Source organism: Salvelinus namaycush, chromosome 20, assembly GCF_016432855.1.
Source record: "Salvelinus namaycush isolate Seneca chromosome 20, SaNama_1.0, whole genome shotgun sequence".
Taxonomy (NCBI): domain Eukaryota; kingdom Metazoa; phylum Chordata; class Actinopteri; order Salmoniformes; family Salmonidae; genus Salvelinus; species Salvelinus namaycush.
In genome coordinates, this window is record NC_052326.1 from 2,190,818 (window position 1) to 2,262,906 (window position 72,089).

Consider the following 72,089-nt stretch of genomic DNA (forward strand, 5'->3'; position numbering starts at 1 on the left):
TTTATTCAAAGTATCTTTCATTTTCAAACAAGCATTGCAGAGGTGGCTACAATTTCAAATTCATCCCCCTGAAAAGATAGAACAAATATTATGGATGAACTCAAATGTGCTGGTTGATAAAATACCTTTATTTATGGGAAATATGTTTGAAAAGGGTTTTTTGTTCTTAAATTATATTGTAAATTGGAATGGTAGAGTTATGTCCTTCATGGAGTTATCAGAATTGTACAGGAAGGTCTGCTCAATCCAAGAGTACAACCAATTGATTACAGCATTACCCCAAAAATGGAGGAGGCAGGTGGTGGCAGCGGGAGGAGGTAGGGAACTGGTTGTCTGCCCAATATAAAGGATCAAAACTGGCGGAGGAATTAAGGTAGCATAAATAGGAAAGTATACCAGTTTCATTTGAGAACCAAGATGTTGACAACTGTGCCATACAGATTGCAAAATAGTTGGGAAGAGATTTTTGATGTACCGATTCCATGGTATGAGGTTGTATGAGTTGATGCTGTATATAAAACAACCCAAGATTCAAGACTTCGTGCATTTCAGCTAAAAAAATGTAGAATATAGAGTTCTTGCCACCAACAAAATGTTGAATATTTGTGGCATAAAAACATCGAAGCTCTGCAGATTTTGTTGTGAGGGTACAGAATCAATAGACCATTTAATTTGGTATTGCCCTCAGGTAGCCTATTTTATGGTCTCAGGTTCAGGAATGGCTGAAAATGCATAGCTTTGATCTAAAATTGACCCTAGAAATAGTACTGTTAGGAGATCTGGAGAGACCGGGTCAGTCAATTACTAATATACTAATACTCTTAGTAAAAGTATTTATCTTCTACTCGCAATCTGTGGATTCTATTCGATTAGATAGATTGAAATTGTACGTTAACATCACAGCATAGTTGAAAGATATATGTTGCATAAAAATCTGAAGAGGGTGGCCAGCAGAGATAGGTGGGATGGGCTGAGGGAAGCTGAGGGTTGGGATGTGGAATTGAAGACAAGTGGGAGTGGAGTTTCTGTGCGGGAGATAGAGTGATGGTCAAAGATAGAAGTAAAAAATAAAGTCAAAATTAAACAGTAGAAAGTACGTTTGAATGACATTGAGGGGAAGTGTTTTTAAAGCTAATGCCGGTTTGCTTGAGGCTGATTTCGTGCAGGTGTTTGTACACATGCATATATACACACACTCTCATTCAAATACATGCATACATGGACACACACACATGGAATAGTGCCAGACATGCACTCAAACATATACAGTTAGCATTGCTGTTATGATTTTAGTTGTCCTTGATGTCCTTTGTGTTTTTGTTGTTTTTGTTAGTTTTTTTTGCGTTGTTTGCTATTTTTCGTTTGTCTTTAAATGTTTTCTCTTTAGTTCAATTTCTTGGTTGTTTTATAGAGTCACCTAGGAATCACTTATAAACACTTTGGTTCTTACCCTGTCACAATAACTCCTCCCTGGCATTTGCATTCTTTGTCATGTCAAACAACACTGTATTCAATGTGACCACTATTATATTCTAACTGAATAATTAGAATTATCATTATATTTGCATGATTTCAACAGTTCAGCCAAGTGTTTTTCTCTAAATCGCAAGTCAAATCAGAATTATAACATTTGATAAAAATAAGGCCTAAATTGTTTGCTCATGTCATGTAGCCCTACGTGGCAGTGTGGAAATTATCTCGAATGAGTGCAGGACATGCAGAAATTGATGAAAACACATATTATAATATTTTGTTAAATTTGAATTGAATGGTATTAAACAATCAGAATGGAGAAAGACCCATTGAAATCACTTAGAATGTATGTGTTGCCCCCCTAGGGTCACACACTACTCATGAAGCAAATGTATTACTTGTATTATTAAAAAACATAAAATACCGTAATATACTGTCACAGCGTCCATTTAAAATAAAAATACAGTGATATGATACTTGGTCCATATCGCCCAGCGCTATATGTACCCCACAAATACAATCTGTAAGGTCCCTTAGTTGAGGCAGGAATCTCAAACACAGATTCAAGCACAAAGACCAGGGAAGTTTTCCAATGCCTCACAAAAAATGGCAGCTATTGGTACAATACATTTTTTTTAAAGCAGACATTGAATATCCCTTTGAGCAGGGTGAAGTTATTAATTACACTTTGGATGGTGTTTCAATACACCCAGTCATTACAATGATACAGGCGTCCTTCCTAACTTAGTTGCCGGAGATGAAGGAAACCGCTCATTGAGTTCACCATGAGGCCAATGGTGACTTTAAAAAAGTTAGAGCTTGATTGGAGAAACCTGAGGATGGATCAACAACATTGGAGTTACTCCGCAATACTAACCTAATTGGCAGAGGGAAAAGAAGGAAGCCTGTACAGAATATAAATTCTCCAAATCATGCATCCTAAATCTACATGAAAATCTACAGCAAGACCTGAAAATGGTTGTCTAGCAATGATCAACAACCAATTTGACAGAGGTTGAAGAATTTTGAAAAGAATAATGGGCAAATATTGCACCATCCAGGTCTGGGAAGCTCTTAGAGACTTACCCAGAAAGACTCACAGCTGTAATCACTTCCAAAGGTGATTCTACAAAGTATTGACTCAGGGGTGTGAATATATATTTCTGTATTTCATTTTCAATACATTTGCAAACATTTCTAAAATATTTTTTTCAGTTTGTCATTCTGGGATATTGTGTGAATTGAATTCAGGCTGTAACACAACAAAATGTACAATAAGTCAAGGGGTATGAATACTTTCTGAAGGCACTGTAAGCTTTTCTCATTGTATGGGCGTTGTGCTGCACAGTAGGCTATATATTAGTATACTGCTAAATGTATTTAGGTTGTCTGCCAGTTCCTATTAATAGGCTGAGGAAAGTAGCTTTTGAGGTCAATTATTTCCAAACCCCTCTTTCCTCCGATTTAGCAGATGTGTGCTTGTTGCTCAGGTTGACAGGAAATGCACTATGATGGTTTGGTAATGAAAAAACAAGCTCACTTAGCAATTCTTTGTGTCACTATTCCATAACATTGTCCAAGATGTAGTTCCATAGAATAGGTACTGTTGGGAACCTGTGATTCATTGCAGCTGAATCATATTCAATCTTCTTCCATGTTTGATATGTAGTATCTTCCTAAGAGTTTGTCTGGACCAGGTTTTATGGTGAACATTTGACATTGTCACAGATGATGGAATAGGGATCACTGGCTTTCCATCTATACCTGGTATTGAAATGTGCACAACTGAGCAAGAGGACAAGTACATTAGAGTGTCTAGTTTGAGAAACAGACGCTCACAAGTCCTCAACTGGCAGCTTCATTAAATAGTACCCGCAAAACACCAGTCTCAACGTCAACAGTGATGAGTCTACTCCGGGATGTTGGCCTTCTAGGCAGAGTTGCAAAGAAAAATACATATTTCAGACTGGCCAATAAAAAGAAAAGATTAAGATGAGCAAAAGAACACAGACACTGGACAGAGGAACTCTGCCTAGAAGGCCAGCATCCCGGAGTCGCCTCTTCACTGTTGACATTGAGACTGGTGTTTTGCGGGTACTATTTAATGAACCTGCCAGTTGAGGACTTGTGAGGCACCTGTTTCTCAAACTAGACAAACTAATGTACTTGTCCTCTTGCTCAGTTGTGCACCGGGGCCTCCCACTCCTCTTTCTATTCTGGTTAGAGCCAGTTTGAGCTGTTCTGTGAAGAGAGTAGTACACAGCGTTGTATGAGATCTTCAGTTTCTTGGCAATTTCTCTCACGGAATAGCCTTCATTTCTCAGAACAAGAATAGACTGATGTGTTTCAGAAGAAAGTTCTTTGTTTCTGGCCTTTTGAGCCTGTAATCGAACCCACAAATGCTGATGCTACAGATAATGAATCTAAAGAAGGCCAGTTTTATTGCTTCTTTAATCAGGACAACAGTTTTCAGCTGTGCTAACATAATTGCAAAAGGGTTTTCTAATGATCAATTAGCCTTTTAAAATGATCAACTTGGATTAGCTAACTTAACGTGCCATTGGAGTGATGGTTGCTGTTAATGGGCCTCTGTACGTTTATGTAGATATTCCATTAAAAATCAGCCGGTTCCAGCTACAATAGTCATTTACAATATTGACAATGTCTACAATGTCTTTCTGATCAATTTGATGTTATTTTAATGGACCAAAAATTTGCTTTTCTTTCAAAAACAAGGACATTTGTGTGTTTTTTATATTTTTTTATATGCACTCTATATGTCCTTACTTACCCCCAATGTGTCAACAGCTGTATTTTCCATTACATTTAGGCATCATACAGTCATCAAAAGGCACACAGTATAATTAATAAAATAATGAATCAACCGTTGCCTAATGGCTGAAATCATATGCATATGTTGTCTCGTGAGTGGATTTCATTTACATTGCTTTCACAGTTTTTTATTTTATTTTTTACTTCAAGTCTTCTAAAAACTGTGAAAGAACATGAATAGTGCAACTTTTGTAATACTGTAATCATGTATTGATGTTGAATGCTTGTAATATTTGGCTAAAAATGTCTTATTTTACTTATTTGTTTAATTACTTTCCCCTCAGATCAAAGATTCTCATATTCAGGGGAGAACATTCCATTCACAAGCAATTGGATGAGAGTCTTATTTGCCCTTGGCAACGGAAGATGATGTTACTATGGAAACAACTTGTGCTGCTATCAATCATTGGTTGCCTTGCAGGTAAGATGTTTTACTACACATTTTATTCAAGAAGAGGTATTTACTATTATAAATCTACAAGCTCCAATATGATTTTTCATTTGAAGGATGATTTATGTTTACATTAACATTGTGCAAGTAACAATGTTACTAGGCCTAATTGCTCTCTTTGTTACAAACGAGAAACTGCTCAGCAAACCAAAATTGGTTCTGTGAAAGTTCCCAGAACATTTGTTAGGTCGGAGCAAAAGTTCTCACAACACAACAACTGTCCAGTTGTGGTGATGATTGTAGAATGTTTGTATAAAAATCAAATCAAATTGCATTTGTCACACGCCGAATACAACAGGTATTCATTCGGTAGACAGGTAAACCTTACCGTGAAATGCTTGCTCACAAGACCTTAACCAACAATGCAGTTCAAGAAATAGAGTTAAGAAAGTATTTGGTAAATAAACTAAAGTAAAAAATAGTAACACAATAAAATAACAAGAACAAGGCTATATACAGGGGGTACTAGTACCGAGTGCTGTCTGTCTCTCCGACATTTGCAACATTGTTTCAATATTCAAATTCAATCTCCTGCTGTCCCATAGTTAGATGTAGAACAAAAAGACTGGCAACCGAACCGAAAGAACGAATGACCAGCCAGCTTGGGTTGCAACCCTAGATTTGTGTCGGGACTATATCTTGTGGAAGTATGAAATAGTATGAATAAATATGTTAGTAACCCATTGTATAAAAGTGATAATATTTTAGGGTGCAAAACATTCACCTGATAATACAAAAACGTTCCCAGAACACATTTCGTATGTTCTTTAACTGCTCCCAGAATGTTTCATTAGGTTGTGGTAACATTGTGGGGAGATAACAACAGATTTGTTCCCAAAACACAAAAACTGTCTGGTTGTGCTGACATTCAGATAATGTTTGTATCAGGGTGCAGAAAACATTCCTTTGATGTTGCAAGAATGTTGACAGTACAGCCTTCCTGAGTTCTTTAAAGGTTCCCAGAACATGTAATTAGGTTGTGGGGAAAGTGTGGGTACATTACAAGAGAGAGGTTTCCAAAACACAAAATATGCTCAGTTGTGATGACACTCATACAATGTTTACGTTAGGTTGTACAGGAAAATGTTGTAAGAATTCAATAAGACCGTTTTTATGATGTTCATAACATGATTGTTTTAGGTTTAGCTTAATATTCCAGGGCCTCCCGAGTGGCACAGCGGTCTAAGGCCGCTAGCTACGTCACTGCTTATCCTGGTTTGATCCCAGGCTCTGTCGCAGCCAGCTACGACTGGGAGACCCTTGAGGCTGCGCACAATTGGCCCAGCATCTTCCGGGTTAAGGGAGGGTTTGGCCAGCCGGGTTGTCCATGTCCCTTCGCGCTCTAGCGTCTCCTGTGGCAGGCCGTGCGCAATGCACGCTGACATGGTCGCCAGGTGTACGTTGTTTTTTCCTACACATTGGTGCGGTTGGCTTCCGGGTTAAGAGAGCATTGTGTCAAGAAGTACTGCAGCTTGGCGGGGTTGTGTTTCAGAGGACGCATGGCTTTCGACCTTCACCTCTTCCAAGTCCGTACGGGAGATGCAGCTATCGGACGAGACTGTAACTACCAATTGGATATCACGAAATTGGGGAGGGGACGTAATATTCCATTGATATTCACGCAATATACACAGAATATTACAAGAACACTTAGAAAATGTTATGTTTAAGTTTGACCTAATATTACCACAACATTCTCAGTATGCAAATTAAAGCATAAGAAAGCAGATTGGAATACATCCCCATTATGTTTCTCTACAGTTTTAATGGTAATTTGCATTTGAAGACTATATTGTAGAGACACATGGCATTTTAATTTCATTCATAGGACATTTGAACAGCATTTAATCATCCAAACACAACCATATTTTTTTACACTTTATATGTTGACAATATACAGCCATGGCAGTATGGTCACACAGGAGTTCCATGCTTCCTTTTCAGCCTCTTATGCATAACTAACCCAGTGGAATACTGGTAACTGGGTTATTCACCATCATACTCTTTATATGCTGCGTACCCCTAGGCCCAGATATAGACTATGAGTACTGATCTAGGATCACTTTTGCTTTTCAGATCATGAAAAATAAGACAGGAGGACCATATCAAGAACTTCAAAGTAGGAATTATATCGGGTGCGTTTTTAAAAAGTTGAACAGTCCATTTTTACACAATGTTTTTTACAGTTAGTCTAAATTCTGCATGTCTTTCTAGATTTATAAATCTGGATGAAATAAAGACATCCTCTCTTTTATTAGAGTATACCTGAGCCTTAATTTCACATTTTCTTTTAAAATGAACATGGTTAAAGAATATTTGGGATTGAACCTGCAATGTTCAGATCTGCAGCCAAATCATTAACCCACTGCACCACCAGGTAATAACTGCAGCCTTTAGTTTTTTTTCTGTCAAATATGGTCAATCAGGACACAGAACACAATTTGAGTTAGTAAAATGTTTTTGTAACATATGTATATATATTTTTACCTTTATTTAACATCAGGTGAATATTTTTTGCACCCTAAAAGAAACATTGTGGAATCATGGACAGTTTTTTGTTTTATGGGAGCATATATTTTGTGATTTCCCCACAACGATCTCACCAAACTGCTCCCACAAACTAATGAAGCATTCTGGGAACCTTTAAAGAACAGATTAAATGTGTTATAGGAACGTTCTTGCAACATCAGACAAATGTTTTATATATGTTATGAGAACATTTGCTGTGAGCTAACGAATGTTCCGGGAACTTTCACAGAACCATTTTTGGTTTGCTGGGAAAACATTACTGGTACATTGTGTTTTTACATTACCTGGAAACCTAATGAGAACTTTGGTGTAATGCTCTGTGGTTGTTGTTACAGATGTTCTGCACAACAGTTTAATGAATGCTACGAGAACATTCCAAGGATATTTAATTAAAAAATATATATATTAATTCAAATATTTGGTTATGAAAAACATTCTCTGAATGTTTTTGGGATGTTGTCATCCTAGTGTTAGATACAACCCTAACTATAACTTAATGAGAGTCTTAGCTAATGTTCTGGGAATGTCCCCAGTTTGCTGGGTGGTATACCTTTTAGGCAACAGTACTGCAATACCTCTCAATAGAGCACTAGTTTGAAGTGGACAGTATTACACAGTTGTCTCTTTTGTCTCATATGGAAATGTAGGAAATCTAATGCTTACAGTGTTCCCTACATCATTTTGAAGTGCTTTGGATATTCTCTAGATTCTGCTTGACGTTATGAACTGAAAGGAACCATACTGTGCACTGACTACACAATTCTACAGAATCTGTATTGCATTACATTGCATTAGCCTAGATCTAATCTTCTCTTTTGCTGTTGATAAGAAACTGATAGACACCCACACAGTATTTGCAAGCAACCATATTATATTTCATAGTGACAAGGTTAAATTGATTAAAATGCAGTTTTTCATATACGGTAGGCTACTGTTGCCCTTCAGCCATCCCTTGAGCAGCCTACTGCATTTGCACCTCCAGGGACATCTGCGATTCCATTCCTATTCCTGTGTATGACATGTCAGAGATCATTATCAGGATCCTTGGGATGGAACTGCGCCTGCATTTTAGAACAAACCTCTAGCTACACTGGCTCGTTATGCCCTTGTGGTCACCTGGGATTGGGACAGAAATCCATTCTCTCTCTCTCTCTCTCTCTCTCTCTCTCTCTCTCTCTCTCTCTCTCTCTCTCTCTCTCTCTCTCTCTCTCTCTCTCTCTCTCTCTCTCTCTCTCTCTCTCTCTCTCTCTCTCTCTCTCTCTCTCTCTCTCTCTCTCTCTCTCTCTCTCTCTCTCTCTCTCTCTCTCTCTCTCTCTCTCTCTCTCTCTCTCTCTCTCTCTCTCTCTCTCTCTCTCTCTCCTGAAAGACAGTTTTGAACAGTCCATGGAGGTTTATTTTATGTGTTAGTGCTATCTTACTGTTGAAGAATTGGTTTCCTCTATTTCTGACATATACTGTAAAATTGGAATGTTTTTACCTTTTATTTTCACTACGAACTTGATTTCAGAAATCATGTCAAATTATTACCTGACAGATTGTGGTGAGATGTATGCACATCGATGTGCATACAGTATGTACAAAGACATAAAGCCATAGTTTGAATCTAAGTTTAAGGACTTTGAATCATAGTTTGTGGAATCCACAGCCTACAGGGATGGAAGATGGCAGATCGCAGGTTAACATTTACTTGATGACCTTTCTTTATTAAAAAAATCTAAAACCATGTTTGAACAATACCCTAATAAAATATCATGATTTAAGAGGATTGAAATTTGTTTCAAAGTTTGGCAACTTCGTATAATACTATACATAATATTAGCGGAATGTTGCAGCAAAGTTTTAAGAACTACTTCCATTATTGTTAAAGTATGTTTTTAGAACATTATTGGAACATCATGTCATAACATTCCAATATAACTTTATAAGAGTCTCACAGAAATGTTTGTTGTTTGTTGCTATACACTATATATACAAAAGTATGTGGACACCCCTTCAAATTAGTGGATTTAGCTTTTCCAGCCACACCTGTTGCTGACAGGTGCATAAAATCGAGCACACAGCCATGCAATCTCCAAAGACAAACATTGGCAGTAGAATGGCCTTACTGAAGAGCTCAGTCACTTTCAACGTGGCACCGTCATAGGATGCCACCTTTCCAATAAGTAAGTTGGTCAAATTTCTGCCTTGCTAGACCTGCCCTAGTCAACTGTAAGTACTGTTACTGTGAGGTGGAAACATCTAGGAGCAACAACGGCTCAGTCGCGAAGTGGTAGACCACACAAGCTCACAGAACAGGCCCGCCGAGTGCTGTAGCGCGTAAAAATCATCTGTCGGTTGCAACACTCACTACCGAGTTCCAAACTCCCTCTGGAAGCAGCGTCAGCACAGTAACTGTTTGTCGGGAGCTTCATGAAATGGGTTTCCATGGCCGAGCAGCCGCACAAAAGCTTAAGATCACCATGCGCAATGCCAAGCGTCGGCTGGAGGGGTGTAAAGCTCGCCACAGTTGGAAAAGCGTTCTCTGGAGTGATGAAACACCCTTCACCATCTGGCAGTCCAACTGACAAATTTGGGTTTGGCGGATGCCAAGAGAACGCTACCTGCTCGAATGCATAGTGCCACTGTAAAGTTTGGTGGAGGAGGAATAATGGTCTGGGGCTGTTTTGCATGGTTTGTGCTAGGCCCCTTAGTTTCAGTGAAGGGGAATCTTAATGCTACAGCAATGACATTCTAGATGATTCTGTGCTTCCAACTTTGTGGCAACAGTTTGGGGAAGGCTCTTTCTTGTTTCAGCATGACAATGCCCACGTGTACAAAGCGAGGTCCATACAGAAATGGTTTGTTGAGATTGTTGGGGAAGAACTTGACTGGCCTGCACAGAGCCCTGACCTCAACCCCGTTGAACACATTTGGTATGAATTGGAACACCGACAGAGCCAAGCCTAATCGCTCAGCATCAGCACCCGACACCATTAATTCTCTTGTGGCTGAATGGAAGCATGTCACCGCAGCAATGTTCCAAAATCTTGTGGAAAGCCTTTCCAGAAGAGTGGCCAGAAGAGTGGAGGCTGTTATAGTAGCAAAGGGGGGACCAACTCATGCCCATGATTTTGGAACAAGATGTTCGACAAGCAGGTGTTCACATACGTTGGTCATGTAGTGTAGGTATTAGTGCATTGATATCAACATAAGCTGAATTTTATTTATTTGTACTATTTTCTACATTGTAGAATAATAGTGAAGACATAAACTATGAAACAACACATATGGAATCATGTAGTAACCAAATAACTGTTAAACAAATCAAAATATATTTTATATTTGAGATTCTTCAAATAGCCCCCCTTTGCCTTGATGACAGCTTTGCACACTCTTGGCATTCACTCAACCAGCTTCACCTGGAATGCTTTTCTAACAGTCTTGAAGGAGTTCCCACATATGCTGAGCACTTGTTGGCTGATTTTCCTTCACTCTGCGGTCCGACTCATCCTAAACCATCTCAATTTGGTTGAGGTCAGGGGATTGTGGAGGCCAGGTCATGTAATGCAGCACTCCATCACTCTCCTTCTTGGTATATTATTCATTGTCCTGTTGAAAAACAAATGATAGTCCCACTAAGCCCAAATCAGATGGGATGGCGTATCACTGCAGAATGCTGTGGTAGCCATGCTGGTTTAGTGTGCCTTGAATTCCAAATAAATCACAGACAGTGTCACCAGCAAAGCACCCCCATACCATAACACCTCCTCCTCCATGCTTTACGGTGGGAATTACACATGCGGAGATCATCCGTTCACCCACACCACATCTCACAAAGACACGGAGGTTGGAACCAAAAATCTCCAATTTGGACTCCAGACCCAAAGACACATTTCCATCAGTCTAATGTCCATTGCTCGTGTTTCTTGGCCCAAGCAAGTCTCTTCTTATTATTGGTGTACTTTACTAGTGGTTTCTTTGCAACAATTCGACCATGAAGGTCTGCTTCACACAGTCTCCTCTGAACAGTTGATGTTGAGATGTGTCTGTTACTTGAACTATGTGAAGCACTTATTTTGGGCTGCAATTTCTGAGGCTGGTAACTCTAATGAACTTATCCTCTGCAGCATTCCTGTGGGGGTCCTCATGAGAGCCAGTTTCATCATAGCACTTGATGGTTTTTGCGACTGCACTTGAAGAAACGTGAAAAGTTATTACATTTTTCCAGATTGACTGACCTTCATGTCTTAAAGTAATGATGGACTGTCGTTTCTCTTTGCATATTTGAGCTGTTCTTGCCATAATATGGACTTGGTATTTTACCAAAAAGGGCTATCTTCTGTATACCTCCCCTACCTTGTCACAACACAACTGATTGGCTCAAATGCATTGAGAAGGAAAGAAATTCCACAAATTAACTTTTAACAAGGCACACCTGCTAATTGAAATGCATTCCAGGTGACTACCTCATAAAGCTAGTTGAGATAATGCTAAGAGTGTGCAAAGCTGTCATCAAGGCAAAGGGTGGCAATTTAAAGAATCTGAAATATAAAATATATTTTGATTTGTTTAACACTTTTTTTGGTTACTACATGATTCCATATCTGTTATTTAATAGTTGTGTTATCTTCACTATTATTCTACAATGTAGAAAATAGTAAAAATATAGAAGAACTTGAATGAATAGGTGTTCTAAAACGTTTGACCGGTAGTGCATATGAGAGTTATGCGGAAATGTTCCCTGCATGTTGTTTTGAATGTTTTGGATGATGTCTCCATGAACATTAAAAGAACGCTCCTGTAATGTTTTTTCAGAATCAATTTAATTGAATCCAGTTGTAATTGCTGAAGTATGTTGAGGGAATATTTTTGGAACATCGTTATGTCATAATGTCATACTGGAACTTTGTTAGACCATTGTAGGAATATTCCCTGCTTGTTTTTATGAGTGTTTTGAATAACATTTCCATCAACATTAGCAGAACGTTCCTGTAATGTTTCCTCGTAGCCACTTCAATTGACCCGTCGCAGTCCCACCCATAATTTTGGGCAACCAATCGCAGTGCTCCAATGGATAGCAACTGTCGTCGATTCCGACACCTCTGACAAGCTCATGTTTAAATCTCATGAAGGCAAATGAGGGCTATGGCAAAAACTTAAGAGTTTTCTTTAAAGAAATACATGGTTAAATGGCTGAATAATTGAACAATGCACCAGGAGTAATTATTACTGTGAATCCTGAGATGCACAGCCTGTTGATTGAGTATTTTTTTTGATTCCGAAATTATGCTTTTGTTACATTGTTTCCAGCTCAGCTGGTTAGCTATCTCTCAGTCTCTGACCACCAAATGTTGCTCACGCTAGCTAGCTAGCCACTTATTATAGCTTGTTTTCTCAAAATGTATGTTAGCTAGCTAATTTAGGAATGTTATTAATACAACTCCCATCTGCTGTCGACATCAGGATACGGTTGTTGTGCAATAGTTCCAAAAGTGGTTATAGTTTTGACTGCATGCTAACAATGAATTCAGAGACATTCAATGGCTAGCTACACTACAAACATAATTTGACCAGGTTCCCATGAAGCAATTGTAAATGACAGTCCACCACAACATACCCAAGAGTTTCCTGATTTAGCAAAGGTTGATTGATCTGTGTTCAATTTCATTTTTTATTAGAAACAGCTTCATTGGTCTCAAAAAAACAAAACACAGTTTGAGGTTATTGTGAGGGGATTTCGCCAATGGTTGAATGGGGAATTGGTCTTCCTGGAAAAATGTTGTCCACGTTTGCAACAGTAACCAAGGGGGGCTGGGCATAGCAAAGGGTCAATTGCTCCCAGATTTTGTTGCGGCAGTATGTTCTAAGAACAATACCGGAACATTGTGTTATTACATTAACCTTAAGAGAATGTTCAGTGGTAGTTTTTACAGATGTTGTGAACAATATTTTTGTGAATGTTAGCAGAACATTCCAATGATATTTTCATTTCCAAAATGTTTGGAAAATGTTTTTTTTGGTGATCAAAATTGTTAGCTCAAACCCTAACAAGAACTTAATAGGCATATTGTAACGTTCGTCTTTCGGGGAGAGAGTGGACCAAGACGCAGCGGGTGATAAATACATGATGATTTAATTAGACAAGACGAACACTGACACGAAAGACACTCGATAATTTACAAAACAACAAACGACGTTAAACAGACCTGAACTTGTGAACTACATATAACGAAGAACGCACGAACAGGAAAAAATGAAACAGTACCGTGTGGTGTAACAAACACAGACACAGCAACAATCACCCACAAACAAATAGTGAGAACAGCCTACCTTAATATGGTTCTCAATCAGAGGAAACGTCAAACACCTGCCTCTAATTGAGAACCATATCAGGCAACACATTTGACCCAACATAGAAACACATAACATAGAATGCCCACCCCAACTCACGCCCTGACCAACTAAACACATACAAAAACAACAGAAAACAGGTCAGGAACGTGACACATATGTTAGCTAATGTCCTGTGAGTGTTTCTGGTTTGCTGGATTCACACAGGTGCAATCATGTGACTAACGTTTCAACGTCACCATGATTTTTGCAGTGCTCAGATTTGTACCAACATTGAATAGTTAGGCCAACATTGAAGTTTTTCATGGATAAGCTATTATAATTATTTGGGTTAGTAGCACACTATTTAATCAAATAATGTTTTCCTTATGTCTATTCCAAATCAAATATTTGAATGGCCCTGTCTCAATCGTACCGTGTATTACCATGTTGCAATTATAGACATGATTTAAAAAATTCTAAACTGTCACCAGTTTTTGTCACCTCTGTTGGCGATTGCTGACGTGTCAGGATTCACAAGTTTTCACTGTCTACCTGTTTGTTCAGACTAATTTGTTAATTCCGTGTTAGATGACTGAAATGTCACACATTCACGGATGTCAATTGTTAAATGCCTGAATATTACAGCCTGTGTTGCTTTTGTTCTCCAGCTCATGCACAAGATGTCCTGTTCCAAGGGCCAAGATGGAGGACAGAGCCCAGTGACCTCATTCTCCCCATCAACTTCCCTGACCAGGAAGCTACCATTAGATGTGAGGCAGAGGGGAACCCCTCCCCACAGTACAGGTAAAGGATTCCACCGATCTACACTATAATTCCACAATTCAGTGTGGAACTGCCATTAGCTACCATTTAACATGGATGTTTAACCAAATATTCAGTCTCTCTCTCAAGGCAATCAAATAGGATACTGAGAGCGTTGATTGGTATTGATTTGGTGGAGAGCGATACACATTGGGCTTACCATAGTAGCAGTAGAGATACTGTAACATCCAAGAAACAAGATTCACCTTTTACTGCAGTTGGCTAAATCAAGGTTACATATAGTGTTTGTTGGTAGTCTTAAACAAATCTACTTTGAAACAAAAGTACACACCTCACAGGGTATGGGCCTAAAAAAAGAAGACACCTGTACCATGTCAGATATGGAGTTGAAATGTATTCCATTTTGAGTTTGCATCCCAATATTACACTTTATATACATTACAGAATACTGAAATATAACAAACCATTTGACATAGAAACACCAGATTTTCTGCGTAAAAAAATAATATGTTTATTAATTATTCAATTATGACATACTAATAACATTCCACCCATGAGGATACTGGGTCATTTGACTGCAGGAAAGGGGTATGCAGACATTTAACCAGACAGAGAAACTGATTCATTTGGTATGCTCATTCCAAAAAACCTAAAAGCTGTAAACTAATGCAGGCTTTGAGCTATGATTTAGATTTAGATGGGAAGTCAGACAACCATTAGCTTATAAATACTTCAGAGATGTGAGTCTAGTTATCTTTATTACAGATTTGATTTAGGTTGCTCTAGGATTGAAGCTAATGTTTTATAATGTGCTGCACTGCTTAGGAAATCATTAGGAATGTAGGGAGATTTCAGTTACTAATTCTACTCTAGATTCTCTGATATCCCCCCGGTTATTCCCCAGTGGTAAGTCTGCCTGAAAATGGCAGCCCGCGTTAGTTTTGTGGTAGATTGTGTTTCGTAGCTTGGTCAGCATCATGTAAATGCACAGCAGGCAGTCGAGAGAGGTAATAACCTTGTGAGTGACATTCCGTTAAATGCTTACATTTTCTCTAATGCATATTTGCTGAAAACATGGGTCTTAGAGCAGCAGCAGGGGGTATCATTATACTTGTTGTGCAAGCTGAGCAATCCAAGGATGAGCTGAACCATTACAACTTGCACTAACTCGAAAAAAGAAGTCGCGTGGACGTGTTCTCACCATCAAACTGAACAATTAGGATTGTTCTTTTTTTTAAACTTAAGTGCACAGGGAAAGCATAGATCGTGGGTTATGATTATGTGTGATAAAATGTGGTCTAGTCATCTGTGCCACAAATTGGAATAACCCTCGAATGCGTAAGTAGACGCCTCTTTAGATTTTTAAGTGCTGCACAAAAGTTTCCTACATTAGTAAAGTAACAGGGATATGTTTTCTCTGGGTTAATATTGGAATGTATTGGAACGGATAACACATTAGTCATCATAAGCAATTCCAAATATTATGATTGTTTTCATGCAGGCTACTAACACTCCAGTTAAGTGTGTCTAATGAGCTATTTCACACAATTAATGTTATTTGTAAAGTCCAATCCAAGACAAATTAAAGACAATCCAAGCTTTCGTTGTGAAATGGATAGAACCAAGTCGATCAAATTGAAAAGTAGGACTTCAAGCATCCATTTTACGTAAGATAAGTGTATTAAAACCAAATGAATACAGAGCACAGATCTGAGTTGAATTGAAGTGAATCACTTTATTGAAACAAACTCCCATGGCAGGGGATTGACGTTTATGGGAATACTTTTAAAGACACTGCATCGTTTAGTCCTTGGACTCACTGCAAGTAAAGGGATCATTTGTGGCTTTATTTGGGTTGCACCAGAGTGTATGTTTGACACTGACTGTTCTTGACTTGTGTCCCCTCTGGCAAGGAGAGGACTTTTGTCTTGATGATTAAAAGTGAAACAGAAATGTTTAGCAATACATTTCCCAAACGCAAAAAAACTCAGGACCTCAAATGCCCCCAATGAGTTGCCCGAGCTGTCCCTCAGAGCTGCAAAGGGACAAGCTTTGATCTCCCACAGGAAGGCATCAACTAACATCAGTCCGTTTCTAGTGAAATTATACTGGAATCACAAGATTTTAGCATTTTTTCAAGAGCTTCACATTTTCCAATTCATGCCAAAGTAACCATCTCATATCACTGAAACAATGTTTTTTAGTACTGACTCTTTTCTTTATCTTTCATAACCAGTCCCACACAACTCCACGCTTGACATCACTCCACACCACAGCGCATGTTAAAGATATTAGTACTTGATCTGTTACAGTAGGGGTAGTTTTTCTCAATATGGTTGTCACATTTGATTTTCTTCCTTGTCAGTGACCCATAATGAACACTACATTGGGCAGTGTGTTCTGAACTTACTGTAAGGTACTGTAGAACCAAGGGCATAGTGGCCAATGGACATCAATCATTTATTTGTGATGTTCCCTGCCCTCTAATGTGAAATCTGGGAGATGTTGTCATGTCTCTTAATTTATGTAATAGCACTCCGAGGACACGTTAGGCAATTTGAGTTTCTCATTTAGTCTGGAAGCTATCACAGCATGGAGCCTGAGGAGAGAACTTTGCATCTCCTGCCCTGACAAAGTCTCAGACTACTGAAATATTAATTATTCCATTTCAAATACAACCATGTTCATTGATGATATTCAGTAATATCTGATGAGCTGTTAGTCTTATTCTCTGCCAACCTTCCGGGTTGAGACCAAGGGCCCTCTTTCTCCTGGTCAGCAATGTGTTTTTTAAGGGCCAATATTAGCTGTGTGTGTGTTTGTCCTCAGGGGAAAACAGGTGAGGTGCGTGGCTGGAGACAGCGCTGAGCGCGGCACCATTCCCTGCCTGTATTTGATGAAGAGGCCTCATGCAACATTGATGTGAACCTCAAGGTCGGCCAGAGTTCATCCAGACCATGCCATGAGCAGCCCATGGCCTGGAGGCTGTAACAGGCTAGGGCAGCCAGAGCAAATAAGGGAGCCATTAGTCTTTGTTGTTGTTTAGGAACCCTACTGTCTGGTGTGTTAAATTCGCTCCATTCACTCTATAAGGCTCCACTAATGCCATGGCCCCAGAGAAATTGTGCTTTTTCGAAGTGCTGTTTTTCCATTTTTGTGAAGCACTTCAGTTGGAGTCCTCATCTGTGGATGAGTTAAGACCTGAGGGGGCAATGAAAAGGAGATGAGACCACTACTGTTTAGAATGCAGAAAGATTTCTATGGTGTTGGAGTGCTCATTCAGTTCCTCATTAGTCCTGTGCTGGCAACAGGTTTGAGGGCACAGACTCCTATACAGGTCAGAGCATGCAGTTTGCAACAATCATATACTCTCACAATACAATATAATTGGCGCCAGCTGTCTTATTTCATGTTTCTGACACCATATTTGAGGTTTTGCTCACAACCTCACAGCTGGTAAGAACCATTTTACTGACTGTTAGAGAGATGGATACACATCACTGCATATGACGATGATGGTGATGATGATGGTGATGACTCAAATACAATATGACTAGGCTCCCATGGATAATTATAGTTTGCATAGTTGATAGTAAAGGATCGTTATGTCCGCATGGGTTTTAATTGGTGGCATGATCATTTATTATGAGGACAATGTGGAATATCAGTTATATTGGTTCAGGTTTAATAACTCCACATCTGCTTATGGGTGAATTTACACCAGCAGCAGCACTGTGGTTTGTCCTCGTTGTTTACTCCTACTCTCATGGAATGGGTGCTATGTATGACTGGTAGTTTGATGCTCTATCACCTTCATCCCCAGGGGGGGTTTCATACCAGGCCTTTTCTGGTGGCTACTTAGTGTTGGCAGGTGAGGGGTGTCTCTGACAGCTTGTCCCACTGTTCAAATGGAGCCGAGGCTTGCTGTTCGAGGTGTTGCTGCTGCTAGATGGGATGGCTGGCTGTGTCGTGCGTAGACACACTCACACCCAGCAGAGGCAGAGCCCAGCCATCTGCTCCAGGGGTGTCTGATCTGCTCAGCCTGCCTACCGTCCTCTCCCATTAAGTTCAGATATGCTGGGGTGGCTGCAAATACAACCAGCCACCCAACCCCCTCTCTCCCGCTCTCCTTTATTATTTTACACGGCAGATCCTTCGGCTAGGCTGTATACGCAGTGTCACCTCTGCTAGAAAAGAAATCCTGGGGGAAACACTGGTATACATACGATAACATGATGGATCATATCAGCCATTTGGAACATGCATAAACAAGATGCTCTTTTAAAGGCAATTGAGATTGAATATGGCATCAAACTGCCTTGTTTGAAATGTTTGTATTTGTGCGCCCAGGAAACATAGGTTTCATCACATAACTTCAAACATTTAAACAATTATTTTGGTATCTGGAATGGTGACAAAATAAGTTTGATTAAGTGAAAGCCGCACCGAGATAGATGAATAATGCAGGCAACAACATGAAAGACAGCTATATCTTTTGTAGTCTGTCAGACGGGAGTCTGGGGAAAGTCATGGCTGGTTTTAAGGCTGTGTGAAGCACCACTTTCTCTGCTCGTTAGTTTGCTGAAAATAAAAAAATATTGATCCCCCCCCCATCATTGAATTGTCATTTCACGGTCCCAAATTGCATTGCTCAAGCTAGCTGGCTCAAAGTCTTATCCTAATCATGCCTAATTTCTTGCATTCTTAAGTGGAAAATAATCTATACTTATCATGCCTCTCAGCTTTGTTAACTTTGGAAAAACAAAAATAATTTCCCCATTTTGTAAATTGTTTATTGCAACAAATCATTAGAGTAGTAAATAGTCCAAAACATTTGTATGTTGTGCATTCTTTGACCTCATGCTATCTGGGGATTTAACTTAGCTGCTGATGGATGTTTCTAAAGAAGTTAGAAACAGGAATTATTATACTCAACCCATAACTTCACATGCAACGTATTTTAGATCAGTAATATGAGATAGATGTGATTTTTTTTTACACAATACAAGTATGTACAACATAAACAAATAGACTACACAGTGTATCAAAGGCAACTAACTAACCCAATACGCAATGAAAAGTTTCACGCTCAAATTTCCAACAATTACAGCGTGATTATATCCAATATCTTCATTTGATTCAATTGTCTTTATCAAATGGATCCATGTGATAAATGTTTGTGAGTGTGCATCTCCAGAGGCCCGGGTGCTGATTGTGTTTACGTCTTTCCAGATGGTCGCTAAACGGAACACTCATTGATCTGGGGAGTGACTATCGGCGTCACATGTCTGGGGGCAACCTGATCGTTAACAGTCTGGACAGGGACCAAGATACGGGGATATACCAGTGCTCTGCCTACAACACATGGGGGACCATCCTCAGCCGCAGAGCCACTCTGAAATTTGCATGTAAGTGATCGGGCTATCCCTAGCACGTTATAGGGGAGGGGTGTGTGTGTGTGTGTTTGTGTGCATGCATGCATGTGTAACCCTCTCACCAGACTCAAATTTGACTCTCATGATATTACCTTACATAGAATATCTCAACAGCATGGGATGTTAGGTGAGAAGGGCATCTCCAATAAGAATCCCTATTGTGAACTATCTAGGGTGATGACAATTAGGGTATTAACTGCAGATTAAATTATTGTAGGTTTCTGTTATTGTATCAGGATAGGCTATCCCATGCATTAAATTAAAACAGTAAATGACTCCACCAAGGCAACATACATAAGGTTCAAAATGTGTATTATTACATTTTCAAAGCACCACATCAAAATAAATAAAAATAATAAACTGCAATGAGTCGTGCACAACCCATGTCCAAATGATTTCAAGCTTGTTTAACCTGTTGGTGCGCGTTGGAGCTATAAAAAAAATGACGACACAGATAAAGGCCCGAAGCAACCCACAGTGGTTACTCACTACTCGTAGATATTCCCTCAGTGAAGTATGGCAGTTCCTTGCAGGTTTCCTCACAAGATCCACAGCAAGCACAGCTATCAATGCAGACAGTACTCTTTAGCAGCAACCGATATCCCATGGGGACATGAACTTGTTAAGCTTTCCCAAGCAATTCTCTTGGTGTTACACGATGCTAGGCTAACCTCAAGGCTGTCATACCTCCACGATGAGACGGTAGCTTCAGGCTTTACTAAGTCTTTCTTAACAAAATTATAACAACTCTCTTATAAAATAAAATTGGTATTTCCCTTCAAACTTGGTAGTTATGGGTTTTGTTATGTTTTTATCGTATTCTTTTATAATTCTTCTTCACCAACGGTCATAATGTAATGTCCATCCCTTTCTCAACGTCTCTCCCTCTCTTTTTTCTCAGGCCTTCCGTTAACCAGGTCCGTTTTCCCATTGGCCACAGCTTATCAAGCGACCTTATTGGTCAAAACTTAAACTTAAAAGTAAACCAACCTATTCACTTATACATTAAATAAATATTTCTTCAAAAGAAATGCATTAACAACATTACAATTCAGGAGCAATTCAATCACCTTTTAAATATAATACCAATTAATTATAACAAATAAACTCAATACTTGGTTTTAACAAGAGTATTACACTTGCAATTGTGCATGCATGTTTGTGTATCTGTGTGTGTGTGTGTGTGTGTGTGTGTGTGTGTGTGTGTGTGTGTGTGTGTGTGTGTGTGTGTGTGTGTGTGTGTGTGTGTGTGTGTGTGTGTGTGTGTGTGCACTTGTGTTGTGTGTCTGTGGCCTCTGTGTCTTTAGCATTCCGATTTCTTGCTCGGTATGCTTCAAATAGATTTTTTTAAAGGGAAATGGTAATCGAATGAAATGTCAGATGCAACAACCACAGTGGGTGAGGCAGCTTCTGACTGCCTCTGAACTCCATTGATTCTCATTAGTCTCTGTGTTTCCAGCTTTGACAGCGTCTGTGCAACCTCGGTACTGACTGATACTTTGCCAATCTATGCAAGCCTCTGTGATCTGGACTTGAAAGGAAACCTACACAAATAAAGCTTAAACTTTGCAAACCAGACACAATCATTTTTTACTGTTCAATTGTTTGCCGTTGCAGATAGATCAGACTTGGTTGTCTGGTATTCTAGAGAGGGAGATCTGAATATCACAGGAGGTTGGTGGCACCTTAATTGGGGAGGACGGGCTCGTAGTAATGGCTGGAGCGGAATAGGTAGAATGGTATCAAATGCATCAAACACACGGTTTGATGCCATTCCATAGGCTCCGTTCCAGCCATTATTATGAGCCGTCCTCCCCCCAACAGCCTCCACTGGTGAATATGAAGCTTTTGTGTGGGTCTCTACCATATAGAGAGCAGACCAATAGACAGTGTAGAGAGACACCTCTCACCTCTCACTGATCATTGATCACGTCCCAGGAATAGAGAGCATTTCCTTCCTCTTAAGAGATGGACTGCCATTACCCTTATGGGCTGGATAATGAATCTCACTTGTGGGGCCTGGGTGAGGAGGGAACTGCTTGACATTTATTGTCTATTTGAATGTTCAGAGGAGGTCTTGGAGATAGATGGGGATTGCTGCATACACGGCTAGATTTTCCTCGTAATAAAGACTCTTCCATAGACAGGGATGGCTTACCTCACCCATTTCCTGTCTACACAATTCAACTGTCATTTCAATTATATATTTTTTGCAATGTGTTATGGCCATCAACTTCATCCTACTTTACATTGAATTTCTGAACAACTGTAACGCAACTGTTATACAAATGTACAAACACTGGTATAATACACACCAGGGAGAGAGAATGAAATACATTTAAAATGACATTCCCTCTGTACTTGTGACTTGAGTTGCTATTCCTTTGTGGTAAAAATAGAATGAAGAGCTTGCATGGTGTTAGATAGGATACCTTTATATGTTTTTCCTGGCTTCCCTCCTGACACATTCTTATTGCCTCTCAGAGTTGGAGTCTGTGTAGAGGAGACATATTACACAGAAAGCCATCGTTCTGCTATAGACAAGGCAGAGTCAGCTTATAGAGTGCTGCATTTTAGCAGTCCCTACTGTCTCTCCCTTACATGGAACATTTCTGTGTGAGGGAGAGAGGAGTAGAGGAGGGCCTCCGCTCCCTACCGAACTGATTCTTTACCTCTTAGTCCCCCCCCCCCCCCCCCCCCCACTGTTACAAAAGGAATATTATCATAATGATCAGCTGCTGTTTGGTTATGCTTTCCAACCAGCCTGCACCACCTTTCCCTCGTCTAGATAGCCTAGCCTAACTCCTCCAGCGCTTTAGATTCAGCACCATGTCTGCAAGTTGAAGTTCTCTATGGCTCTATTAGAAGATGGCGACTCACTGTGTGGCCTGGACAGAATCCTGCTATGACTTGGCTGTGTTGGATTTCACCACGGTCATCAGAGACTGGCTCATTAATCTTCCATTCACTCTCCCACTCCCCTCTGTAATCCTCCTCTTTTCCCAATTCCTTTTATCGGTCACATTGACTTTATTTTGTTTGTGTTCGGGGCCTGACTGTAGGGCTGCCCGCCCGAGGGTGCAGAGTCAGTAGGGACAGGGGTACAGTAGTTCACCCATCACTCACTAAACTAGAGTAACATTTCATCAGCCCAGGTACAAACAAGCTCAGTCAGGCAGCTTTTCCTCTTTCATTTGCAGGGATGAATTGCTCCCAGAGTATCGACAGGGAAGCTAGTGCTTTTAAGGGCAAGATTACACTGCATTTAATAATGATGTTGGTTATTGCTCTTGGCACTGATTCCTGTTATTCGTCATGTGCTCAGTGTTTGTGCAGTCCCTCCAACTTCCTCCCCTCTTTTTATCCCTTTGCAATTTAACCTCCTGCTGCTATCATAACGATGGTGTGTTGTGAGGTATCCATCACATACCATAAGTCCATCAGTAATATTTAATGTTACAGTTGCCTTTCTAAGTATTGGATAGCATTGGGGGTGTTCTAAAGCAATCCATTACTGTACCTGTAAATCGTTTTCCTACAGTACATGGATTTTAGGGCTTTAAAGAAACCAAGATAACTGATACAAACTGGGAAACACATTAGCTGATACGGATTGAGTTATCAGCTGCGTTTAGACATAGAGTAATGCTAAAGTTTGTGCTTTATATTTATCCATTCTGTCTCCTGTAATAACACTAAAGCTTACCCTTGATTTTTGTGTTGATAAGACCTAGATAACTTCAAGACCCAAACGACACGGAGTGCTGTCAGTGTCCGAGAGGGCCAGGGAGTGGTTTTGTTATGTGGACCACCCATGCATTCTGGAGGTAGGTTTTTATTCCATATTAGAGATATTTATGAATACCTGAGAAGATGCCTCTCCTCTGTATCCAATTAAAATCTTTGATGCAGTATATGAGTGAATATACAGGCGCTATTTGGTGTGCTCACATTCCTAACCTAATCAGTTTTTTCATAAAACATTATTTGTTAGAGCCTCAAAGCATGGATTCTTGCTAGCAGCCTCAAATACACGTATTTCACACAGATGTTTGCAGAATAAAGATATGCTTAGCTGGCCTTCTTTTTCATTCTGAACTTTCTTACAATTCGTGCCAAATCTGGTGGCAAATGAAAAGATATTCCTCAAATTGGAGTCTTAACCTGATCATTAGGCAATACGGTCTGAGTAAAGTGCTTTTAATAAAACCGGTATTAGATAATCAATAGTAACTTATCCTAACTTAAATGGAATGCAGAATTCAAAGGGACTTTGTAAACTAATTTACTCTATACCCAGAGGGAAAACAAACAGCATCACTTTCTGCAATATCTTATTTATCTTCCATACTATTTTCAACTTGTACAAAGGAAGTGACTCGGCACATGTGAGATGGCTATTTGAAGTGTGTGTGATCGCACACTACTCAATTCCAGTTAGCTTAGTATTGAATAACGGACTTTGCATATATACAGGCTGACCCTGTTGCAGTACCACTCACTTTTAACATGACATTGTAGAGTCGCTGGTTCTTCTCTAGTGTATTGGCCAAAGTGTGCCTACAGTCCTGTACAGCTGGAGGAGGTGATAATGGCCTGGGGTAGCCAGTGTGAAACACAATGCGACAGCCTCTCACTCAGAAATGAGCTTATGCCAGGCGTGTTGTTGTCACCATAACAGTATTGTGTTTTGTTTCCCTATTTGAACAAGTGAATAAGACCAAGTAAGTGTGGCACTGCGCTCATTGCACTGTGAAGCATGAATGCCACACACAAACTTGGAACTCGTTGGACCCATCACTATCCACTGACTGTAAGACATCTCTGCAGGTTTTTACTCTGCCTCAGCGGCTTCAACTGCTGGAATAGAGGTTCTCTCAAATGACACATTATATCTCATGTTACATCGACATGGCCACAAAATAAATATTGTTGCTAGCTAAAGTGACTGCATTAGGGCTCTGCGCCATCATAAATATGTGTTTATTCTCCAGGGCTCAATTATGTTTATTTTTTTGTCATAGCTATTGCATGTTTGTAACGTTGTGCTTGTTACATAAATAGCCATTGTGTTCAATAAGAAAAGAGGTTGTTGCACTATATTTTCACTTTCCTCTTGATTTGTATTTTCTTGACAAACGCTATCACTGTTCATTACGGCCACATAGCTCAGAGTCAGGGATCCCCGGTCTTGCTTTGCTTCGTCAGAATGAATTGGTTTCGGCTTCAGTGAACCGACTGCAAAGACGTGATCCCAGGAGCCAAGGTTTGCGAGGCGTTCTCCTCCCAGGGGGACAGGAGATGAGCGACAGTACGCTGCATACACACCTTTGTAGTTCCGTACGCGCTCTCGCCTCCACGCCACGGTAGATAGGCTTTCGCTACAGTACCTCGCTCCTATGAATCTGTGCACTGCTCTTTTCAAGATGACCCAGTATTGCTGTGTGGCAGCGCTCTGTGTACTTTAGCTAGGCCTGTTGGCTGAGGAGAAGTGTGGCATGCATGAGTCAAGCCTGGAAAAAAGCCCTGTCCCCAGTTACTCAGGGTAGAGGACAGGGCATGTGTCATGAGAGTGCCAGTGAGGCGCTGTAATCCGTTTTGTTTCGCTCTCTTTCCTTTGGACACTCTTTTTTTGTGCACCAATAGCTGTTCTACTATATTTGCCCTGGTATCTTCTTGGAAGGAAACTGAAATAAGGAAAAGGAAATTGTGTGGAATGCCAACATGATCTGCTTACAATGTGTTTTTGTTTTTGTTTTCTAATACAGTATTTCATCAATGGGCAATACTGACACTGTGAGCTATTTAGCATAAATGCTAAATGATATTTTCAAAAGGGAATTTTTCAATATAGACTCCTACGCCTACAAACACATTACTGTGTTGTAATATATTAATACTACTGTGCTGTATTTACCACTGTCATATTCCTCTCCCTCCTAGAGCTGACATTTGCATGGATCTTCAATGAGTACCCATACTTTGTTCAGCAAGACAGTCGTCGATTCATCTCCCAGGAGACAGGAAGTCTGTACATTGCTAAAGTGGAACCTTCTGATGTGGGAAACTATACCTGTGTGGTCAACAACAGCATCACTAAGGGGAAAGTCCTCAGCTCTCCTACACCACTGGTCCTGAGGAATGATGGTAAGATCCCATCCTTTAAACAGACACACTGATCAGACAGCACAACAACAAAAAACTGCCCAGATTAAGCCCCAATTTGTAAAACATTGGCAGTCTATGCAGTCTACAATAGACCATTCTATCCAGATATTCTGTAATGCTGATTATAAGTGGTCAAAGAGAAAGAGTAATCTTACCCCCTCAAAAGGTAAAGTCAAAGGGTGAAGCTGTTGCCCTCCTAGCAGCTTGAATATAAGATTCAGTCTGAAAAGGAGATTAATCCCTGCCTTCACCCAGATGTGTTCTTCTTTGAACCTTTTACAAACCTTTTCCATTTCTCTCCATCTTACCAACCTCTCAGTGATCGCTTCTGTTCCACACACAAATACCTTTGTGTTTCTGGGCCCATGTTATTGTTGTACCATGTTTTCCAGGGCGTAAAGCGAGTGTGCCATTAATCATTGATGCCAAAATTTGGTTTGTGTATTGTCTCCCTTTCATAGGAGCAATGGGTGAATACGAACCCAAAATAGAAGTTCATTTCCCTGACACTGTTCCAGCTGCGAAGGGATCCACAGTGAAACTGGAATGTTTCGCTCTGGGAAAGTAAGTTGGAGTGAATGTGCAAGTTTGTGCATATGTCAGACATATCATTGTAATCAAATCAAAGTTTATTTGTCACTTGCGCCGAATACATACAATATAGACCTGACAGTGAAATGCTTACTTACAGGCTCTAACCAATAGTGCAAAAAAGGTATTAGGTGAACAATAGGTAAGTAAAGAAATAAAAACAACAGTAAAAATACAGGGTATATACAGTAGCGAGGCTATAAAAGTAGCGAGGCTACATACAGACACCAGTTAGTCAGGCTGATTGAGGTAGCATGTACATGTAGATATGGTTAAAGTGACTATGCATATATGATGAACAGAGAGTAGCAGTAGCGTAAAAGAGGGGTTGGCGGGTGGTGGGTGGGACACAATGCAGATAGCCCGGTTAGCCAATGTGCGGGAGCACTGGTTGGTTGGCCCAATTGAGGTAACGTGAACCCACTTTTATACATCGCCTTGGTCCGTACAATTGACCTTATTTTTGCGCCCAAAAAACATAATAGTTCCATATAAACTGTAATATCAATACCAACGTAAAGCACAATTTCTCCCCTTTCCAACAAAATTAATGACGAGACCTTCATGATGCCCATCTCTGCATAATTCCACAAGGCAATGAGCTCCGTCGGGTCTTTTTTAAATGGCGGGTGGGGAACGAAGGCTACGAAGTGATCTTGAAAAGGGGAAATATGTTGGGTGAAGAAAACAGGGTTTTTTCACCCGATTTGGCCAACTAATCAACTTTAAAATGTAAATAAAACGTAAAGAGTTTATGTAATGTCTCATCACATACCTGTTTGAAGGTTTGTGTCGAATTTGAAGAGGGGTTTAGGGCTGCGCTAACGTTAGCCTCACAAGTGAACTGCAGCTGTTCCGGGTTTTGAGTGTCATGATGGCTCGCAGTAAAAAATGCAATTGGCACCCTAGTCATGAAATATTAGTTTAATATTAGCAATAATTATATTAATTTAGACAAATCATGAAGTTTTCTTACAAGTGTATATGGTTAAGCATGATTTTAATCTGCGAGAGAAGGGCTGCCCCTGGTGGAAAGAGGCTGTACGGCACAAAATGAGTTGCAAATGAGCGCTGTACGTGACGTAGTGACACGTCACGATGTAACGTACAGCGCCAGAGGGGTCCGTTTTTTCATCTTTTCTCCAATACTGAGTCCATTACCATGTCAATCAACGCTGAATCGAAACGTAGTTCACACCCCGGATTTTGATGCCAACACAGTCACTACAGTCCCATTAGTTTTCATTGCAGCCTCGTTTGAATGTCGCGGTTACGTACATTTGTACGGAATGGGGTTAGTTTACGTTAGTATGTACATGAATGTATAGTTAAAGTCACTATGCATATATGACAAACAGAGAGTAGCACCAGCGTAAAAAGAGGGGTTGGGGGGGGGCACACAAGGCAAATAGTCCGGGTAGCCATTTGATTACCTGTTCAGGAGTCTTATGGCTTGGGGGTAACAACTGTTGAGAAGCCTTTTTGTCCTAGACTTGGCACTCCGGTACCGCTTGCCATGCGGTAGTAGAGAGAATTATGAGGTTGCTCCTTTTAGGATGCTGGAATATTAGTGATATCACCTATAGTCTTGAAGCCAAGTATCACACACCACAACCTTATCCTGCAACCAACTCGCATTACACAGTGACGTCAACAGAGCGTGACTCACGCTGAAAGCGGAACAGTAGAGAACTTGGTTTGTTGTTTTTGAAAGTTTGAAAGTCTGTGTTTACCTGTTTAGTTTGGATCCCGCGATGCAGTTAGCCTCAGTTGCTGGGACTGCTACTATCTGTCCCGGGATACTGCTAAACCCTAAAGTTTGAAGAGCTGCTGATTGGTGTAGCAGCTAGACTAGCTATCAAACTAGCCAGGTTTCCTTGAAAGTTTGAACACAGCCCGAGACGCGGTTAGCCCTTGTGGCTTGGTGCGTATAGTCCCGGGCTTGTGGCTGTTTAATCCCTGCTGTTTTTTGCTGTTTCCATCGGCCCTGTGAGCTGTGCAGGCTGGAATTGCGTGGAGTACCCATGTTAGCCTACGTTTCGACCGTCTGAAAAACCTGTTACGAGTCCAGGTGACCTACCCAGGCCAATAATGGTCAAGTTCCTAAGGCTCAATGACAAGATTGCTGTTCAGGAGAGAGCCAAGAACTCGAGAGAAACCAACATCTTCCTCAACGAGGACTTCTCTGAAGCTGTGCGCCAGAGGAAAGAACTTATCCCAGCTATGAAAGCTGCCAGAGAGCGTGGGGGCATTGCTTACATTAGCTACCATAAGCTCATTGTCCACCCTCCCTCCCAAAAGCCTGGGAGGAGTTAGAGAGCCAAGCTTCTGGGTCAGTAGCTTCAGCCCGACATCACATATGCACAGGCACAGATACACCAACTGACACTCACAAGCGCCTGATTGATTGACTGTTAGCTAAACAAGGTTTTATATATACTGAAAATATAAACTCAACATGTAAAGTGTTGGTTTCATGAGCTGAAATTAAAGATCCCAGAAATGTTCCATATGCACAAAAGCGTATTTCTCTCAAATTATGTGCACACGTTAGTTTACATCCCTGTTAGTGAGCATTTATTCTTTGCCAAGGTAATCCATCCACCTGACAGGTGTGGCGTATCAAGAAGATGATTAAACAGCATGCTCATTACACAGGTGCACCTTGTGCTGAGGACAATTAAAGACCTCTCTAAAATGTGCAGTTTTTTTACGTCACAATAACACAGACGTTTTGAGGGAGCGTGCTATTGGCATGCTGACTGCAGGAATGTCCACATGAGCTTTTGCCAGAGAATTGAATGTTCATTTCTCTACCATTAGCCGCCTCCAACGTTGTTTTAGAGAATTTGGCAGTATGTCCAACCGGCCTCACAACCGCAGACCATGTGTATGGCGCCGTGTGGGCGAGAGGTTTGCTGATGGCAATTTGAATGCACAGAGATACCATGACGAGATCCTGAGGCCCACTGTCGTGCCATTAATCCGCCACCATCACCTCAAGTTTCAGCATGATAATGCACGGTCCCATGTCGCAAGGATCTGTACACAATTCCTGGAAACTGAAAATGTCCCTGTTCTTCCATGGCCTGTATACTCACCAGACATGTCACCCATTGTGCATTTTTGGGATGCTCTGAATCAACATGTACAACATCATGTTCCATTTCCCGCCAATATCCAGCAACTTAGCACAGCCATTGAAGAGGAGTGGGACAACATTCCACAGGCCACAATCAACAGCCTGATCAGCTCTATGCGCAGGAGATATGTCGCGCTTCATGAGGCAAATGGTGGTCACCCCAGATACTGAAAGGTGAGAAATCCATATCCTCATTTAAACCAGGGTACTTAGTAGCCTGTAGTTTGTAAATCCAAAAATGTTCCCTTTGGTTTAGCTGTTTAAGATGGTCTCCTTTTCTAATTGAGTTCGGGAACATGTTCAATACCCATAGCTTGTAAGGAGGCAGGGTTGCCATGGTGTAAGGACTTGTAGTGCCTTGCCATGGGGTAGTCTTCATTGCCTACCCATATGGCGTACTTGTGTTCCGCTAAGCGGTCTGGAAGGTGTCTCGTTGTCCATCCAATGTAGAACACCTTGCACTATTGGACATTCCAATCTGTAGGTGACATGAGTGGTTTTGCAGTTAATGAAATGCTTGACTTGATACTCCAAGATGTGTCAACAAAATATTTTTTCTGTGCAATATTTCTGCAATGGTTGCACTGGTTGCATTTAAAAGAGCCCATAGGTTTGTGGTCTAGCCAAGTTTTTTGAGAGTCAACAGGAGATGGATGTGGACTCATTTGTCATTTAGTAGCGTATCACTTTGGATGATTCCACAATTATTTTAAATTATTTGTTCTCTGCTTCAGTGCTGTATTTTGTAACAAAGTACACTCTCTCTGATGCATCAGGAGGCACTCCCCTTGCAACAAGTTATTTATGTCAAGTCGTACGTCCCTTATAACTGCATCTTTTAGGACCTGAGCGCTGTAGCCACGATTCAAGAAGCGATTATCGAATTCAGCAGATTTAACACTAATCTTTTTCCTGATGGCAAATTCTGCGGACTCTTTGGAATTGGAATGTTCTCTTTTAGCCTTTTGGGGTGAAAGCTGTCTGCCCTCAGAATGGTTTTCCCATCTGAAGTTTTCCTAAAGATTGATGTGTGCAAACAACCTTTGTCATTTTTACTGGTCAAAAAAAATGTGTGTTATCCTTGCTGTAACCCATAGTTTGTTTGATGTTAGGGTTAATGCTGTTAAGGTATTGGTGGAAGGAAATAAGTTCATCTTCTGAGCCAGACCAGAACAGGCAAGCATCATCAATATAGCATCCCCACCGTATAATCCGGTCAAAAAAATGGTTTTTAGAAGGATCCAAAATGAAGTCATTTTCCCATTTACCTAAGTACAAACTAGCGTAGGAAGGGCTGTAGCAAGCTCCCATGGCACATCCTTTGACTTGTTTAAAAATACAGTCCTGAAAGACAAAGATGTTATTATTAAGAGTCCATTCAGTCAGTGAGACAATGAATTCTGTGGGAGGCATCTCAGTCTCAGGCCGGGTACTCAAGAAATGGTGCATAGCTGCCAACCCTTGTTCATGTTCAATGGTGGTGTATAGAGACTCCACATCCATGGGGACTAAAAAGGAAGCTGTACCTATATTGTTGAGTTCCTTAATTTTGTTCAACACATCTGTGGAATCTTGAAGATAGGCTGGGAGTGAATGCAGAAAATGCTAAATAAAGTAATCAATGTACTTGGAGATGGGTTCTGTCAGACTTTCATTACCACTAATGACTGGTCTGCCTGGTGGGGTTTCAAGATTCTTGTGGATTTTTGGTAGAAGATAAAAAAGAAGCCATACTCGGACTGCCATGGAAAATAAATTTGAACTCAGTGTCTGAAATGTAGCCATTCTCCTAAGCTTCTGTGAGGATCCCTTTCAATTCAGTTTTTAGGTCCTAAGTAGGGTTCAAGGTAAGAGATTGGTAGAATTCATCATTGTCTAATTGACGGTAGGCTTCTGTCACATGTTTGTCTTTACTCCACACTACTATAGCGCCACCTTGGTCTGCTTTTTTAACCACAATCCATACATTTTTGGACAATGATTCAACTGTATCCCTCTCCGTCTTACAAAGATTATGTTGCGTTTGGTTAGAGTCAATTTTACCCTTAAACAGATTCTCCACATCAAAATTCACCTTCTTGGCAAGTGTATTTAGTGTGTCATTCTGGACAATGGGACAAAAGGTGGACTTGGGCTTAAAAGGTGTTTTTGAGGGCACAGAAACTGCCTGACCTGAAACACTGGTGTCTGTAGTTGTTTTGCTTGTACCAGGCTTTCAGATGTAGAAACAAAATATGTCAATCTTTGTATTGAATTCATTCGTGGAGTATATGGGGGCAAAGGACAGTCCTTTAGACAAGACCCTTACACAATCATCAGAAAGGGGTTCTCCAGAAGTGTTGATCACAACCTTGTTCTGGTCCTGCTCCGTGTGGTTGGATAGTCTTGATTTCTTCCTCCCCCTCCGTGTTGACCTCTTCCGCGTCCTCTCCCTCTCTTGTTGGGGAACCTGTGTGGCTACTCTTCCTGGAGGAGCCGGCCTCTGAGTGTCTGGGATGACCCTCATCGCCACTGCTCATAAAGTTGGAATAAACCGATCTTCTGGGTTGGTTTTCTCCAGGAAAAGACCTTGCCATCTCTGTAGTCTACTGCATCTCTTCTAAATGTCCTTAGCTTGTCTTGCTTCAATGTCAGACTGAATGTGTCTATTTCCTCCTTCAAAATCTCATTACATTGTGCTTTGTTAGAATTGTCACTGTGTTCTGTCATTTTCCTTTTTACTTCTTCAACTTCTGTTTGGACTACATGCCCTTTATAGCTTCCTCTATTAGAAGTAGCATTAGGTCAAAGGAACACATGTTGAGAATAGCCTCCCATTTATCTCTAAATTCAGTCTTACCTTGTGCTCCATTAGCTGGAAACGTCATAATACGGAGGCCTCTGGGGATTAGGCCTTTTCTCCAATAGTCAGACAAGCTCATAGAATTGAGGTCAAGTTTGGTGTCTTTCTCCATAAGGTGTTGCAAGTCTCTGTAAGCCTTGTTCAAGTCCGTTCCAGTATTCTCTGTGGCTGTCATCTCATCTAGCAACGAGGCAGTGGTAATAATATTTTGACCCTCTTCATGGGAATAGGAAGATCTTGTAGCCTCTTGGGTGAAATCCATAGTATGAGTTGTAAAATGTCCCCAAAACACAGAAAAAATTACTGTGGAGCTGCTTCCTCTAAGCACTACCCAAGTGCTGTGATTAACTTGTAGAAAAAGGAGGAAGGGAAGCGCTGCTAAGGTAATAGTAGATTTTGGTAAGCAGTAGGTGCTCTGGTAGAAGGGGTAAATTGGTCATCAAAAGGAAAGGAGGACCAAGGCACACTTCATATAATTAATTCAAATGATTTTATTTGTATGGAATGTTCAATGGAAACAAAGTTTTAAAACTCTGAAGCTGTTCGACAGGGATGCTGGCCCATGTTGACTCCAACGCTTCCCATAGTTGTGTCAAGTTGGCTGGATATCCTTTAGGTGGTGGACTATTCTTGATACACACAGGAAACTGTTGAGCGTGAAAAACCCAGCAGCGTTGCATTTCTTGACACACTCAAACTGGTGTGCCTGGCACAACCTGTTCAAAGGCATTACTTTGTCTTGCCCGTTCACCCTCTGAATGGCACACATACTTAATCCATGTCTCAATTGTCTCAAGGCTTAAAATCCTTCTTTACCCTGTCTCCTCCTCTTCATCTACACTGATTGAAGTGGATTTAACAAGTGACATCAATAAGGGATCATAGCTTTCACCTGAATTCACCTGGTCAGTCTTGTCATGGAAAGAGTTCCTAATGTTTTGTACACTCAGTGTAAGTTCAGAGCCATATTCCTGTAAAGCTTAGAGAGGATCTCTTGTCAAATGTTGTTGAAGTGTTGTGGTTGCAAGTTCACCTGCCTCATCTAAAGCCTCTTCTTTTGGGGTGCTTCTGTAGGCCACAATGCTATAAGCCACCAAGTGTTAACAGTCAGTATTTGGATAATATGTGTGCAATGCTTGATAATGTGTGTGATGTTAACAGAGAGGTCTATTTTCTGGTTGACCTGAATATTGACTGGTTAGCAACTAGCTGTCCTCTCAAGAGGGAGCTTCTAACTGTGACTAATGCCTGCAATATGACCCAGGTTCTCACTCAAACAACTAGAGTGCATACCAATAGTGTTGGATCTGTGACATCCACTTGTATTGATCATATCTTCACTCATGCTGCAGAGCTTTGCTCGAAAGCAATATCAGTTCCCATAACATTGTGGCAATAACAAGGAAAGCCGTTGGGCCTAAAGTAATTTATAAGAGATCATACAAAATGTTTTCTCATGACTCTTTTGTTGAAGATGTAAAAGATGTCTGTTGGTCGGATGTGTATGAGGAAGTGGATGCAGATGCAACACTGGAAGTATGTGTAACATGATTCATGCACCTGTTAATAAAGTAACTGTGAGAGCTGTTAGAACCCTCTGGATTGATGATTAATAGAAAAAATATAATGGTTCAAAGAAATTATGCAAAATAGGTAGCAAACAAGTCAGGCTGCTCAGCTGATTAGTTGACATACTTTAAATTGAGACATTTTGTGACTAAACTATATTACCAAACCAAGATAAATGACATAAAACACAATGGGTAAAAACTTGAGTACTTTAAGTTATATCATGGGCAGAAAAACCAATTAATCTCCATCGTTCATTGAAGTTGATGGGTCATTTATTTATTTTTTTAAACTTTTGATATTGCCAATCATTTCAATTACTATTTCACTAGTAAAGTGGAAAAACGTAAGTGAAATGAAAACATTGAACAGTGAACCATCATATTTTTGTATAAAATATCTAATAATGAAAGAGAAGGAGTGCTGTTTTGAATTTGGTCAACTTAGTGTGGTAGAGCTGGAAAAACTATTGGTATCCATCAATAATGATAAGCCACCAGATATAGACAACCTTGATTGGAAACTATTGAGAATGGTAGCGGACTGTATTGCCATCCCTATTTGCTATATCTTTAACCAAAACCTAAAGGAGTGTGTGTCCATAGGCGTGGGAGGAAGCTAAAGTAATTCCACTGCCTAAAAATAGTAAAGCACCCTTTGCCAGCTCTAACAGACACCCAATCAGTTTGCTGCCTACTCTTTGTAAACTATTGGAAATCATTGGTGTGACCAAATACAATGCTATTTTTCTGAGAACAAGTTAGCTACTGACTTTCAGCATGCATATACAGTAGAGAAGGGCATGCACTTGTACTGCACTGACTCCAATGACAGAGGATTGTTTAAAATACATGGATAATAACATAGATTTCCGTGCAGGATGTGATTTTATTATACATTTTTATTGAAGAAACTGACTTGCTATGGCTTTACATCAACTGCCATGGAGAGTCATGTATCCAATAGAACCCAGAGCGTGTTCTTCAATGGAAGCTTCTCTAACATCAGATATGTACAGTGCGGTGTCCCTCAAGGCAGTGTCCTTAGGCTGTTACTCTTCTATATTTTTACAAATGATTTGCCACTGGTCTTACACAAAGCTAGAATGACTATGTATGCGGATGATTCCACACTACATGTCAGCACCCGAAGCCAGTGAGCTCACTAAAATTCTAAATAAGGATTTACAGTCAGTATCAGAATGGGTGATTAATAATAAACTGGTCTTAAATACATCTAAAACTAAAACCATTTTATTTGGTTCAAAACATTCTCTAAGACCTAAACCTCAACTGGAGTTGTGAACAAATGGTGTGACCATTGAGCAAGTTGAGGAAGCTGAACTCCTAGGTGTAACATTGGATGGTTAATAATCAGTTGTTAAGTATCAGTTGTTGTGAAGAAAATCAACTGTGCTAGTTGTTCAGGCTCTGGTCTTGTCCCATTTTGATTCATGTCCGGTAATATGGTCAAGTGCAGCAAATAAAGACATACCAAAGCTGCAGCTGGCTCAAAACTCAGCAGAAAATAGCTTTCCCTTAACTGCACATACAGAACTAACATCAACAACATGTATGCCTGTCTTTCCTGGTTGAGGGTTGACGAGAGATTAACTGCTTCTCATAGTTTTTATGAGAAGTATTACTGTAATGAAAATTCCAGATTTTCTGCATAATCAAATAACATTCAGCTCAGACACCCACAAGACGTGCAACCAGGGATCCAAAACAAATTCCCGGCAACACACAGTGTTATACAGAGCCATGATCGCATGGAACTCCCTTCTATCTCCAATTACTCAAGAAAACAGAAAAATTACCTTAAAAAATATATTAAACAACATCTCATGGAACGGCGGGGACTGTCAGGTGACACACAAACACACGCACACACAGACACGATCTAACACACACATTTTTGTGGTATTTGGTCTTTTTGAATTGTTTGCATATCATTGTATTTAAAATGTGTATGACTGCTCTTGTCTGTCAGTTTATCAGTACTTTGTTACTTGTCATGTTTTGTGGGATATTTTGTACCCCAGGAAGAATAGCTGCTGCCTCTGCAAAAGCTAATGGGGATAAACAAACAAATATCACAGATTCCCAAGGGGCTACAGAAAGCAATATCACATCGTAAGGATGTGAAAATCAAATGTCCTTTCATACATCTCCCAGGAAGGCAAAGCCGTAGAAATTTGAGACAGTGAAAATGGATGAGAGACAGATTTGTATGGTTACAGTAATTCTAAAGGTTTTGGCAGCCTCATCCTTAGAGAAAAATTGAAATCCATTACACAGTAGAAGCTTCTGTACAGTTAATCACATTTTTCCCACCTCAGACAGTCGTCGTCATTAGGGCTTTTTTTCGTTCCTAATATTGCAGCCCAGTCCCAGAAATAAGTTGGAGGAGAACCAGTGGCGTCCCATTTCCCAGCAAAGTGAAGATGAAGAACTCCAACGCAGTCCTTGAAATTCAAAATTTCCAGCAGGAAGACACAGGGACGTACGAGTGTGTGGCAGAAAATAGCAGAGGCAAAAACGCTGCACGAGGTCGTATCTCCTTCCATGGTAAGTGATCCATTTCAAGTCCAGAGAGACTTATGAGTCAACGTGCTGTTGTAATAGATATCCCCATTTTTTAATGGAGGCTTGGAGTCGGAATACTTGCTGTGGCCTTGGTCGTCTGATAGAAAACCTGTCTGTTTTGGAATGCTCAGTGAGATTAGCATAGTAATTGTGTGAAATGATGGAATATTCATTCAATACTTATATTATTTCAGTGGTCCATGATAACAATACATTTTCAGTCTTGACTCAGTTGTCCTTTTTATCGTCATTATGTCTTTTGAATCCATGTCCCTGACATTTGCATATTCCCTCTTTTCATAGCGAAGCCCCATTGGCTCCAGACAATGATCGACGGGGCCCTGTCCATTGAGGATAATCTATTCTGGGAGTGTAAGGCTAACGGGAAGCCCAAGCCCTCCTACAGCTGGCTGAAGAATGGAGACAACCTAATGGCAGAGGTATGTATGGAGCCCTGGCAACCACCAGCTCTGAGCATGCAGAGCGTTCATCCCCCCCTTCACAACACTGTGATGGATCTGATCTGAGGGACCTGTCCCACAGACACATCACATCAACATCTCCACCATAGTGTGCCGTGGTTCAGGCTCTCTGAACAGCTGATGGGGTTAAAATTCAGTCTGAGTAAGACATCAGCAAAAAAAAATCAGACCTGTCTTAGTGGCTTTTCCAACTGGATGGCCATGGAAAATAAATTGCTTATTAGTGTTCTACTGGTATTGTCAACATTGCTTTTTTTTTTTTTTTCATTGAAGCTGCAGGTCAGCATTTTTTAGCCCCAATCTGAGCATACATACTGCAACAGAGGGCTATAAAAAAATAAGTATTCTCTCTTGCTTTCTTCATCTCTTCATAGTGTACAAGTAATTGCATTTGCGCCTGTGGACATATTAGACTGCTCCAGCAATACGTATACAGATCTGTCTGCTTTCTCATCCACAGGGCCGGATACAAATTGAAAACGGGGCTCTCTCCATAGCAGCATTAAACCTGTCAGACACCGGGATGTATCAGTGTGTGGCTGAAAACAAACATGGCATTATTTATTCCAGCGCTGAGCTAATGGTGTTAGGTAAGATTGCTTTCCTCTCCGCTTTTTATCTGTGTCTATCTTGCTGTGTGTTTGATCATATTCTTAAAGGTACAAGTAGCATCCTGCGATTACCCTTTTCAAAAATCACTCTGCTGCCTCATTTAATGTCACTTCGGCTCCAGAAAAGAAAATATGAATCTGATGGAGTGTTTCATTTTAGTTTCAATCATTTCATTATATTGATTTTGATGCTACAGATACGTTGCATAGTGGCGTCAGAGGGCTTTCTCATGTAGATGATATATCGATTTATTTGGAGAGCTTTGATGAGTTCTATCTGACCTACTGGATGAGAAATCCAATTCTGTCTTGATATTTAATGACACTGGGGGTCTCAGATGATGGCTGACAAAACATGATGATGACAGATGAAGCCAAAAGTTTAGAGAATCCCATACTGTGTAGTGAGGGCTGGGGGGGGCTTCATCGCTGAAGCCCTGGAGCAGTTCCTATGGAGATCATGGCTTTTATGCCAGAGGGTAGGGGAAGGGGGGAGGGAATGAGAGTCAATCTCAGCTCAGCACATTTGATCTGGGAGTTGGTTCAAGTTGGCTTCTTCACGTTTTTTCACCCCCTGCATCTTCTCTAGCATCACCTCCCAGTTTCTCCAAGAATCCACTGAAGGCCCTGCTAAAAGCTCGCTCAGGCAGTGATGTGGCTTTGGAGTGCAAGCCCCAAGCCTCGCCCCGGGCAATTAGCCTGTGGAAGAAAGGCAATGAGATCGTGCAGAGAAACGAGAGGTAGTGTGGAACTCAGCATGAATTCTCACCCATTCACAAAGTGCAGTTATGTGTGATTAGAATATTTTCAGATGTGTGTATGAATAGGAGTACAGGCTAATGAGAAGAGAACAAAGCCCTGTAAAAATGTATATATACAGTAGATAATAAATGTAGTATGCAGCATCTGTGCATATTGAATGCTTAGTATATGCGAAGACTTACATTTCAGTCATTTAGTCTTATTATGTTCAAATGCAAAAATGCACATACAGATAACAATCTCTTGGATGAAAGCCTGGGTGGAAGGATTGGCATTGGGACACCAATCTTCATAGGAAATTGAAAAATGCAAAGTCCATTTTCTAAAATGGCAGTTGGACTTTTCCTCTGTTGGAATAGAAAGAAACATGTAAATGGTGTTGAAATGAAGGTGATGATGCATCCTAGCACTTGGACTGGATTTAGACACGGCACTTCTGTTCTCTACCCAAGCAAAAGCTCTGAATCTCTGTTACTCATCCCCCAGGATTACTCTGCTTCCCAACGGGACACTGAAGATTGCCAATGTAACCAAGAGGGATGCGGGAAGCTACACGTGCATCGCTAAGAATCAGTTTGGAACTGCAAGCACCACTGGAAGGCTGTTTATCACAGGTGAGCTATCATAACATATTCTCCCAATAATCCCTGAGGCATCGCCCCCAAAACTAGGGAACGTCGACGGATTTTTCACCTTGCAGGCTCGGGTATTCAAACCAGCGACTTTTCGGTTACTGGCCTAACGCTCTAACCACTAGGCTACCTGCAGCCCACACTTCAATAAGCTTCAATGAAGCTACAAAACTGTTAGTGTTTAACCTTAACGTGACAACAGTACAACACAACAGATGAACAGGAATGACATTTACTTTTGCAGGTGGGCAAAAAGAACCATCTGAAACCCATGCCCCTACTAAGCCACACCTTCTGTTTTCTGATCTGACCCATATCTCAATTACCCAGCATTATTAACCCAGCATCAACAACCCAACTTTGCACTTTTTAAAGAAAACAACCCAGTGGCCCACTGCCTGCAACCCAGTAGTTGGGTCATCCAAGCAACCCAGTATTTTTTAGAGTGTACTGTCTGATATTTGTATGTACTTCCTTGTGCTGATAATTGTACTAATAATTCCAGCCTAACATCTAATGGAAGTGATCCTTACTATTTTGTCTGTACAACTTAACACAGTCAAAGTTGTTCTTTTCTAATTAAAGCAATTGCAATGGTTCTTAAATAGGCAATAAGTTATTGTACTGCAATTAAGTAAAGGTCATTACTTATGGATGCGGAGACTTAACGTTTTGATGCAGTCATCTGGTACATGTGTTGTAAACGTCTGTCTCCACCTCCCTTGTTTTTCTCATTCGCTTATTTAAAGTTTTACGCCAACAGCTGATCCCTTTAATCTAATGGAATGTCATTATCCTGACCTTTCCCTTACAAGGCTGCCATACTCCACTGCATCCTATTCTCTACAGCCAGCATTGGGAATGCATTCGGCACAATCCTACTTCAAACATTTCCCCCCAAATTGACCATGCAAATACAAAGTGTCAATCAGAAATGTTTTGAAAGTTAAGTGCTAGAACCAAGATACATGTAGCTATGATGATCCTTGTCGTAATGATAGTATGATATAGTTACACTAGAGTTGTTTGAGTGTAATGGTTCCCACCCAGAGAGTATTAAGATGCATACTAAGCTGTCATTGTCTGGACAGAGCCCACCAGAATCACCCAGCGGCCTGCTAACATGGAGATCATTGTTGGCGAAAGTATCGTGCTGCCCTGCCAGATAGCCAGCGATCCAGCCTTGGATGTGTCTTTCTCCTGGGCTTTCAACGGGCAGCTCATAGACTTCCACGGGGATGCCGACCATTTCGACAGAGTAGGAGGGGTGAGTCATCAGGAGCAGTGGACAACTGCTGTGAGGCTATTCTAGGATTGATTGTTTCACAAAGTGTGGCAGACTGCAAAATAATACGCCTCATTTTGGAAACTCTGTATAATCTCTGTATAATAGGTACATCCTGAAAGCCCTACCCTCACACTGTAGGCTACTTTATGAAACGTGTATTTAAGACGAGTACTGTTGGGATCAAATCATAGCAGCAGTTTTAACATTGAAGTGATGCTTCAGTAGGCTGTATTTAACTTCCATTGCTTCAAGTTATGTTTACTCTTTCATTTATCTTTTAACTCCCTGTCTATCAGACAGCCCATAAGAATTGTGATCTTATTTGTAAGACAACATAAAGGTGAAAAGCCACAGTATTTCATAGAGATCCTACTAATCTTTAAGCTGTTTCAATGGTGGAAGAAGCCTGATGAATTAAGTGTTTTTACTTTTCATCCCTTAAACTTCTAATTTCTCCACCTCAAAGGGAGATACTTTTTTTTATCATCTCTCTTTGCGTTAATTTAATTTGCATACCTATTTATGAATCTTGTGCCCTGAAATCATTTGTAGTGAGTTGGCTGGCATTAACCATGGGCAAGCCTTCGCACCAGTACAATGTTCATCTGAATTCCTCATGCCTTCAATTAACGATAAGAGACTGACTACTTTTTGGCGAAAATATGTGTTCCTTTTGATAGACGAGCACTGTCATTTGTTCTGCGCTCGTCTCTGCCAAATTGTTTTAGAGAATCATTTATCACTGTTTTATGGATTCATTATTCACCCAAGGTTCATTGTACGGCTATAGCTGAAAAAAATAAAAAATAATGGATCAAAGTTGGAGTTGATATCAGAGTTGAACCCCTCCCACGTCGTGGTCATGCTAAGTTCACGCCTGCGTGGATAGACAAATGGCAATTACAAATGACATTGACATGTGGACACACAAATAATGAGATACAGTTTTCACATATTCCGTATCCCCATGCCCAGGGAGATTACCAGCTCCTCTCAACAGCGTCTGATGAATTAATTAACATAATTAAACCAGATCTGCCTCATAGCTTCCTGCCTGCCAAGGCATGGAATTTAACCCCTCGCTCTCCAGTCAGGCAGCTGCTGGCTGACATGTCAGAGGCAGACATGGCATGAGCATGTTTAGCCTTTCAGAGGAGAGGAGTGCCATGCCGTCCCTCAGCCACACATAAGTGCCACTCTGCTCCGCTTTGTCTTTGCCTCCGAGAGGTGAGGATCCTCTGGGTGTTCATGCCCAATTGCAACCGAGCATAGCTGAGCCATGGTCACTACCCAGTGAGTTGATGAAATTTGGCATGGCTTGAGTGTGTCTAACCTGGCTAGCCCTCAGGTGAATCCTCTCCAGACAAGCACACTCTATTTTAAAAGGAGTCCTAAAGGATGACATGCTGTGTATGTGTGACAGACCACTCTACTAAGTGAACATTGGCTCTGAAGTTTTAGAATGTGAGTCCCACTCCCCAGATAGAGTGATGGGCACCATTGCTATGTACCTAATAGTTAACTACAGATAAAGATGATCCCATTTCACTCACTTTAAAATATGAAGACATTTAAATTTGATAGCTCTTCCACATTAACTTCTGTAACTCCACTTAAGGCTCCATGGCAGAAGATGAACTGAAGCTATTTCATCACATCTCACTCCTCTTTAGGTTTTCCAATAGTTTATCAGCTTTAGTTTCCCCATGGCGTCAAAGAGCATACTGTTTTATTTAGAACAATATTAACTCTTAGTCTGTAAGTTGTACTAATTTCTCATCCATCCCTGCTTATGTAATTCTTGAATAATTAGGATCATCTTGCCAATTAGCCGTTGTGTGTTTGTTTTGGTGGTCCTGTGTGAGGCTGAGTAGGGGGAGCATGCAGTGCCTGAAGCGTAGCCAACAGGACTGTTTGTTTAGAACACAGCTCACGTTCTTGCTGGTTTCCGTGTGTCACAAGACTCTGTGACCTGAGGGGACCACATGCAGCGCCGTACACAGAGCTTTCTCAATTTTAAAGCTACAGTCACACTTGGAAAGAAAAAGAAGATCACAGCACATGATATTGCTCCGATGTGATACATGTATTTATTAATCAACCTACAGGAGCATCACACATGCAGTTGCGCAAAAATAATTATGAAACCGTTCAGAGTGTATTTCCTTTGGATTTCATGATTTTACATCAGATTTTCTCGTGTGTTATTGTTTTCCCTTGTAGAGCATCTCAGGAGATCTGATGATTCGTAACATCCAGTTGAATCACGGGGGAAAGTATGTCTGTGTTATCAACACCGACGTGGAGAGCTTGTCTGCTTCAGCCATCTTGGTTGTGAAAGGTAAAAGAACCAACTGTTAAGGTTGTAAGCTGTTCAGTTCACTCTGGCTATGAGACTCACATTTGTACAGGGACTTATTTCTCAGAAGTGATTTACATTTTAGCTTCTTCAGAAAAGTTTGAGTGTCGAAATACAATATAGTTCCGGCCGTGAATGTTTGATCATAGAGCTTCCGATGTAAAATCTTGTAAGCACTTTGACAGAATTAAAATTGATTCATGCAATAAATTGGTGCTGAAATTGCAATCTAGATGACATCCTTAATTTTATTAGTCTGGGTATCAGTCTGTTTAGCTTACATTCCAGTCATTGTTCTCCATGTTATGTGCTAAAAACTTGGCACATGCCATGGAGTACAAGGAGTGGAATGTGATCTAAACAGACTGGCAACCAGACTATCATTTTATAGGCCTATATGAATAATATTGGTTAATTAATCTTGCTGCCAAGCTACCTATGGGGCGGCAGGTAGCCTAGCGGTTAAGAGCTTTAGGCCAGTAACCGAAAGGTCGCTAGTGCGAATCCCCGAGCCGACTAGGTGAAAACTCTGCCAATGTGTCCTTGAGCAAGGCACTTAATCCTAATTGCTCCTGTAAATTACTCTGGATAAGAGCATCTGCTGAAAGACTAAAATGTCAAATTGAACCATAAATATATTTATAGTTTGGTGAGAACTCTGCAGACAAATATGATTATCTTACACCAATTTTTTCATGACATGACATGGTATACAAATGTAACGATGTGTGATGTTGGTGTAATGAGAACATTTGTATGACATGTTTTTGAAAGACAATATTTGGCATTGCTAAATTAAAAAATGGCACATAATGTGACTCTGGTACATTTGTGACAGGCGCTTCCACAGCAGTAGTTGATATCTGTTAGGCACAGTGTATCATATCTTATCATTGTAACTTATCTCTAGTGATTTACATTGGCATGCATTGCATGCCCATAACACCCTGTAATAGCTGTCCCGGTGTTTTGGAAAGCCATTGTTAGTTACAGAGAATTGCTTTAATTGGCTCATTTACACATTGACAAAAAAAAACATAGAAGCGTCTGAATAATGAAACAGTGGAGCAAACAACAACATCTTTGGAGCATATATGTGACCCACCACTTGGATTTAGCACAACATTTTTATGGTGTTTTTTACATTGGATAAAAGACACTCAGCGCTAGAACATTTTATATCATAAACTGCAGTTAAGGAACAATGTGAAAGGAATTCTGCTTTGAAAGTGGATAAACTTGTAACCACACTTTTGAGAAAATGGCCCTTGAATTTTTTTATACACCTAATGGAGAGCTCTTCTTTGTGTACACCCATTCAACATCGTTCACACCCTCTTAAATCCTACTCCCACCCATCTCTTTAAGGATTCACATGTGAGGGCATGTGCTAAACAGAGTGAGTAGTGGAGTAAACAACCAAAGTTTTCAATACTAAAAGTAGTAAAAGTAGTAGCCTACAATAAGTAAGAACACCAGGTAAAAATACACTTTATCTAGTCCTTGGCCTATATCCTAATCTGACTTTGGTGCAGGTCATGTTGTTCTTCACTTTACCATCTCTGGAAAACACACACTATATAAAATAAAATCTAAGTTTATTTGTCACATGCACAGGATACAGAAGGTGTAAACGGTAGAGTGAAATGGTTACTTGCATAGTAGCAATAGCAAAAGCAGAAAGTGTCCAGATAAAAATATTGTATAAATATTTTATAATTATTGGATGATGATTACCCAGACACACTTGTATAAATTAATTGTCATGTGAAGGAAATGCTATAACCACCCTCCAGCCACATCTAGCTAAGTGGATGGGTCACTATTGTCTAGACATGTACACATGTTCATGAAATACAATAGATGGCCGCAATCACCCCGACACACCTGGCTGACTTGATGGGTCATGTAATCATCTGGTGAAGTGTAGTCTTTCATTTAGACATGTAGCTAGATAGCTAGCCAGCTAAACAATGAGCCAACATAATCCCAACTCATACTACTACCAATACAAACATTGTCAAAGCTGTAGTATGAATCTGCAAGTAGCTAAAGCTATCCAACCAGGTTCAATGTTAGTTAGCTAACATTAGGCAGTAACTAGCAATGCAAATGGATTTCTGATTCAAATAATATTACTACACAGATCATACACGTAACATTAGCTAGCTACCAAGCCAGCATGCTAACGTTGGCTAGCTAGCTAACAGTAGGCTTTAACTTGCAATGAAAATGACTTTCTGACAAAATTAGAAACCTATATCTGAAAATGTAGCTAGACTCTTACCAGTATACATGGATGAACGCTTCACGGCAGACTGGAACTTTAACTCCGTTTTGTTTGTAGCTACATCTTTTTTGGCCAGCGTTGTCAAGTCACTCCGGTTCACACTGACCATGGCGTGTGCAGAAAGTAGTCCATCACAACTTTTTCCAACTGATCTGTTGATAGCGCCTGGTAAATCCATGTTGCATCAATGTTGTTGAGAAATGTAGCAAAACTTTTGTAATTCTCAATGGCTAACATAATATCTTTAAAAAACATTGTGATAGAAAGGACTATCAACATATAGTGAGCAGCTCACGTTATAGACAGAGGCATGCTACATGGCTGACCAATCCAAACTCATCTCCCGGCATGTCCAGCCCTTCCATTATCTCAGCCAATCATGGCTAGCGGGACAGTTCCTGACTTTTTCCTTGGCTAAACCAACTAGGCTCGTAATTTAACAATTGTATTCATATTTACAGATGGAATACAAGTTTGTTATTGAGGCACATTAAAGTTCACATGCAACAGAAGGCATTTCTGCCAAAAAACACACTTTGATAAAAAATATACACTTCCATTCAAAAGTTTGGGGTCACAGAGAAATGTCCTTGTTCTTGAAATATATATATTTTTTTGTCCATTAAAATAACATCAAATTGATCATAAATACAGTGTAGACATTGTTAATGCTGTAAATAGACTGACGAGTTTCAGAAGAAAGTTCTTTGTTTCTGGCCATTTTGAGCCTGTAATCGAATCCACAAATGCTGATGCTGTCACGGCCGATGCTGGAAGAAGCGGACCAAGGTGCAGCGTGGTGAGCGTACATTACTTATATTTTGGAATGACGCCAACAAAACAATAAACCATACAATACCGACCGTGAAGCTTAAGGGCTCTAGTGCCACAAACAAAGACAACTACCCACAACGAAAAAAGGGAAAAAGGGCTACCTAAGTATGGTTCCCAATCAGAGACAACGATAGACAGCTGTCCCTGATTGAGAACCATACCCGGCCAAAACATAGAAACACAAAATCATAGAAAACAAAACATAGAATGCCCACCCCAAATCACACCCTGACCAAACCAAATAGAGACATAAAAAGGCTCTCTAAGGTCAGGGTGTGACAGATGCTCCAAATACTCAACTAGTCTAAAGAAGGCCCGTTGTATTGCTTCTTTAAACAGGACAACAGTTTTCAGCTGTGCTAACATAATTGCAAAAGGGTTTTCATATGATCAATTAACCTTTCAAAATGATAAACTTGGATTAGCTAACACAACGTGCCGTTGGAACACAGGAGTGATGGTTGCTGATAGTGGGCCTCTGTACGCCTATGTAGATATTCCATTAAAAATCAGCCGTTTCCAATTACAATAGATAGTCATTTACAACATTGACAATGTCTACACTGTATTTCTGATCAATTTGATGTTATTATAATGGACAATTTTTTAAATTTTCTTTAAAAACAAGGACATTTCTAAGTGACCCCAAACTTTTGAACGGTAGTGTATGTTCAAATGCCTCTTATGTGAAGTAGTGACGTGCGACAAATGCGTAGCTTCCTGAAGTGGGTCACATATTTGCTGTACTTCTCAATCTTGCTGCATCTCTATCTCACTCACTGTCTCTCTCTAACTCACTGTCTCTGTCTCACTCACTGTATCTCTGTCTCACTCACTGTATCTCTGACTCACTCACTGTCTCTGTCTCACTCACTGTATCTCTGTCTCACTCACTGTCTCTCTCTAACTCACTGTCTCTGTCTCACTCACTGTATCTCTGTCTCACTCACTGTCTCTCTCTAACTCACTGTCTCTGTCTCACTCACTGTATCTCTGTCTCACTCACTGTCTCTGTCTCACTCACTGTCTCTGTCTCACTCACTGTATCTCTGTCTCACTCACTGTCTCTCTCTAACTCACTGTCTCTGTCTCACTCACTGTATCTCTGTCTCACTCACCGTCTCTGTCTCACTCACTGTGTCTCTGTCTCACTCACTGTCTCTCTCTAACTCACTGTCTCTGTCTCACTCACTGTATCTCTCTCAATCTCTAACTCTTTCTCTCGCTCTTTCTCTCTTCACAAATTTACCCCTCCCATGTCCCTGTTCGGTGTTAGTGATCCTGTGTTCATAATCACTTCTCAGCCTCACATATCACAGGGTCTGAATTAAAGGCCCCTGTGAAGCTGGACCAAGGACACAGCCCTTAATTAGATGGAGTGTGACGGCCTTTATATGTAACAGGGTCAGCAGTAAAGGCAAGAGCATAATGAGTTGTGAATGGGAGGGGTGGTGGTGGTGTTGTGAGCCTGGTGTGGAGGCTCACTTTGCTAATTGTCTGATTGAGTCAGGTCCCCCCGGGCCCCCGGACACTGTAGCGGTGGAGGAGATCACAGATAGCACGGCCCAGCTCTCCTGGAAACCTGGTAGGGACAACGGCAGCCCTATCACCGGCTACATCATCCAGGCCAGGACACCCTTCACTGTGGGCTGGCAAGCTGTGGACACAGGTAGCTAATACACCTAGCATACAGTACAGAACATAGCACACCTTAGCCATGCTTATGTAGATGGTAATGTTGAACGCTCTCCTTTCCACTTCCAGTTCCTGAGGAGATCAATGGCAACACGTTGACAGCCACTGTAGTGGGTCTGAATGCCTGGGTGGAGTATGAGTTCCGGGTGGTGGCCCGCAACAGTGTGGGCATGGGAGAGCCTAGTCCAGCCTCAGCCAAGACCAGGACAGAGGATGCCAGTGAGTGTCACTCCTCTACTCTCTCTAAAATACATATGTAGACACACGCACACAAAGTGATATACACAGAACCCTGACATCTGACTTTAAATGCTGGTTGAACCAGTTGCTAATGTGACAGATTAAATGTGATGGACCATTTACTTTGGGTAAATACACATCAGGATGCACATGAGTGATCCGCAAATCTTTTGTGCAGAGCCATGCACAAAACAGTTGTCAAGTAAAATGGCATTTTCTGACTATTAAACTTAACAGCTAAATCAAAAACGAAGTTGTTTATTCATTGTGAGATTGCTATTCGAGTAGGAGGATATACTCCAAAACATGTTGGGTCGCTCGTATCAAGGGAGAAGTTGTGGTGTGTAAAATAAAAAATATTGTGGATGCATTTTAAAACTGTCGTGGGGCTAGACTTATAGACTTGCAGTTCAGCTATGTTAACTGCCTTCTAATTGCTTTCCTTTGGGCTTTGCCTTACAGTGCCTGACACAGCTCCCACTGATGCTGGAGGTGGAGGCGGCACAAAATCTGAATTAGTGATAACTTGGGAGGTAAGTCATCTGTCAGGTTTTACTGCTCTCTCCATAGCCTGGTAATGGTTTTGCTTAATTGTGCAGAATTGAATGGAGCAATTTTATGACCTGCACTAGAGCCAGCCCCTCCCTTCTGGGGTCTGGCCTCGGAGGCCCCCAACGTGATTCAACTCAGGGAAAGAGATTGTTTCTTTGAAGCCCACTTCATCCACAATGATGTACCAATGCAGGGAGAAAAGGATCTGTGGGTTGTGGTGTAGGGGGGAAAACGCTGCATCTAATCATTGCAGCTCGTGTTGAAGCCCTCTTTGGCGGGTGCTTGAGGACAAAGGCAGGGGTGTCAGTGTCTTTGTCTGTATGCGTTTTAATATCACTATAGTTTTGTGTTTCGCTCCCAGCCCGTGCCTGAGGAACTGCAGAATGGAGAGGGCTTCGGTTACATCATCGCCTTCCGGCCGCTGGGTGCTGTCACTTGGACGCGAGCGGTCATCTCCACGCCTGGGGTCGCCCGATACATCTTCCGCAACGACACCATCCCGGCCTTCTCACCGTTCGATGTGAAGGTTGGGGCGTACAACAACCGCGGGGAGGGGCCTTTCAGTTCCATAGCCACAGTGTTTTCAGCAGAGGAAGGTAAAGGCAATGGCAGCCAGTGGAACCACGCTCAAACAGCTCCTAATCTTTTTTATTCTGGAGGCACGACCTTGAATAGTAATGATGAAATAAGTTGGTTCAGACACTTTTCCCCCTCTCAAGCTGGGAGTTTCAACTTGATATTAGTTATTGTTATTGCAGAGGTAGATTACAGGAAATCCTAGCTGACACTTACTACACTGGGCTGTCAGTGAGGTACTGTGTTAATTGAATTTGCCGTGAAGATAGTCTTCCCTTATGTCAGTCACAGATCCCATTATAAACCAAGCCCAAGCAATATAGCTCTCTCCAGTGAAACTACAGGTCTATTCTCTGCCTGCTTCTGCTTCATATTAGTGTGTTTGATGGTGTTGAGTGAGTAGTGCTCACCAGCTCTCTATTTCTGCAGTCCCCAGTGAGGCTCCTAAGAGGGTTTGGGGCAGGAGTGTGTCTGCAGCTCAAATTGAAGTGATCTGGGAAGCCCTCCCTGCCACCCCTGAAAGAGTGCTGGGTTATGAGGTAGGATTCTCTCAATTTGCTCAATAAATAACCATACTTGCATTCTAAATAGTAAAACGGTTTATAGTATGTGAAATTTCAAGTATTCTTTAAATGCCAGGTTATACTCATTTCGGATTTTCATCGAGTAGAATTTGCTGAACACTTTTGAGGAAGAGAATCACCTTTCCAGACTCACGTGTGTTTGACAACAACTGATAATCAGCTGATAATGAGATAAGATGACGCGCTATACCAAATGATAAAATGGCGTAAATCAATGCAATTGCGCATTAGATGAAGTATTCTCAGGATGGGCGAGCCTAGTAGGTTGATATTTGTTGCTTACTGCATCTGTTTTGACTAAACAGTATGTTCTAAATAGTATGTGGTATGAATAGTACACATTATGTAGTTTTAGTAAGTTGTAGGCAAGACAGATTTCGGACACGGCCAGACACATTCTGATGCCATTTCTAATGTTTATATGTAAATCAGTAGCTTTATTTAAACTATTTTAAGACGATTCTTGAAATATTCCCTGGAGTGCTGTGTTCTGGAACATTTCACTGAATAAGATATCATGAGAGCTTCTGTAACGTTGACAACATCTTGTAAATAGTATTATGTTCACTCCTGTACCTGTACCTATAGGTAACTACAAAAATAATGGAAACACTTGAGTAAATTAGGGATACAACGAATATTGACAGCAGGTGATCCACACAGGTGTGGTTCATAAGTTAATTTAGAAATTAACATCACATCATGCATAAGGTCAAAAATGCTGGGCAGGCCATGGCTATGACTCATGACAATGCCCCATACACAGGCCACGGGTAGTCACTGAATGGTTTTATGAGCATGAAAACGATGTAAACCATAGGGCATGGCCATCTCAGTCACCAGATGTCAACCAAATTGAACACTTATGGGAGATTCTGGAGCGGCGCCTAAGACAGCGTTTTCCACCATCAACAAAACACCAAATTATGGAATTTCTGGTGTCACACTGCTCCAATAAAGTTCCAGACACTTGTAGAATCTATGCCAAGGTGCATTGAAGTTGTTCTGGCTCGTGGTGGTCCAACATACTATTATGCCACTTTATGTTGGTGTTTCCTTTATTTTGGTAATTACCTGTACATATATATCACATTGGTTAATGGTCAAAAATGGTGCTTATATTTGTCTTGTTTCACAAATGTACATGTGTGTAGCCTGTACAGTGTTTGGTGAAATGGAAATGTTAATTTTCATGTATATCCCACCCCCTGAGACACCCTCAGAGAGTGGGTGTTGCTTAAGGGTTTATCATAGTCCAAAACACACAGCAGTGTTCTAGAATATTGGACCGTTGGCTTTCATACTTTTCGACTACTCAAGCAATTTTTCCAACTAGTGTCAACACATTCAAATGAATAGAGGATGAGTACCAAAGCCGCGTTGGTTGGGAATTGTGGGGAGGTGCCCGTTCAGCTGTGCGTCTCGCTCGGATAGTGCTCTCAGAGCCGCCTAGCTATGTCACATTGGGACACCAGACTATCGCGTCTCAGCTTCCTGCGGACTATGATTTACGCTTTAGACACTGCTGCTCTGAAGACCACCCACCAGAGGCTTCTGAAACCTGATGAGGATAGCTATCATCCATCCATTTAAGAACACATTTTCCCCCAGTGCTCTTTCAATCCCTCTCACCCCTGCCCCTCGGCACAAAACCCATGGTTGTCATGGCAATGGCTATATTGTGTAGATACAATAGTGTTATCATATCACCAAAAAGGATTTGAGAGAGAGGGGCTTTTACCGAGGAAAGCTGTTGTTATGCATCTTAAACCTTAGGCATTGGGTACAGTGGAGGTCATAGGATTCTGATAGATATCATATGAAGATGCATTAGTGTTGTTTGTTTTAGTAGCCAAACAGGCAGGATAGGTCTAAACTGATTTGCACAATAATAGGCCCATCATCTACAGTATGGAGCTAGTTTTTTAACTCCAGAACAGTATGTTGTTTTGGGGTGAAAAATAGTATCTAATAGATTCATTTAGTTTCATAGCAATACCAGGAATATAGGAGTAGACATCACTTTTTCTCTCTAATTATGTATTGACTTAACTCTGTCACTTAATACCAGAGACTAGAATATTGTATATGACCCTAAACTAGCATTGGATTATTTCATTTGCTTAATCAAAAATCTCTTCACCTGCGTCGTTAATTGAAAGTTAATACCCTCAAGGGAAGTAATTAAGCACTGTGTGCCTCGTGTTAAAGAGAATACAGTATTCATCCATGCTGTTGCTGGATGTGTTCATTTCTAAGTTCAGAAACTCTGTTTTAATCATTGAAAGTACAAATTCGTGAGGGGAATATATTTTCTTTTACTAAAAAGAGGAGATCTAAAACATGTTATTGACAGAATATCCCTGTACTTTGTCACACAAGCACTTAGTCATATTCTACTTTTAGGGTTACTATTGGTGCCTTTGTAGAATGACCATAGGGTAGAGAGGATGGTGTATCAGCAATTGAGGACCTAGATATTGAAAAATGTATTATTCAGTGGGAAGCCAGTCCCCTACTGCACACTAAATGGCATTACAGATTAGATGAGGAGGAGTGAGTTCTAATAATGTGATGAAATGAATCACTTGTGTGAGTTAATAAAAGTCCCCTTGGCTAGGATAGAATTTTTCCTGTCTGATGTCTCAACCTGTTGTTTTCTTTCCATTGGTAAACAGGTGGTGTATTGGGAAGATGACACCAAGCCTGACACAGTAGGCAAAGTGAGAATCTCTGCTAACTACTCAGCAGTCAACGTGACTGGACTGAAAGCCAAAACACAGTATTACTTGGCTTTGTGTACCTTTAACACTGCTGGGACAGGGCCACAGTCTACACCCATAAACGCCACCACCAAGAAGCCACGTGAGTGAATCTCGTCAGTGGTTTTGTGTCTATTGTACATTCAACTTCAAAATGTAAGCAGAACAGAAACTATTTTTATTTTTTCAAGCATACACATATTACTGTATATGAGCATCTCTCTTTTCTTCTCTCTTTCTTCATCACTACCCTCTCTCAGCACCTGGCCAGCCTCCTCTGAACGTAGAGTGGACCATGATTGGCTCTCTACTCACTCTGCGCTGGGATCCTGTCATAGCCATGGAGACGGAGGCAGAGGTCATCGGATATCTTGTACGTCTCATGTCACTGTAACTCTATTATTTTGTCAAATACAACACAACCATCTCAAACACAATCTTTCAATTAGTGCTGCTTTGTGTGGGTTGTTTGATTTGAAAAAAGGACGAAGCAGAGAGTAGGAGGTTGGTGGGGGGTGTAATGAAGGAAGTGCATTCAATACCATCGCCTCTGGTCAACTCAGCCATATTGATAATTAGTGGCTCGTATTGGTAGGGTTGTCCACAGGGACAGAACATCCATAGTTTCAATCAGCCAGCCGCACTGTACTGTCACAAAGCATCAGGATTCATCTTATCATCCAATCAGCAAAATCTAGTTACTCTCCTTGTTTGAATTCCCCCACTCCCACTCCTCATTTTAGCCAATCTTTCATTTTGAGGTTGTGTGTTTTGCAAAGTTACTGTGTGTTGCTACATTTTTGTATTTTGGGGTTTTGCATTGCTGTTTCTAGGTGCTGTTGAGAAGACACCGGGATAATGAGGTAAACAGCATCATAACAAACAAAACCAGGATGGAGCTGACGCTGTCTTCTAACGACAACTACCTGATCCAGATCAAGGCCCTGAGTGAGGGCGGTGAAGGTGTGGGCAGCGAACCCATCCACATCCACAAATTAAGTACGCTTGCCATCTCCTCTCTCTCCTCTTCCTGTGTCCATTGATCAAGTTTTGGCGATGATTCAATGAGCCAAACAGAACATTTATTTTGGCCTCGTTGCACCCCTCTTCGACCATGTGTAATATACTTTTTTTGGGGTGCAAGAAAAGCAACCTTTTTAAAAATGCATGTACGGTGCAATCCATCTCTGCCATTGGGTTATTATTCCTTGTTGACTGCACAGCTCGGTTGCGTCTACAATAGTAGAATGCCCCCCCCCCCCCCCTGTGCAAAATTGAAACAGGGTTCAGTTTTCTCTAAAGAGATCTGCTCTAATGAGATATAAGCCTTATCATGTCTGTATACTTTAATGGCCTATCCTGTAGAAAGTCATTAATAATGGAGATATGGAAGCACTATATAATTCACAGTTACTCTTTGATTTATGACGACTTGTCAGCCAATTTTGCAGATAGAGACAGAAAATGCCCCGCTTTTTGCTTTTTTTTTTTTAAAGTGGAATTTTAAGTTCTTGAAGAGCTTCTCTCTAACTGGTGGTTTGTGGTTTCAGGCATGGGCGCACAGGGCTCGGGAGCGTCTCGGCTTAGTCTGCTGTCGCCGTCTCATCTCTCTGCAGTCCTCGTCAGTGCTCTCGTCCTCCTCAGCTCCTCCTGGTGATGTCTAGTCACAGCCCTCCTACCGACCCTCCTCTCTCTCCCTCTCCTCTAGGAGGCTGCTCCTGCATTCACCCTCAGTCGGAAGGGGCAACGGGTGAAAACCCTCTGTGACAGTGCTGGACAGAACAGGAATTTTAAAAGGGCCATGCATTGAGGATTTCAATAACGGGCCGATAGAAAACGTAAATTTGTGTGCATTATATTTTACAGTATTTCCTCTCATGTCATAAGTGCCGTCATGCTGTAAAAACATTTTGGAAGTGTTATTTTGTTTTTGCCAATGGAATATACTTCAATTTGGGAGTAGTGATGTCTACATTCTATATGTTTGATACTGATCCTTGAAGAATACTAATGCCTTAAATCCATGTAGATACCAAAGTAGTTGACGGAAAAAAAGGTTTCATTGTCTTTATTTCATTCATTTATTGGTCTTTCAGAGGTAATCTGAGGTTTTAAAAAATGATTTTACCAGGTGGAGGTACAGTATGTTCACATACATTTGCAATTGTAGGGTTAGCTGCTCAATGGAGAGATGTGTTTTGGTTTATATGGGTCAGATGGCCTTTGATATAGTAGCTAACTGTAGATGGCATTTTGGATTATTATTATAAGAAGTTGAAGAAGTAGAACTTCAAAAGGTAAAAAAATATAATAACTAAGGTATGCAGCTGACAACATGCCCAGACTTATTGTAAATTGGCCACTATAGCAGATAAAACCAGTTTTACTTGGTGAACCGAATCATAAAATATTCTATCAAGTGATTTTTGTAACTGCAGCTAGAACCTTACCTTGTATGTTTTGTGTTTTGAGCTTTGTTAACTCATCAGGACCAGGGCTGGATACCAGATCGATTACTTATGCGTCTAGCCCACTCATCTCTGCATAGTGAAATAGTATTAAGCATCTTACAGAGCTGTTGGCTATTGAGCTTTAGACCCCCTCTCTACAACAAGCTGATGGGACTTGGCATTTTGGTCTGTATCTCAAGCTCCTTTAAATAATTGATGCAAATCACAATGAATTCTGTGAAATGTTAAGGTTTCAGAAGGAATAGAATCATGTGGTGTTGCCACTTGTAATATTCTGCATTCAAATGACCTCTAAATGCTAAATAAGTCTATCATTTATGACCTTACCCATTATCCAGAATTCAGATCGCCGGTCTGCAAAATATATATAAATGTTTGAGTACAGGACATATGAGTGCCTTCACTGCACATGCATATCTTTCATATTACAAATTGAGGGACATACCCATTCTTTCTGGATCAGTTTTTTGGAAATGAATTATCAGACGGATAGAAACTAAGTAACTGAGTGGGGTGAATGTGAAACCCCATTAATGGAAATGGGTTGATGATTCCAATTTTAATTATATACTGGAACACCTGATATATAACAATGGGTTGAAAACTTTATAGAAGTCGAGATGGATCCGACTGTATGTAGTGTGGAAGTTTGGTCTACGTTCATGGTCTGGTGAGAGCCTGTGAATAATACATCTATGATTGGATCTGCAGCACAATTTAGCAGCTATTAAAGCCTCTAAATAAATGATGTAACGTTAAAGGAGCTTTGACTGGAAAGAGAGGAAAAAGGTTGGCTGCTGTCATAATGTCCCTCTCTGCGCACAATGAAGTACATCCTGAGCTGCTAGACTAGACACAGTAACTGCTACAGTACTCTATCAAAGTACTTCGATTAGCCTGATGTTGAGTGAGAAACTGGTTCCTGTTCATGTTGTTGTCTGATGGGTCCTCCATCATAAGTCATCATTCTGGGGCCACTGGTGTAAGTTTGGACTTGTAGTAAACACTCGACTACTGCTATAAAGAACCGTGCCTTCACTGAACTTGGGACTGATTAGGGCTGGCTGAGCTATGATTACATTGTTGTGAGACTGTCCCCGTCGTCTGCGTTTGCACTCATTTCCCAAAGTCGAATGAAAGCACAAGGAACTGATCCAAGGTGACTGTGTGACTGTGTCCCTGCTCAGCCACCAGAACAGGTGTGCAGTCCCTAGAGGCCCGTAAAGCCCAAACAGCGGACACAATCAGCCTATCTGCTCCTTCAGTGGTTTCATAAAGGCCTGTGCTCTTTGATTAGACTGCTGCAGCCCAGTCAATAGGATATTGATTTTCCTGTCCCGTTATTGCAGCTGTCACAATTCAGATGCTTGATTGACTGATGCCGGGGCTTCCTGTTGAGCATGTTTTTGTTGGGTACAGTTGGAGATGTTGGAGATGTCCTTCCCCACTCAAAGTTCAAATCATAAGAACACAATGTAATATACACTACATGTTTTTGTTGGGTACAGTTGGAGATGTTGGAGATGTCCTTCCCCACTCAAAGTTCAAATCATAAGAACACAATGTAATATACACTACATGTTTTTTTTAAGAGCTACTATGAACTGGTGTTTTAGGTAACATCCCCCTACTAAGAACTGGTGTTTTAGGTAACATCCCCCTACTAAGAACTTTTATCGGATTCAAACGGCTCCACGTTTATAAGTGATCTTACTGACTTTCATATGAAAATGAACAGCATTTTGTTCCTCGTTAAAGCTGAAATCCGCATCAGGGAAAACAGCACCCCTGTTCGCCCCCGGCACATTTGTTATTGTTTTGTTTTTGAAACGGAGGAGAGGAGCATCCAGCATCGTGGTAAAAAATATCGAAACACATACTCTGCTGTTCTATTGTGCGTGCAATGAGAAAACGGTGTTCGTTGTTTGAAGTAACTTTGTTGTCGTTATATCGCAAATGGACATGGCAGTTTCATCATTATGGATTCCAGGTTTAATGGTCATGTGTTGGTTATTAAGAAAGGGAGCTAGTCATTTTCCTTTGTCTTTTTGACTCTTCAGCCCTTTTTTTAAAAAAAACGTCCGTCCTACGCTGAAGATATGCATTGATATAGCAGTGATAGCCTTTTCTGTTTCTCCAAATGACGAACAATAGGCTTTTTAGGTGTCAAACTGTCTGTGGACTAAGCCTGTGTAATAATACTACTCAAAAAAAAAGTACAGTGCAATGTCAGTTCATTTCAAGGATAAAACCTTGTAACACAGTGTATAATCCAAATAGTGTAACTCGTAGACCTTATCCTCATTCCTGTACCCATCACCTGATCATTATTTCTGTATGCTGGTTAGTAGAATAGTGTATACTTACCAGTACACATCCCTCACACAGTGCTAGAGTATGTGGATTTACAAATTAGTCCTTTATCAAACTTGGCCAGACTATCCTATAATCTGCGTAGCTATAGTTCTAAGTACTTGTTCCTTGTTACGCCCTGCTGACTGTAAAATAGAGGGAAAATGCTGTACCTTTTTTGGCCTTGTACTTTGTTAATTATTACTAAATGCAATCTAAGACCGTTAAGTTAGCCATCAGGTCAACTGAGTTTGATTTTAAATGATTCAACTTGATATGATAAACACTGATTTTGGTTACTCAAATATTCGCTTTAGTTCTGACAAATGTACTTGGTCTAATGTAAATAGCTTGCATATATATTTTTAAAGCTGGCCTACAAAGACAACCTACTGATATTTTATACAACTTGTGGCCCTTGATTTTAATACTGATATTTAATCCATGATCTCCATGAGATAACTGACCTATAGAACTGCGTTTTCATATTGAAAACTAACTGTTTTGTCTTGTATACTAAAATTGTGCATGTGAAACATTGTTTTGTGAGTTTGTGTTGAATTTTCTAAAATTGTAACTTAATAAACTGTTAAAATGTTTACTGCAGCAAGTTGTTTGCGTTCAAGATCCCCTTTCTTTAAAGCATATGTGACTTACAGCGTGGTCTTTTCAACTTCCACATTAGACAGTTAATGGTTTTGCAGCACCATTTGACCTTTTAATATTCATCATAAGGGACGTTTAGTATGAAAACAGCAGGGATTTATTATTTGGCACCCATTTGAGGTTTGATCGTCTTCAGCAGCCCCACTCAGTGCTGTTAACATAGCCATTGTAAATCAATTTGATATCTTGGCACAATTTCAGAGTGGTGATAGAATTACTGATATGTAAGTGCTGGATTATGCAGTGTTTTTTTACATGCATGGGTAACGCATATGAATGCCTAATTGGGTCGAAGGCAGTTCCCTCATGTAATCTAATTCAGGGATCGCAAAGTTCAATAAATCTTGGGGAAGCTGTGCTCCAGGGATTCACACATCAATGATAAGCAAGGCTTTTTAGTCAGTGGGATCCAAATAGGATTACTTTTGCCATAGCAAATTATAGAACAAAGTAGTGCTTCTGCGTGTAATCACTGTTCACCATCAGAGAGTGAGTACAGTGTTCAATAGCTTTCATTTCTGCCCATATTAACTACTGTAGCTCAACACACACACACACACACACGCCCAATATATTGCTTAATCACTTAATTACTTAGAATTTAAATGTGAACTAATGCAATTCACCAGACACTGTATGCATCTTCGTTTTTAGATTATCCTAATGTAACGGATGTGAAATGGCTAGCTAGTTAGCGGTGGTGCGCGCTAATAGCCTTTCAATCGGTGACGTCACTTGCTCTGAGACCACTGTTACATTGATGCTGTTGACCCGGATCACTGGTAGCTGCGGAAAAGGAGGAGGTCGAAAGGGGGGTGAGTGTAACGGATGTGAAATGGCTAGCTAGTTAGCGGTGGTGCGCGCTAATAGCCTTTCAATCGGTGACGTCACTTGCTCTGAGACCTTGAAGTAGTGGTTCCCCTTGCTCTGCAAGGGCCGCGGCCTTTGTGGAGCGATGGGTAACGATGCTTCGTGGGTGACTGTTGTTGATGTGTGCAGAGGGTCCCTGGTTCGCGCCCGGGGCGAGGGGACGGACGTAAAGTTAAACTGTTACACTAACCTACTGGACATAGCGTGGAGATACAAGCAAGTGGAATGTGATCTGTGCAAACTAACTATATACAGTATATGTCATTACGTTTTAATCTCTTCACCTAATTACATATTTCTTTGTTAGTCTCCATCTAAAACACAACAGAAAAACACTCAGCAAGTAGATGCTGAACATCATTTCAGTCGCATATAAGCATTTCTTCGAACAATGTTGCCGATTTTCAGAACTCTGTGGCCTTTTGCAAAACAGTCAATGTTTTTTCAAAATGTGCCCTTGAAACATAAATACATTCATCAAAACTAAATGATGCTGTCAAAATTGTAAATACGTTCATCAAAAGAACACTGCAAAAAGATTAATACAAACATACAGTCTAAGTTGACAAAACAGAAAGTTAGTCTTTATTTTTTTTTTATCCAGTAGATCAATATATTTTCTTTGCAGTCACTAAATTATGACGGAATACAACTATCAAAGGTGCAGAATTATGCGAAGTTACTCTGCTTTTATGCAAATGTCACCAGACAATTTTATACACATCAAATCAAATATAATTCCTGATCAAAAAGAGAATGAAAATAAACGTATTGTGTGCAGGATGCGTTCATCAGTATCCTGAATATATTCCATATATTCAACAGAAAGGCTGGTCTGCTAAGATATCAGTAGACTCTCCATCGGCAAGCAGAAACACAATCCCCAATAGAAATAAGGAAAGGTGAATACGTAAAGTGGAGGAACACAACTGATATGAATATACTTTATAGGCTTCAGTCCACGCCACAGCAATGCTCTGTAATAGAAAGTCAACATTTGGGAGATTATGATTTAGGAGTAACCAAAGTTACTTAGAAGTAATTCAACTTCATTCTCTGCATCTAAGCAATGTAAAAAAAAATAACATTAAAAAACATTGTCTTGATCTTTCCCTATGTTCTACCTGATAAAGCCATTTGCAATTTTGTGCAGTGGTATTTACTGATTGCCGAAAACATTGAACATATTTGCAATATTTTCTCTCCTGATTAGAACAACGTGTTGATATTCTGTGAACAATACACTTTACATTGAGTGAATTTTGTATTCATTGATGACAATTGCATTTAATTAACGCTTCTTAAAAGTTGGTCTAAGATATGCAATCAAGGTACAAAGGTTAGAAAATGATCTGACATTCTGCAAACGTATTTAGGCATTTGATCATTGCTGTTCTGACATACTGTCGGTACATTTAACCACAGTTCCAAAAAATGCTTGCACTTGATTGTGAAAATTAGAATTTGTTGCATTGTTTTCCCTGTGACATTTCGAGGGCTTTGGGAGATTCCAGACAATTGTGAACTGGGCTTGGGATCAGGTCATTAATATTGGCAGTCTGTGCTTCCTCTCAATATTGTGTAATTAGAGGTAGGCACTGTGCATTTTCCTAATTAAGTAGAAATGCCAAGCTCGTCAGACAGTGGCCAACGGAGCATCTGAATGCCAACAACTGCTTCTATTTGTAAACACTGTCAGTAAAGTTAAGTGAGCCTCTCATTTCTTCACACAGACATGTTCACGGCTTTAACTTTAGCTTTGCTTATTGCATAAGCAATTTATTTAGAATTATTCTGTTTTATCTTAATTTAATGTCAACACAGGACTGTTCCCTGGGGTACGAAAATGTAAAAGGTATGCATAATGTTGTACCTTCAGAAGTACAGATAGATTCTCTCATGATACTGATTGGTACTTTTTTAGGGCACATGTGTGGATAGCGCTTGATTGTTTGGTTTATTTATTTATTTTCTGATTGATTGATTGGTCTATTGACCAATAGCGATGGAGCTGTGAGCGGGCTCGAACTTCAAAGGTCGTTTTGATTTTGGTGCCAACAGACATCATTGTGCAATGGATGAACTGTCAACTAACGAACTAAGAATTGGAGAGCTGTCTGAGAAAGTGACTATAAAGTAGTTTTGGCTTGCTAAATTGAGTAGTTTGACAATTTTTTTCCTGATTTGGTAGTTATACAGGCAACTTTAGTTATACAGGCACATCTAGCTGACTAACTGAACTTAGCTAACTAGCTAGCATTTTTAGCAGCATGTATCTAACATTTTCTCATAGATCACGTCTGCTTACATTATCTAAGACTAATATGTTGGGAAAGTCCTTTTTAAAGATATATGCAAAATTTTATTCATATTCATAGATACCTTTATGAAGGTTTTCGATTACGAAAAAGACAACACAATCAGAAACCTTTATGAAAGGCATCAGGTAAAGTCAATTAATCCACAAATATGAATAGAATTTCACATACATCTCAAATGACCGTTTTTTCTATTTAATGATATAATCTTGAAGCCCATTCAAAACCATACGGGACATGATCCAGGAAATAGGCGGGACTTTCCCAGCATATTGCCATGTACTGTAGATAGGTTGTTAAAACACTAGCTAGGCGGTACTATACTAGTTATAATTTAAACTAGTTAAATTACAATTCTGGTTTATCCGTGATTTCCAGACAAGCTAAACATCTGCTTTGCCCGCTTTGAGGATAACACAGTTCCACCGACGCGGCCCACTACCAAGGACTGCAGGCTCCCCCTCTCCTTCTCCTTGGCCGACGTGAGTAAGACCATTAAACGTGTTAACCCTCGTTAGGCTGCCGCCGCAAGAGGTCCACAGATGATGCAATCGCCATCACACTGCACACTGCTTTATCCCATCGGGACAAGACGAATAGCTATGTAAGAATGCTGTTCACTGACTACAGCTCAGCATTCAATATCATAGTACCCTCCAAGTTCATCATTAAGCTTAAGGCCCTGGGTCTCAACCCCGCCCAGGGCAATTGGGTCCTGGACTTTCTGATGGGCCGCCCCCCAGGTGGTGAAGGTATGAAACAACATCTCCACTTCGCTGATCCTCAACACTGGGGCTCCACAAGGGTGCGTGCTCAGCCCCCTCCTGTACTCCCTGTTCACCCATGACTGTGTGGCCATGCACGCCTCCAACTCAATCATCAAGATTGCAGACAACAAAACAGTAGCGGGCTTGATTACCAACAACGATGAGACAGCCTACAGGGAGGAGGTGAGGGCACTCGGAGTGTGGTGTCAGGAAAACAACCTCTCACTCAATGTCAACAAAACAAAGGAGATGATCGTAGACTTCAGGAAACAGCAGAGGGAGCACCCCCCTATCCACAACGGGCGGGACAGTAGTGGAGAGGGTGGAACGTTTTAAGTTCCTCGACGTACACATCACGGATAAACTGAAATGGTCCACCCACACAGACAGCGTGGTGAAGAAGGGGCTGGGGAAATTTGGCTTGTCACCTAAAACCCTCACAAACTTTTACAGATGCACAATCGAGAGCATCCTGTCGGGCTGTATCAGCTGCACCACCCTCAACCGCAAGGCTCTCCAGAGGGTAGTGCGGTCTGCACAACGCATCACCTGGGCAAACAACATGCCCTCCAGGACATCTACAGCACCCGATGTCACAGGAAGGCCGAAAAGGTAATCAAGGACAACAACCACCCAAGCCACTGCCTGTTCACCCCACTATCATTCAGAAGGCGAGGTCAGTACAGGTGCATCAAAGCTAGGACCAAGAGCCTGAAAAACAGCTATCTCGAGGCAATCAGACTGTTAAACAGCCATCTCTAACATAGAGAGGCCGCTGCCAACATACAGACCCAAATCACTGGCCACTTTAATAAGTGGATTTAACAAAGGTATCACTAGTCACTTTAAATAATGCCACTTTAATAATGTTTACATATCCTACATTACTCATCTCATATGTATATACTGTATTTCATACCATTTATTGCATCTTGCCTTAGCCAGATGATCATCGCTCATCCATATATTTATATGTACATATTCTTATTCCATCCCTTAACATTTGTGTGTATTAGGTAGTTGTGAATTTGTTAGATTACTTGTTAGATATTACCGCACTGTCGGAACTAGAAGCACAAGCATTTCGCTACACTCGCATTAACATATGCTAACCATGTGTATGTGACAAATACAATTTGATTGGATTTGATTTGAGTTCACTGCATTTCCCTCTAGTGTGAATAGCCAATTTTCCTGACACAAAAGGCTGAATATGAATCCTTGGTTTTGACCCTGGGAGAATGGACACTCCATCAGGCTTGACTAATTAGGAGGGCACCTTTTCAACACATGACAAGGGAGGGGAGACAGGAGGGAGGTTTTGCAATTAATCACTCAAGTTTATTAATAGGGAATGTGCTCCGTATCGCCAGACAACAATATGAGACGTGAACTATCAGAGGCTAGCTCCATCAATCACTGGCTAAGCTGTAGACATCAATTGGGCCCGACTTTTGGAAACCACCTTTATTTGTGGCAACTGAAGAATGGAATAAACATGGAACCCAGTTATGGATCTCAAATAGGTATGCATCAGTTATTTTTATTTTACTAGGCAAGTCAGTTAAGAACAAATTCTTATTTACAGTGACTTCCTACCCCGGCCAAACCCGGACGACACTGGGCCAATTGTGCGCCGCCCTATCGGACTCCCAATCACTGCCTGTTGTGATACAGCTTGGATTCGAACCAGAGACTGTAGTGACACCTCTTGCACTGAGATGTGGTGCCTTAGACTGCAGCGCCACTTGGGAGCCCACTAGGTCAAAATCAAATCAAACGTTATTAGTCACATGCGCCGAATGCAACCTTACAGTGTAATGCTTTTACTTAAGAGCCCCTCAACTAACGATGCAGTAAAAGAAAAGAGGAAAAATAAGAATAAGAATAAGAAATAAAAGTAACAAGTAATTAAAGAGCAGCAGTGAAATAACAACAGTGAGACGATATACAGGGGGGGGGGGTACCAGTACAGAGTCAATGTATGCCTAAGACAGATAAAGCACAGATAAAGTACAATAAAGCATGTACGTAAGACATACATAATTAAAGACAATGAGGTTGATTTGAATGACATACATTTTATAAGTAAAGGTATCAATCTTCACGCTGCACTGGCAGGTAATGGTAATACAATTATGTTAATTAAGAGGGGGGGAGGTCTACAGTACGTGGTCAGCTCATTAAGGCTCAGAGTCATATTAAGAACAATAACAGGAACTATTATAACAAGTAAAACAGTTCCACAAGCAGTAGTTTGATTCCGATGTATAGAATGAGCACGTGTCCCTAGTTGAATTCCATCATCCTCTTTCAGTGAACACTTTTTCTGTGCATAAGCTTGTGATTTCTCTTGATGTGTGTAGGCAGTTTAACATACTGAGAACAATGTGACTTCCTACCAGGATAATTATGTCTGAGATTGCCTTCCACAAGACTTCCGATTCCCTTTCCCGCTTACAGCATCCATGCACTAATAAATCAATATAATGCAGTATGAATTTCATTTACACCATAACTAGGATACATCGATGAGGTTGACAAATCCTGGGGAAATTATTTTACTATTTTGGTTTACAATAAAAAATAACAAATGTGTTCTACTATTCTAGTATGTCACCCATCTCCAAGTAGATTACTACTAAACAGGCATCAAATTTGACATTCAAATTATTATTTAATGACCTAACTGTGACAGTGTCCTTATGTGGCTATATGCCAGTCCTTAATTCATGTTCTGAAAATATGATGTTCCAGGTGTGATACTCAATGGATAAAGCCAATGGGGCAGTTTAACAGCATGCAACATGTTTTGTCCTTAACAATGACAAGCAAAGACCTAACTCAATAAAACAGTCCAAGGACATGTCTAAGCTGATTAAGTGTGGAAGGTACTGAATATCTCATTGCTCTGCAGACCTGATGGAACCAAATTATTCTAGCAGACTGCTCATTTTCTGTAGTTCTTTTGCAATAACTGTGGCTCAGTGATTTTAGTAAGCACAGGCTTTTTCTCTGTTTGTCATTGTGACTAGGTTGAGTGGCATTTTGACAGGAACACTCACAGATGCCTATACAGTGGGTATCAATACGCTTTCACCCCTCTTAATTTTCTTTCTTCAAATTTTGTTGCGTTTCAAAGTTGGATTGAAATGGATTTTATTGTCATTTTTTTTGTCATTGATCTACACAAAATACTCCATAATGTCAAAGTTTTCAAAGTAATACAAACGTAATAACTAAAATATAGTCTGCAAAAGTGTTCACCACCTTGGTTAGGCAATCCTAAACTAGATCAGGAGCAAAATTTGGCTTAACAAATCAAATCACATGGACTGTAAATAACTTACATGTGAAATAATAGGGATTGGCATGATATTTGAATGACTACCCTTCTTCTGTCCCCCATACATACAACATCTATAAAGTCCCTCAGTCAAGTATTGAATATCAAGCACAGTATGGCTCAACAACATTGTAGTTACTCCACGGTAATGATTTAGATGACAGAGTGAAAATAAGAATGCAAATATACAGAATACTAATACTACAAAACGTGCATCCTGTATGCAACAAGGCACTGAAGTTATACTGCAAAACAACACAGAAAAGGAATACACTTTTTGGCCTGAATGTAAAGCCTTATGTTTGCGGCAAATCCAACACAAGACGTCACTGCATAACTGCCTCCTTATCTTCAAGCGTGGTGGTGGCTGCATCATGGTATTGGTATGCTTGACATCAGCAAAGACTGGGGAGTTTTTCACTATAAAAATAAATGAGATGGAGCTAAGCACAGGCAAAATCCTAGATGAAAACCTGCTTCAGTCTGCTTTACACCAGACACTGGGAGATTAATTCAACTTTCAGAAGGACCATAACCAAAAGCACAAGGCCAAATCTATACCAGAGTTACTTACCAAGAAGACAGTGAATGTTCCGGAGTGGCCGAGTTACAGTTTTGACTTAAATCATCTTGAAAATCTATGGCAAGACTTGGAAATTGCTGTGTAACCTTGACCCACAATACTTTCACAGAGCTTGAAGAATTTTTAAATGAATACTGGGAAAATATTGCACAATTCAGGTGTGCAAAGCTGTTACAGACTAACTCAAGAAGACTCACAACTGTAATCGCTGGCAAAGGTATTTCTAACATGTATTGACTCAGGGGGGTGAATACTTATCTAGTTAAGGTATATGAGTTTTTCTTTACTTTTTAAGAAATGTTCGAATTTTTTTCCATTTTCACATTACAGAGTATTTTGTGTATAAAAAAAACCCACAAATAAATACATTTTAACCCCATTTTGTAAAACAATCAAATATGAAGAAATCCAATGGGGTGAATACTTATGATACCCACTGTATACTGTTGGCTGTAGCATTCACCTCTAAGGTAGGGTTGTGGGTCTTCTAGTCGACTCAAGATGAATGTGTTTGATTGCTCAGGTGCCCCGGGCCCCATATGGGTGATGAGGTAAACCCAGCTCTTGAGGGGCATGTCAAAACTGATAAATACGAGCACTCTCAACAAACAATGATTGTATGAAGTTGGTATTCCAACTGAATCAGTCATCATGAATGATGTGTTTTATAGAACAGTAAAAAAAGAATCCCATGTTGAGCACATGACTGTTTAAAAGCCTTTGGGCCATGTAGAACATAATACTCACTTAACATCTAAACCTAATAGTATTATTATTGTGTTATAATGTGAGCTACAGTATTATAGGACAAAACAGAACATTGCATTTGAGGTGAGGTACAACAAAGGACTTCTCTGACCCTCTATGACAAGACAAATAAAGAACAGTTTTATGAAGAACAGTTGGCTTTATACTAGCATTAGCATTGTAATACATTTTTACTGCTTCTCTTCAACAAAATCATTGTTGTCAGACATATAGGTGTTGCATGTCATGGTAACTTGAATAAAGAGTGAAATGTAATGTGTAACAAAGAAGCTTTTGACAGTGAATATTGAGCCCTTGGCACTGAGTCGTAGGCTACGGGTCAAATTATGGCAAATTTTTACATATCTATGACCTTATGGGAACGTATCCAAATCTTGGATCGATAAAAATGAAAGCATTGTGCCAGAGAGGGAATATGTACATCGATAAGTCACAAATTGGATCAGCCTCATATATTCAAGAGCCCTCAGCAGTTTGCTAACCCTTTTTTGCTGTTTGTTTTTGCCAGTGAATTATTAAAAATGCACCTGTCCCTCTCGATGCTAAGAGCAATATCCCTCTCTTCGTCAAGCCAAAGGTGAGATGGGTCTATTTGCTTTACAAATAATGATTTGCATAAAAAGATTCTTCATCAGTTAGTGGGTTCATATTAGGACTTCTTGAATCATCGATATTACAAAAGTCTTCTGCCAGTGAACAATGGTTTTAGGATAAACAATATGATTAGTGCAGCAATACGAAAACATCATGCTGGGGGTTATTGATTCAGCACTGTAGGCCAGGAATATATAATATGGCTGTTCTGACGGGAATTTAGAAGAAGTTTATTTAGTAGACGGTGGTATCACCTTCTTCACAGACGTTGGTATTTATCTGGCTGCTTTGAAGTGTGATTGTGAAAGTGTTGTGTCTGGGAGCATTCAATAATAATAACAGCATTGAACACAATTCATGATAATATGGTGTTACAAAAGATATTGCCATGGGGGAGGCATCTAAGGCCAACCTATTCAACGGATGCACTCTTTCAATATTCCATCTTGAAAACTTTTGTTCACTGATAGTTGCAGCTTGATTTGATTATACTCCAAAACATTACTTTATAGAGTATCTTCGTAAGCTCATGTCAAACAACCAACCGGCTTTGTTTTGAACATCAGCTGATGACCTTATCTGTGTAGCAGATTGGGATCTGTGAAACACGCTCCTCAGCCTGAAGTGTCTCCACTTCCGCTTCCGAATAGCTAGCTTTCTGGTTTTGCGACTGGGTGAGATGCTTCAGGGGGGCGTCTGGTGTGTTTGCGAGGCAGAGGTCCTGGGTTTGAGCACAAGTATGGGCGGAATCAAGAGGAAGCGGTAATCCCTAAGCAAGCAGTGTGATATCCTTTACATGCATAACAACAGTTGAGTTGATCCAGTAAAATCTCCACCAATAGACATCATCTACAACAGGGCTCTTCAACCCTGTTCCTGGAGAGCTACCGTCCTGTAGGTTTTCACTCCAACCCTAATCTAGCACACCTGATTCTAGTAATTAGCTGGTTGATAAGCTGAACCAGGTTGGTTACAACTGGGGTTGGAGCGAAAACCTACAGGAGGATAGTTCTCCAGGAACAGGGTTGGAGACCCCAGATGTACAAACATGTGTCATTCAAACACCACAACCCAATATCTTGCGTTCAGTTTTAAAGCAAGCGGGTTTGGCTTAGCTACTTACATTTTCAATTGCTTAGCACAAGCATTTAAATATTTTGTTAAAAAGCCACCTTTTTCTTTCCGTCCCAGTGGAGTTAGTATCAGCTCCTCTATGTAGGACTTCAGGGTGTTAGCAACAGCAGCTGTTCTCTTCCCTTTAATAATGAGTGGGGTAATAAAAAAAATCTGCCATTCCTAACAACCTATTTTAGGCTTTTGCAACTGGGGAGAGGTTTTTCAGCAAATGACATTTCAGCAAATCTTTTTTAATTTAAAAGTTTGCAGTCATTCTCATACATCCCTATGGCATTACTGACACATAATTAAGAATTAGAGGAACTTGGTGCTGTCCAAGACATTGATGGAAGGGGTGTTACAGGAAATGTGCTAATTTCATGAATTTGCCCATAACAGTTTCCTGTTAAAAATGCTCAAGTGGCGTGCTCCAAAATCAAATAATCAACCTCCCACCTTCAACTGTTCTTTGGACCTAGGTGCTAAACATGATTAAATGCTGCAGATGCATTTAAAGTGTCTAATGGATGTAAACAGGCAAGACAATTATAGTGTTTGTTGTGAATTGAAGGGAATACTAGGCCACCACATTTAAATGAATAGCATAAAACCTGTGGCCTAGGGGATGACATATGTTAATATATTCTTTGGCTACACTCTAATCTGCTATTCTGCACATAACCCTCAAGCAAATTAAACTTGCACTTGAATTATACATGTGTATTAGGAGGAAAATAAAGCAATGAATTGTGAGGTTATTAACATTCATGTCCCGCTGCCACATGGAGTCATCAAGTAGAATAATGTCGGCGTCCACACGAACCCATTTCATTCAGAGTTCTATAAAGGTCACGTATGTCCAACACAAAATGTTGTCCAGTGACATTACCATAATCTGACAGAGGGCCATTCCATGTGTTTCGGTAGTTGTTGTGTAGTTAGCGACCTTCTTCCGCTAATAGTGTTACAGAGTAAAATACATTTTTTTATCAGAGATTATATTTATTTTGTCTGGTGGTGGTATCACACGCCTTTGTAATGATGAGCTGTGCTTACAGCACAGTGTGATGTGCCATTCATACGGAGGAGCTGGAGCTCAGTGGTATAAATGAGTTGTGGCTCTGGGCACCATGACTCCCTGGGCTGGATGTTGCCTTTCATTGTGGCTTCATTAAGCCATTAAAAGCAAATATGGATAGTGAATGCTGATCACTATGATGTAGACTACCATTCAAAAGTTTGGGGTCACTTAGAAATGTCCTTGTTTTTGAAAGAAAAGCAAAAAAAAATTGTCCATTAAAATAACATCAAATTGATCAGAAATACAGTGTAGACATTTTTTATGTTGTAAATGACTATTCAATCTAAAAAATATAGATTCTTCATCTACTATAGTCCCACAACATTTCTATGTATTATATTTAAATCATTTTTAAAATAGTGTTTAAATTTATATATTGAAAGGTTTCTAGTTTGCTCAGTTAATTTATTCCATTTCTATATTGCTCTAAATCGAAATGTTATTTTGCCTATTTCTCTTTTCTGTCTGGATAACGCATAGATGATGGACAATCTATTCCTAGTATTTACGGAATGTCTGTCTCTTAACAACTGAATACCGTTGTGAATAGAACTTGGCCGTATTAAATTATGTATATTATGAAATAAAATAAGCATGTTTTTTTCAATTATCTTGTCGATTGATGACCAACCAAGAACACTGCGCATGTCTGCAACAGAAGAACCATATATCCACCTTAAAACAATCCTTGCTGCTTTGTTCTGTGCATTCTGCAGCCTCCTAACTTCACTTGATGATGCATTTCCCCAGACCACAGAACAGTAGTTCACCTGACTCTCAATTAATGCTTCTGTTATTTGCTGAAGAATTTTTCCTGGTAAATATTTAGCTATCCTTCTGATAATGCAAGCTGTTTTAATATTTTTTTTTACATAGATTAGTTATTTGAGACAACCATGATAAGCAGTTGTGTAGCTGCACTCCCAATAGTTTGGTTTCTGCCACTTCTTCAATTTGTACTCCTCCCATACTTAATTGTATCCCATGCTGTTTTGGCTTTTTCCTAGTTGAACAGACCAACATAACTTTGGTTTTCTTGGTGTTTAAAACAAGTTTGTTTTGGCCTGATATTCTCCAAATCTCCTTGTAAAGCCTGCTGTACCTGTTGAATCGATTGTCTTGCTGCATAAATTGTAGTATCATCTGCAAATATAGTAGCTTGAGTTTCAACTAAGGCATAGGGAAGGTCCTTGGTATATATTAAATAAAGAAGTGGCCCAAGGCAGCTGCCCTGCGGTATTCCACAGTTTAACACATGAGGGGAAGAAAATTAACCATTGATATAGGTGGACTGTTTCCTGTCAGTTAGATATGACTGTACCCAATTCAATGCTACCTCCTTAAAACCATAATGCATTAATTTTGTCAAAATTATTTCATGATCCACTAAATCAAATGCTGCACTGAAATCTAAAAATGAGTGATGATTGCTGATAGTGGGCCTCTGTACGCCTAGGTAGATAATTCATAAAAAATCTGCCGTTTCCAGCTACAATAGTCATTTACAACATTATACTGTATTTCTGATCAATTTGATGTTATTTTAATGGACAAAAAATTAGCTTTTCTTTCAAAAACAAGGACATTTCTAAGTGACCCCAAACTTTTGAATGGTAGTGTAGCTACTGCTGTGGGCTGGAATTCTGAATAAAATATACTCACAGGACTTCAGGCAGTATGGAGGGCTTGGGGCTTTGATGGTTTTTCAAGCTGGTGCTGTAGATAATTGTTCTGAGATTCAGCGACAGTACATCACATGACCCTGTGCCACTGTAGACCATAGAGCAGATGCTGCAGTGTGTTATGCTCCGTATTGTTTTAATGACCTAAAGACTTCTAAAGATAGTTTGCATGAGAGTGAGCAGATAAAAGGGACATTATTTGTCACTGCCATTTATTACAGTGAGACTATGCATTGGACTCATGCATTTGAACTGAAATGCCTTCATTTCTGGAACGCTCAATGTATATATGCGGGAGAATGTATGCATGTACAATGGACATATGTGGGAGAATGTATGCATGTACAATGGACATATGTGGGAGAATGTATGCATGTACAATGGACATATGTGGGAGAATGTATGCATGTACAATGGACATATGTGGGAGAATGTATGCATGTACAATGGATATACTGTATGTGGGAGAATACATGCATGTACAATGGATATATGTGGGAGAATGTATGCGTGTACAATAGATATATGTGGGAGAATGTATGCATGTATGCATACTGAATACACAACAACAACAAAAAACATCTGAGCATACATTTTTGAATGATCACTTGAACACTGCCAATACAGTTAATCATTGCTAATCAAGTTAGTTATTTGGGTCTCTAGGCTTGTATGTAGAATCCCTCATCCAGTGTATGTGCTTTGTGGCAGGGCCTGGACTTAGTGAGCCCTGTCTCTACACGAGAATGTAAAATAGGGCTCAATGTTCCTGGACAGTGGTGAGCTGGTGGCTTCATCTGCAGCGACAGGCCAGGCCCTGGACTGTGTGTGATGATGAGAGACAGCTAGGGGTTGGCGCTGGGTACTGGCTCTTCAGCTGACAATGTGAATTACGGAGACCTGAAGGAGCCTCGTGTACATCAGTCCGTCCCCCGTCCCCCCCATCCCCCTTGCCCCTGATCTATCCCAGAGTTGTTGTGCAGTACGTAGGCTACAGTACCTCTGTGTAGCTTGGCTGGTTGACACACACGTGTAAAAAAAAAAAAATGATGCATGATGGGAGTAATGAACCCAAGTTCTCTTTGGAGTTGTT

General features: G+C 40.4%; 1 protein-coding gene across 1 annotated transcript; it reads left to right on the forward strand.

Annotated features, from left to right (window-relative positions):
* The first annotated feature begins 4,671 nt into the window (after positions 1-4,671).
* Positions 4,672-54,179, forward strand: LOC120065638 (contactin-3-like). The gene is made up of 22 exons (XM_039016700.1): positions 4,672-4,726; positions 14,266-14,401; positions 19,613-19,788; positions 23,544-23,642; positions 25,759-25,962; positions 26,445-26,547; positions 36,513-36,697; positions 37,019-37,155; positions 37,658-37,787; positions 38,398-38,548; positions 39,057-39,184; positions 40,294-40,469; positions 42,714-42,831; positions 47,484-47,642; positions 47,738-47,887; positions 48,371-48,441; positions 48,822-49,056; positions 49,466-49,575; positions 52,299-52,485; positions 52,643-52,755; positions 53,216-53,381; positions 53,933-54,179. The coding sequence occupies exons 1-22, from the start codon at positions 4,672-4,674 to the stop codon at positions 54,037-54,039; spliced, it is 3,096 nt and encodes a 1,031-aa protein (XP_038872628.1). The 3' UTR covers positions 54,040-54,179.
* The last annotated feature ends 17,910 nt before the right edge of the window (positions 54,180-72,089 follow it).

What these genes read in the sequence shown, in the direction of transcription:
- LOC120065638 (XM_039016700.1), top strand. Translation starts at nt 4,672, where the DNA reads ATGATGTTACTATGGAAACAACTTGTGCTGCTATCAATCATTGGTTGC. An exon ending in ATCGTGCAGAGAAACGAGAG is followed by an intron (nt 38,549 to 39,056) that starts GTAGTGTGGAAC and finishes CTCATCCCCCAG; the next exon opens with GATTACTCTGCTTCCCAACG. An exon ending in ATTTCGACAGAGTAGGAGGG is followed by an intron (nt 40,470 to 42,713) that starts GTGAGTCATCAG and finishes TTTCCCTTGTAG; the next exon opens with AGCATCTCAGGAGATCTGAT.